The sequence below is a fragment of the Physcomitrium patens genome, chromosome 12, assembly GCF_059467195.1.
Source record: "Physcomitrium patens ecotype Gransden chromosome 12, ASM5946719v1, whole genome shotgun sequence".
NCBI classification, from domain to species: Eukaryota; Viridiplantae; Streptophyta; class Bryopsida; order Funariales; family Funariaceae; genus Physcomitrium; species Physcomitrium patens.
Window position 1 is genome coordinate 15,169,690 of NC_143421.1, and position 72,089 is coordinate 15,241,778.

At 33.5% G+C, this 72,089-nt stretch overlaps 2 protein-coding genes and 1 long non-coding RNA gene across 4 annotated transcripts; all 3 read right to left on the minus strand.

Moving 5' to 3' along the window:
* Positions 1-22,129: 22,129 nt before the first annotated feature.
* LOC112289940 (uncharacterized) lies at positions 22,130-23,011 on the minus strand. Its single transcript, XM_024535700.3, has 2 exons — positions 22,684-23,011; positions 22,130-22,561 (listed from the first exon to the last, which is right to left on the minus strand). Exons 1-2 carry the CDS (start codon positions 23,009-23,011, stop codon positions 22,233-22,235), a joined length of 657 nt encoding a protein of 218 aa, XP_024391468.2. The 3' UTR covers positions 22,130-22,232.
* Positions 23,012-32,461: 9,450 nt separating this feature from the next.
* Positions 32,462-33,042, minus strand: LOC149988056 (uncharacterized). Its single transcript, XR_016505863.1, has 2 exons — positions 32,920-33,042; positions 32,462-32,735 (listed from the first exon to the last, which is right to left on the minus strand). It is a non-coding gene; the product is annotated as an uncharacterized LOC149988056 (long non-coding RNA).
* A 2,193-nt stretch (positions 33,043-35,235) lies between these two features.
* On the minus strand, positions 35,236-37,876 carry LOC112290067 (uncharacterized). 2 transcript variants are annotated; one of them, XM_024536021.3, is made up of 3 exons: positions 37,453-37,876; positions 36,232-37,116; positions 35,236-36,028 (listed from the first exon to the last, which is right to left on the minus strand). In XM_024536021.3, the coding sequence occupies exons 2-3, from the start codon at positions 36,988-36,990 to the stop codon at positions 35,450-35,452; spliced, it is 1,338 nt and encodes a 445-aa protein (XP_024391789.1). In that variant the 5' UTR covers positions 36,991-37,116; positions 37,453-37,876; the 3' UTR covers positions 35,236-35,449. The 2 variants fall into 2 exon arrangements, with proteins under 2 accessions (XP_024391789.1, XP_073394076.1); XM_073537975.2 differs by having other exon boundaries at positions 37,412-37,876.
* Between the last annotated feature and the right edge of the window lie 34,213 nt (positions 37,877-72,089).

Sequence of the window (72,089 nt, forward strand, 5' to 3'; positions counted from 1 at the left end):
AGGTTGATATGGAGAATGAGGCTTTAAATAAATATGAAGAAGCTATAGATGAGCATCAAATTAAATGTGCATCTATGAAAATTACTGAAATAAAGAAGAATGCACAAGAAGCATGTATGAATATTTGTTCTAAATGTGATAATGATGGAATAGAAAGTAATAGCGATTCTGTTCTTTATTGGACTAAAGCTACTACGGAGACATATGTGAGGTTGGAAGATTCTAAAGATCCAATTTTGGCTTTAGTTGATCATGGATCAGAAATCAATATCATGTCAAGGCGAATATATAAAAAAAATAAGTGGCCAATTGATACCAATCATAGTTGGATAATTAGAGGTGCAAACAACCAACAAGGTGATTTATATGGAGCTTGCCCAGCTATAAGGATTAGAATTGGAGATGTGGAAGTGGAGCATAATTTCTTCGTACAAAACTCTACTACATACACGATAATACTTGATCAACTTTATATTACAACTACTAGAATGGAAACTAGAGTCTTGGATGATGGTTCACATTATGCCAGGATTCATAGTTGGGATGGAAGAAAAGCTGTGCAATTTATTACTGTGAAACCTATTCATGAAAAGTATAGAGAATAATTAAGAGGGATGTCTTTGGAGCCAAGAAACAACTTTGTGGATTTTTAGAAAGCACCCTTGTAGAATGGAGACACATGGATGCAAATAAGTCATCTGTAAATCCCATTGTAGATAATATGAATTTTAGATTTTTAAACTTGACTAGTAATAGATTTGTGAATATTCGAAAGATTAAAGATTTAGATTTTGTACATAGAAGAAGGGTGAAAAAACAAGAAAAAAACTTAAAAAGAGTGGATTTAATTTCAAGTGATGAAGCTATAGTTAGATTAACAGAAGAAATAGGTTTGAAAGATTATTTGATAAAGGTTCTTCAAAATTTAGCTATAAGCATAGATAGAAATGCTATAGTAGAAATATATTCAAGAGAGACTTATGAAGAATTAGAAAAGATAGTAGTAATTGGTGGGCTTGATATAAGCTATGGATTGAAACATGAAGCTAGAGTACAAACTAAATATAAAGTTGTAGCAAGAAAGGTAAAGCCTATAGCTACTCAATTACCAGTTGATATTATGGATCATATCAACTAAGCAATTAAGGAACCAAGTCTAAGAGAAAGACGTGGAATTGGGTATCAATTTATTCAAGAATCATTAATTAAATTGAAGATTTGGAGGGAGTGATTTCTTGACATCAACAGAGAAAATTATATTTTAAGAAATGCTTATTAGGTATGGTAAGGCATTTGCCTCAACTCCTGATGAAATTGGATGTGTGGATCCTAATATTATAGTACCTATGGTATTCTTTACTGTGTCGCATGTTCTATGGGATTTAAAGCCTATACTTGTGCCCAGAGCTTTACTTCCAAAGTTGATCGAACTACTAAAAGAGAAGGTGAAGATGGGTATTTTAGAACCTTCAATTGCTCCCTATTCTAATAGATGGTTCACAGTATCCAAGAAGTCAGGGATATTAAGGTTTATTCAAAATATGCAACTTGCAAATAGAGTAACTATTCAAAATATGGGATCAGGTCCTGTAGTAGATGAAGTGGCTGAATAATTTGTAAGTCATGCCATCTATTCTATTGGAGACTTATATTCGGGATATGACCAATTTCAATTGGCTAAAGAGAATAGGGACTTAATTACTATTAAGACTCCTTTGGGTTTAATGAAGATGTGTACCTTACCTCAAGGTGCAACCAACTCAGTGGCTTAGATGTAAAATGCTATGAACCAAATATTGAAAGAATTTATTCCTGAAAAAACCATACCGTTTTTGGATGATATACCTATAAAGGGAGATAAAGAAGAAGACAAGGATGAGACTATGGAGGTTGAAGGTTGTAGAAAGTTTGTTAAGAGACACATTGAAGATGTGGCTCAAATATTGAAGAGATTGGAATGAGTTAATCTCATGTTATCTTTGGAAAAATCAAGCTTTGGAGTTGATAAGATTCTAGTGGTGGGACACATGTGTGGCAGGTATGGTAGGAAATCAAATCTTGATAAAATTGATACTATATTTAGAATGAAGGCTTGTAAAAATGTTACGGAAGCCAGAAGGTTTTTAGGAGCATGTGTATTCTATCACATTTGGATGCCTCATTTTGCCCATATCTCAGAGCCACTATATAAATTATTAAAGAAGGGTAAAAGTTTTGTTTGGGAAGAAGAACAAAAAATAGTTATAGAAAATCTAAAAAATATGTTGAATTCACCACCTGTGCTTAGACAAGTAGATTATCAATGTGGAAGATCAGTGGTTGTAACAGTAGATACAAGCCCTATAGCAATTGGATGGACTATTGGACAAGATGATGTAGAAGGGAAAATATTTGCTATAAGGTTTGGAGCTAAGATTCTTACAAAGAGGCAAAGGACTTATCCACAAGTTAAAAGAGAGTTTTTGGGAGCACTCACCACTTTAAAGGTTGAGAGGAATTATTTGATTGGAGCAAGTATGGTTTTGGAAACAGACTGTTTGCTATTACTTAGAATGATAATTAACTGTACTACTCCAGACATTGCCATGTTAAGATGGATAGCCTACATAAGAATATTGAATCCTGTTTTAGTACATATCACTGGTAAAGAAAACTTGGTGGCAGATATGTTATCTAGAGCTAGATATACCTTCAAAGAAGAAATGATGGCACACGAAGGAGGTGAAGATCAAGAAGAGAAGAGTTATGGAAATTCATTTGCTACTGGTAGAATGGATTTTGGTGATAAGATTCAAAAATTCTATAAAGGTTTGTATGAAGGCAAATTGAAGGATATTGAAATTTATTTAAGTACAATGAAGAAATAAGAAAAGTGGATGGATAAAACCTTCAAAGATATTAGACATCAATCCTATCGTTATTTGCTTAGAGATGGATTCCCATGGAAGAGGCCAAAACAAGGAGATAAAATCCCATTGAGGATAGTAGGAGATCTTGAAACTAAGTTTAAGGTTTTAAGAGAATATCATGATACACTTTGGGCACGGCACAGAGGAGTTTGGACTACATATATCAAGAACAAGGAAAGGTATTGATGGAAGGCTTTATACAAGGATGTAGAAGACTTTGTGAGCTCCTGCACAGAGTGTCAACTACAATCTAAAGTTAAGTACAGAGATGAATTACATCCTACTTATCCACCTTCAATACATTTTCAATGGGTGATTGATTTGGTAGCTATGCCATTAGGACTTTGGGATATGAAATATTTGATTTTGGCAAAAGAAGAGCTATCAAATTATGTTGAAGAGAGGGCTTTGAGAACCAAGACTACAAAAGTAATATGCAGATTTATATTAGAAGACATCTTTAGTAGATATGGTAGCATTGGGAGGATGAGAGCTGATAGAGGAGAATTGGATGCTGTTGAAATAAGAGAATTTTTCAACAGGTATGGAATTCAATTGAAGTTGACTACTTCTTATAATCCTGAAGCCAATGGAAAGAGTGAGAGGGGTCATCCTCCTATTATTTATGCATTGGTTAAGGCATATAAAGGTAAGTCAATTCAATGGCCTAAACTGCTTCCATTTGCTTTATGGGCTAATAGAACTACTCACAGTACTATCACTGGTTATATGCCCATAGAGTTAATGTTAGGTCAAAAATCTATGATGCCAGCTGAAGAAACTTATCCTACATGGATGTTTTTATCTTGGAAAGATGATATAAATAGATAAAGATTATTGGAGCTTCGAATCCAACAATTGGGTAGGTTACCTGAAGATTTACAAATTGCAGCTAAGAGGTTAAAGAAAACAAGATTGAAAAATAAAGAAAGATTTGATAAGACTCATAGGTTGAGGCCTAAGCCTATAGAGATTGGAGACTAGGTTCTACTTTATGATAACAGCCTTGAGCATCAATATAGTACTATAAAGAAATTTGCAAAAAAATAGTTTGGACCATATGTGGTAGTTACAGTACATGATAATGCCACATATACTTTACGTGAGTTAGATGGAGCTATCATAAGGAATCCAATAGTAGGAAAGGGTGAAAATTTTCAAGAAAAGAGATGGGTTATTTCAAATAGAAGACCTTCAAGAATTCTTACCTCAATATTTAGATCAAGAAGATGAAGAAGAAGAGCCTATGAGTAATTCAAAGAAATCTCAAGAAGATGAAGAAGAATAACATGTGGCATATACCGGAGGATGTGTAGGTTTGGAGGGGGTAGATGTCGTATTGTAAATACTTACAATATGTAAAAATTAGTTAGAACATATTATATGTTAATAAATCTAGATGTGCGTTAGAGTGGCTATTAGATTAAATTAAAAGGAGTTGATATACGAAACTTTACTTTATTTCTTTATTTTTTTTGATTTTGACATTAAAAAAATATATATATATATAAGACCTAAATGTTTAGTATGAAGCCTTGGGAGAAGGTAGAAGCCTAAGGATGAAAATCTAAACTAATAGGAGGCTAATTGGGAGGGATAAAAGCAAAGCATGGTTGGATGAAGGCAAAGAATGGAGAACTTCATTCCTATTGATCAAATACCATGCCCAATGGGCTTCAAGGAGGCTGCCCGAGGCCTTATTAGGAATTAGGGTTCCTCTTTCGAGGGCATTCGGAGATTACAAGCTAGGGTTGTAAATTTTAGGATTTGGGGTACAATTTGTGTACAAAAATTAGAGGATTTGGAGTTAGAATGAAAACGTTATAGCCATTTGAAGTTAAGGTGTTTATTTAAAATATACTATTACTCTTTTGAGAGTATGAGGAGTTTTACAGTAGCTTTTGAAGATCGAAAGGTGCGACTAGAACGAAGATTTCAAGGCCTACATCTTTCACGAAAGAATTATTGCTTTTGGAGTTCATATGAAGGAGTTGTAAGGAGTTGAAGGCGGCGCTTCTAAATCAAAGGCTCAAGATCTGCAGCGAATTTCAGTTGAAATTTATTGTAGAAGTTAATAAGAATACATCAGTACCTCATGTAAAATTTTAGTTTGTTTAGACGGTCGGATTAAGAGATATGAAGTGTTGAAGTTCGAAAAAATCTCCACATAAGAATAAACAAGGTTTTAGAAGATTTTATCATATTTTGAAAGTTGTGGGTTACTTGAGGATTGTATATTTGGTGTAATTACTCAAAAGAAAAAAATTATATATAAATTTAGGGCTTTCTTTATTTTCAAGCTTGATTGAATAATTACTGACAGCCAGAAGTCCAACGTTTTCTTGAGACAAATTCTCTCTACCTCGACAACGGGATCCTAAACAAATTGGCCATAAGTTTACTAAGAACACACTCAATGAGTTGAAAATAGGATTTGCAAATTTTCTATTACTTGTTGAAGAAATGGAATTTAGAAATTTGTTAAGTACGCATGGAAAGGCTTTTATTTTTGAACCTTTAGAAATTGGATGTGTCAATCCAAGTGTTGTGGCACCAATGATTATATTTACAGTTCCGCATGTTTTTTGGGATTTAAGACCAATTCCGGTACCTAAAGCACATCTACCTAAACTTATAGAGCTTTTAAAAGAAAAGATGCAAATGATGATCCTAGAGCCATCATTTGCACCATATTCCAGTTGTTGGTTTACAGTACCAAAGAAAAATGGAATACTACGGTTCATTCAAGATATGCAACTAGTGAATTAAGTAACTATTAGAAATACTGGAGTTAGATCAATTGTTGGAGAATTTGCTGAGATATTTGTTGGTAGAGCTATTTACTCTATTAGAGATCTTTATTTTAGATTTGATCGATTTCAACTAGCTAAAGGAAGCAAAGATATTACTACTATGAAGACACCTTTAGGATTGGTTAAGATGTGTACATTGCCATAAGGAGCAACAAACTCAATAGTTCACATGATGAATGGGATGAATAAAGTTCTTCGTGATTTCATTCTACAAAAGACTATACCTTTCTTGGATGATATTCCAATAAAAAGGTGTGGAGAAGAAGAAAAAAATGAAACAATGGATCACAAAGGGTGTCATAAATTTGTATCTAATCATATTTTAGATTGTGATAAAATTTTATCTCGACTTGAGGAGGTTTACTTGATACTATTAAGAGCTAAATCTATCTTTGGAGTTTGAAAAGTTGTTATTGTGGAGCATTTGTGTAGATGGTTTGGTCATAAATCTGATCCTAATAAGGTGGATGTCATACAACAAATGAAGGATATTTGTAGCTCACAAACAGAGATACGGAGGATTTTAGGAGCTTATATATTTTATTGTATATGGATTCTTTATTATGAATATGTAACTGATCCTCTTTATAGTTTGCTACGAAAAGAGAAGAGATTTAAATGGGAGAAGAAGCACACAGAAAAAATTCAAAATCTAAAATAATTATTATATTCTCCACATGTATTGCAAAAGATAAGCTATGAGGATGGCAAATCGGTGATACTTATAGTTGATACTAGTTCAATAGCTATTGGTTGGGCTTTAAGACAAACGATGAAGAAGGTAACAAGTTTGCTATTAGATTTGGAGCTAATATATTAAGTGAACGACAAAGAAACTATCCACAGGTAAAATAGGAGCTATGGGGAATAGTTACAGCTATAAAAAATGAAAGAGATTATTTAATTAGAGCACCAGTGATAGTGAAAACAGATTGTTTGTCACTATTGGAAATGATTACCAATAGGAAAATCTCTGATATTGCTATGCTAAGATGGATTGCATATATTAAATCTTTGAATCCTGAATTTAGACATATAGTACGCAAAGATAATCTTGTAGCAGATATGCTATCCCAAGCTAGATATGAACAAGAAGAAGATTTGATTGAAGATACTGAAGATATAGGTACTACCTTCTATTCTAGGGCACAACAAGGAGAGGATGAATATCGAAGACCATTTATAGAAGAATTATATGAAAAAGAATGGATTGATATTGGACGCTATTTAAGCACATTATCAAGACAATCAAGATGGAATAATATTCATTTCAAACTGATTAGATGGAAGACTTACAACTACCTCTTACAAGGTGGTTACCTATGGAAGTGATGCAAACAAGATAGTGGAATGCCACAAAGAGTAATTTGCAAGAGAGAGATGCAAGTAAAATTAATCCATGAATTCCATGATAGTTTGTGGGTTGGACATAGAGGTATTTATGCCACCTTTAACAAGCTCAAAGAAAAATATTGGTAGTATAATATGTATAGAGATGTGGTGAAGTTTGTAGAATCATGCCAAACTTGTCAGATATACTCGGAGATTGAACATAGAGATAGATTGTATCCTACATATCCACTTGCGATACATTATAAATGGGTTGTGGACCTAGTTATTATGCCTATGGGAATATGGCAAATGTGATACTTGGCTCTGGTACGAGAAGATTTATCTAACTAAGTAGAAGGAAGACCTCTACGAACAAAATCCACTAAAGGAGTTTGTAGATTTTTACTAGAAGATGTGATTTGTAGATATGGATGTATTCAAAAAATTACTACTGATCATGGAGAATTAGATGCACATGAAGCTAGATAATTCTTTGAAAGATGTGAAATTAAGCTAGTACTTTTTACATCTTATAATCCGAAAGGCAATGCTAAAAGTGAGCGAGGTCATCCTCCTATTGTAAAGGCCATTGTTAAAGCTTGCAAAAGAAGAGCAAGAGAATGGCCAAGGCTATTATCATTTATTCTTTGGATTAATCGTACTACTCATAGTTCAATGATAGAATATATGCCGACAGAGTTAATACAAGGATATAAGTCCATTATGCCAATTGAAGAGCAAATACCTACTTGGAGTATCTTACCTTGGCAAGACAATATATCTAAAGAAGAACTTCTTATACTTCAAATTAATCAACTAGAGAGAAGACCTAAAGATGTAGAAAAAGCAATTATAAGGCTAAGAGAGTTGCGCTTGAAGAATAAAGATAGATTTGATAAGCGACACAGGTTGAGGCCAAAAGATATTCAAGAAGGTGATTGGATTTTGGTATATGACAATAGCTTGGATAACCAACATAGTGCTCTTAAAAAGTTCTCTAACCATTGGTTTCGACCTTATGTGATTGTACATGTTTTGGATAATACTACATATGTGTTAAGAGAATTAGATAGAACAAGATTAAAAATTTCAATTGTAGGAAAACGTATAAAACTTTTCAAACAACGGGATCAAGAACTAGTCCTCTACGATGTTGAAGAAGAATTTGATCTATCTAAGTATGAGGACGAAGAATTGGATTTTGAAGAAGACATTATTGAGGAGGTAATATGATGTCGACCACAACTTTGGTTCTTCTTGATGCATACCGGAGGATGCATAGGTTTAGAGGGGGTGGATGTCGTGTTATGATTCGGCTACCATATGAAAATAATATAATTATGTACTTAATATATAATTTATTAAGTAACATAGTGAGAACCATGTTAATAGATTTTGGTTGATTGTAGAATATAATTTGATTATTACTTTGAGAAGAGGTTGTTTAAAAAGATTACTATAGAAATTGTATAACTTTAATTTTCTTTTGATAGTAGCTTTTAAGATTGGTTTTGGTTGATAGTAACTTCTAAATATTTAGAGTCACCTTTGTTAGACATTAGTGACCTTTGAAAACTTATTTTGGTTCTTTTATTTAGTATTTAGAGCATAAATTATATAAATCATATAAAAAAAAAGGATTGAAGAAGGATTTTGATAGCAAAAGAAGTAATTAGGATATCAATATAGATGAATGGAGATGAATGATAAAAATCTCCATTCTTATTGGTCAAAAATCATGACCAATAGTCACGGACATACTCATGTAAGCCAGTAATTATATATATAAATAGATAGAAGTAAGTAAAAATAGATAAAAGTAAGTTAATTTTATAGTATTTGATATGAAAGCTTTCTAGAAACTTCATAGACGCTGTTTTGACTTTATAGGTGTCTTTAATTGACTTTTTGGATTAGAAACATGGTCAAAAAGTTGGCCATATGCCACACATGTTGTTAGCTTAAAGACCAAGCTAACTATGTGGCCCACATGTAGATAAACTTGCCTTGTAAGTCAAGGCATGTGTCTTACAAAGTCAACACTTATTGGAGGTCCTATAGAATGTTGCCACGTAGTCCCAAGTTAGATAGTATATATAGAGACAAGAATGAAGCCTTCTTCACTCTTGTCAATTCCTTTCTAGCTTCCAATCTAGTTTCAAGGGCCTCTAGTTTTCTTGTCTTTTGGCAATAGCCATTCTAGTTTCTCTTTCAATATACGTACTTGTTTATTTATATTTTGTTACCTTTCTTTGAGTGAAAGCTCACTTGGCTAAATTACTTTTTCATCGAGTTCTTGTCCTTGACACCAATGGGCTTTGAAGAGGCTATCTGAGGCCATACTAGGGATTAGGATCAGTTTCTCGGGGCCATTCGAGCTTTAAAGACTAGCATCAATAAGTTTAGATTTTTGGCTATGGTTTTGGTATAAGATTTGTATGATTTGGAGTTTATATGGAAGAAAATATAAGCGCTCATAGTTAAGATGTTGATTTGAGAGCTACTGTCACTCTTTTTAGCATAACGTACGTGTATGGATAGAAATTGAGGATAGGTGATGGAGACTGGAGAGAAAACTTTTGCGGCTATACTTTTTGTGCACTCCTTGCTGGATTCCAAGTTGAAATAAAGGAGTTATTGGATTTTGAAGTCAACACATGCAATCTGAGGGTAGTAAGTGATCCGATTTACTAGTAGTTGTGTCTTGGGCTATATCTTAAGCAATTTGATAAGGTTTTGGATTCTTGAAATATTAAGAAAATAGTGCTCAGGTACTTGTAAATTAGGGTTTAGAGCATCTACTAGGATTTCTTAGATGCTAAAAGATCAGAAATGAATTAATAGTTGATTTTTTTTTAATAAAATTTAAGGGTGAATTCTACCTATCCTATAAATTTGATACAAACTGAACAATTAGATCAAGAGTTATGAATTTCTAAAGTTCAGGACAAGAAAATCCTTTGTGGAAAAAATATGTTTTGAAGGGATTTTGTTATATTTTGAGTTTTATACAAAATAAAGGAGTTTTGGAAGCTAAGAAAAGATTAATATAAAGGTTTTAGCTACACTCTCTATAGCTAGATATCCAATGTATTTCCAAATAGCAAATCACATCATACAACAATGACAACGAGTCTTTTCTTGCTCAATAAGCCATTTAAAACTTACCGCATGAATTTGTATATCTTTTACTTTAGAATGTATGTGTTGAGGAGTTATTGGTATTATCATTGAATTGTAGTAATCTTGAGGCCCACTTGTGTAACTCTGAGATCAAAATTCAAAAAATCGATTGTCTCACTTCACAGCAATGTCAATTGCTTGACTCAATATTTGAGAATCAGGTAAGTAGAGCATCAATTTCTTTATTCTATATTATAATCTATAGAAAAATTGGCTAATAAGTGAAGCATCATCCTACTTGATATCAGTTACAAGTTGTCAAAATTTGGAAACATATAATATTACAGATTGATTGCCTTACTGTAAAATATGGATCTGGTTGGTTGCAACACGAATTGCATCATGTTCTCTATACATGGACCAAAAGTTTGCAAAAAATTCTTCTTGATTATCCAATATTGGATCTCGTCATTCAAGAAAAGATGAAAACTACAATAGTGCTAAACCTAAGAAAAGTGTAGAAATGAATCTAACTTGTGATCTTGCAGTTGGATAGCTTTGATGTTGAAGTTCAACCACAAATTGTATTTGATTGATAAATCCTCAAAATTTAGATCTTGTACCATCAAACTTCTCGAACAAGGCAATTTTTGGTTTTGTAATACTTGAAAGATGTTCTATCATGGATGGAGGGACATGAATTGGTGTAGATATTGAAGCAGTTCTAATTATTTCTATATCTTTACTTCCTACCATTCTTCTTGATTCTTGTAGTGGTAAGCTAAGTTGATGCATCGTAAGTATCAATTCCTTCAATTGCTCTTGCATTTGTGCCATTGCACTCTTCATTTCAATAAGCTTTGCGATAATAATATTTAGAAAATTATCTAATACTACTCAAGATAAGAAAAAAAAAAAAAAAAAAAAAAAAAAAAAAAAGACTTGAAGAAAAGGAAAATACTAAGAATAATACCTATTTAAAAGAGGGTAATTCGTAACTTCTAATATACTTATGTCTTATCATGAGAAAGGAATAATCCACTCTTAATCAAGAAAAGACAAAGCTTTGATATTATAAGTGTACTCTTGTAAATTTGTCAAAGACATGAACTAAAAGATGATGCATAAACCAATGAAATCTATGTCAAAGAAAGAGTGAAAAAATAGAAATAAGGAAGTACATATATTTAAAAGAAACTGGAATGGCTTATTGCTAAAAGACAAGGAAACTTGAGACTCTTGAAACTAGATTAGAAGTAAGAAACAAATTTACAAGAGTGAAGAAGGCTTCATTCTTATCTCTATATATACTATTTAAGTAGGGATTACGTGGCAATGTTCTATAGGACCTCCAATATGTGTTAACTTTGTAGGAGACATGCCTTGACTTACAAGACAAGTTTTTCTATGTATAGGTCCTATATTTAGCTTAATTTTCAAGTTAATAATATGTGTGGCACATAGCCAACTTATTGACCACTTTTCTAACCCAAAAAGTAAATTATAGATACCTATAAAGTCAAAGCAGTGTCTATGAAGCTTTTAGGAAGCTTCTATATAAGATATTATAGAATTAACTTACTTTTATCTACTTCTACTTACTTCTACCTATTTATACAAGTAATTACTTGCTTACATGTATATGTCCGTGATACACCTAGTAAAAGTCATATTCTCTACTTAGACTCCTTACCTTGTTTTATAATAGATGTATGTTTAAGACCTAAAAATCACAAAGTCTTTGCCTTATTAGATTCAAGAGCCTCAGCCTGTTTTATAGACAAAGACTTTATCAAAAATCAAAAAATATTTATAGTCAAGAAAATTAAATCCATACATGTAGAAGTCATAGATGGTTATTCATTGTTTTTTAGAAATATTACCCATGAGACTATTCTTTTAGATGTAGCAATTAAAGTTCATAATAATATAGTAGTATTTAATGTAATAAGATCTCCCCCCAATCCAATTATTTTAGGATTATTGTGGCTAAAAAAATATAACTCTCAAATAGATTGGATTTTTCATAACCTTAATATTTCTAATAGTATAATCTAAGATCAAGTTGGTAAACTAGAAGTACATAAGTCTAGTACATCAAAACTTTTATTGATAGGTACGAGACCTTTTATGCATGTTACAAAAGAAGGATCATCTTTTGCTATATATGTTATACCCATTTCTAATGGTGGAAAAATGTCAAGTGGTATTCCTAGCCAATATCAAGAATTTCAATATATTTTTGAAAAAAAAAATACAAGAATTCTTTCAAAGCATTGATCTTATGATTATTCAAATGATCTGTAAGAAGAAGCTCAACCACCATTTGGACCAATCTTTAACTTACTACAGAATAAGTTGGTTGCATTAAACAAATATATTAATGAGAACTTAGAAAAGAACTTGATATGCAATTCTAAATCTCTAACTAGTGCTCCTATCTTATTTATGAAGAAGAAAGGTGAATCTTTACAAATGTATGTAGATTATTAAAGATTCAATAAGATCACCATCAAAAATAGATATCCTTTGCCTTTGATTTCAGCATTTCTTGACCAATTCAATCAAGCAAAGATCTATACCAAAATAGAACTATGAAGAGCATATTACTTGATCCGCATTAAAAAAGGAGATGAATAGAAGATTGCTTTTGAAATTAAGTATAGATATTTTGAATATAATGTCATGTCTTTTGGACTCACAAATGCACTGGCCGCTTTTCAACATCTTATGAATGATATTTTTTGTACGTTTCTAGATGATTTTGTCATTTGCTATGTGGACGACATTTTAATCTACTCTAAGAATATATAAGAACATGAACTTCATGTTTGTTGCATATTACAGAAACTTAGAGATGTAAAATTATATGCCAAGTTAAAAAAGTATATATTCTACTCTATTCAAGTTGACTTTTTAAGGCACATCATTTCCAACGAAGATCTTATCATAGATCCCAAGAAGGTCCAAACTATCATAGATTGGAAGATTTGAAAACTGATATAAGATGTACAATGTTTTTTGGGCTTTGCTAATTTTTATGGAATCTTTATCAAGAACTTTTTTCAAATTATAACTCTACTTACATATTTGACTTGTAAAGACAAACTTGAGTGGAATAAAGAAGCTCAAGTATCATTTGTTGCTTTGAAGAAGGAATTTACTTTTGCACCAACTTTGTATTGTATCAACTTTTTTAAGGCATTCTTTATGAAAATAGATGTATCAGACTTTGTCTTAGATGTAATATTATCTCAAATGGGAACAAATAACAAACTCTATTTAGTAGCTTTCCATTCCAGAAAATTTTCAGCAGCCAAGAGTAACTATGAGATTTATAATAAAGAACTTCTTCTAATTGAGGATTCATTTCAAGAACGGCATCATTATCTAAGACACTTCAAGTCTAGTCACAATATATATAGATCAGAAGAACTTCAAGTATTTCATATTGGCACATATTTTGAATCATCGCCAAGTCCATTGAAGCATGTCATTATCAAGATTTGATTTCAAGATCACATATTGACTTAGAAAATAACAACGTTTATCAGATGCTCTATCTAGATGCTCTTATCTTATACCAAAAGAAAGAGACGTATCTTTTGATCAACAGAGAATAATCCTTTTTAAACTAGAGCATTTTCATCTTCAAGCAATAAAATCAACATTGACTATTGATTCGACCTTTATGAAATAAATTCAATCAAGTATATTCTTTGAACTTCTTATTCATGATATCAAGAATCTTTCTTCTAATCTTTCTTCTATCATGGATTGCTAAAGGATATTATATGAGATAGGGAGATTCAATTTGTATTAAGATTTTAAAGAACCTTATTCAAGATTTTAAAGATGGATATAAAGCTTTCTTTGGCTTTTCATCCTCAAACTGATAGGCAAACAGAACAGGTGAATCAAGTTTTGGAGCAATATTTGAGGTTTAAGGGTAACTATCATCAACATGATTGGACAACTCTTTTGACATTAGCAGAGTTTACATACAATAATTTGATGTATTCTTCTATTAAATAAACACCTTTTTTTATTAATTATGGTTATCATCCATGACTTGATACTTTTGATTTTTCAAAAGTTGATAATCTTGTAGTACGAGGATAGAGAGAATCTGCCTCAAGAAAATGTTAGGTATTTGGCTATCACTAATTATTCAATCAAGCTTCAAAATAAGAGAAGCCCTAATTTTATATATATAATTTCTTTTTTTGAGTAATTATACCAAATAAATAAGCCTCAAGTAACCAACAATATTCAAAATACCATAAAATCCTTTAAAACCTTGTATATCTTTATATGGAAATTTTTCCAAACTTTAACACCTCATATCTCTTGATCCGAAAGTCTAAAAAAATTCAAATTTTACATGAATTATTGATGTATTCTTATTAATTTCTAAAATAAATTTTAATAGCAAATTCATTATGAAACTTGAGATATCTTGAAAATCCTAATAGTCACTTTAAATCCTTGTTTTTATACACTTACATGCAATTTTCTTTATATCTCACAAAATATAAGCTCAAATACCACAAAATTTATATATATATAGCTTTTTAACACAAAATTTTACATTCTTCAAAAAGTTTGAGTCAAAAATTTGTCTTAAAAGTTAAGTTATGACTCCATCCATTACTATAAATAAAACCACTTATTTATTGCCTTTGATTTAGAAGTGCTATCTTCAACTTCCTATAATTCCTTCCTATAAACTCTAAAAGTAAGAATTCTTCTATAAAAAATAAAGGCCTTGAAATTGTTGTTCTAGCCAATTCTTCTAAACTTCAAAAGCTACTATAGAACTCCTCATATCTTCAAAAGAGTAATAGTATCTTAAATTAACACCTTAACTTCAAATGGCTATAACTTCTTCATCTTAATACCAAATTATTTAATTATTATACACAAATTGTAGTTCAAATCCTAAACTTTACATCCTTGGCTTTTTATTTCCAAATATCTTCTTTGAAGTTTCCAAAATCCTTGCTAAGGTCAAGGGCAGCCTCCTCAAAGCCCATTAGGCATTGTATTCGACCAATAGGGATGAAGTTCTCCATTCTTTGCCTTCATCTCACCTGGCCTTACTTTCATCCCTCCTAATTAGCCTCTTATTAGTTTAGATTTTCATCCTTAGACTTCCACCTTCTGTTAAGGCTTCATACTAAATATTTAGGTGCTATATTTTCTTCAATGCCAAAAACAAAATAAGTAAAAATATATATATATATATATATATATATATATATAAAGTTTCTAATACCAACTCTTTTTAATTTAATCTATTAACCACATTAATTTACATCTAGATTTATTAACATATAATATGTTTTAACTAATTTTTATATATTATAAATATTTACAATATAATATTAGTGGAAGATTTAACAAATCATTTGTCAGAGCTACATGCAACAATAAAGACACAATTAAAGGAAGCTCAAGAATGACAAGAGACCAATATGCATGCCTATCGCAAAGAACAACCATAATTCAATGTAGGTGACAAGATATGGTTATTTTGTTGCAATATCAAGACTACTTATCCTTGTAATAAGTTGGACTATTATAGGCTGGGAGCTTTTCCTATTTGTGAACAAATCAATCTTATTGCTTATTGAATACATCTACTAGAGTCTATGGAAATCCACCTTATATTTCTCGTATCTTTTTTTGAGCCATATAAGACAATGAATATCTCGAGGAGAAGACAAATGCCACCTCTTCTAATAGAAGTGGATAATAATCAAGAGTTTGAAGTAGAAAAAGTCTTAGATTCAAGGCGGCACCAAAATAGATTAGAATATCTTATTCATTAGCGTAGATATGATATTAGCAAATGTACATGGGAGCCAATAAAGAATCTTATAAATGAAATAAAGAGGGTTGAGGCCTTTCATTGATGACATCTATTAAAATCAAGATAAATAATTGTGAAGATTCATAAAAGATGATGACCGCTTCTTGTGGAACTCGTTCCTAAAAGGATGGATAGTGTCCTGAACATATACATTTACCTCAATAGTTACTTATATGATTAGGTAGAAATAGATAAATATAGATTAATTTCATAAAATCTTTTAGAGTAGCTTCTTAAAAGCTTCATAGATGTGATTTTGATTTTAGATGTGATTGTACGTTGGAAACTTAACTGACAAGTTAATCACATGTTGATAGATTGTACAACAAGTTAACTCCATATAGTAGCTTATAGAACAAGCTAACTATGTGGCGCATACATAGAAAATTTGCCTTGCAAGTTGAGACATATAGTTAGTAAAGTCAACACATGTTGGAGGTCCTGTAGAATATCACCATGTAGCTTCTAGTTAGAGAGTATATATAGAGGCAAGAATGAAGCCTTCTTCACTCTTGTCAACTTGTTTCTAGTCCTTAGTCTTGTTTCAAGACTTTCTAGTTTTTTTTTTTTTTTTAGCAATAACCATTCTAGTTTAATATTACATCACTTTTTGAATGACTTTCTAGTTCTTTTTAGTGACACAAGAGTATATTGAGGATTTTCTTTCTGTGAGATTTATGTCCTTGACAATAAGATGTTGTATACAATACAACAATAGACTCACTTATATATGCAATGATTGATATAAAGATGGATCTTGCATATGAGGTCAATGTTGTGAGCCAATACATAATCAAAGGTTAGATCAATCCATTAAGAAAGTATTAAAAGAATTATGAAGTACTTAAAAGATACTTTACATTTCAAGTTATACTTTGGAGATAATAATATTACTTTGCATGGTTATGCAAACTTGGCTAAAGATACAAATAATAAAAGATTAATAATAGGCTATGTGTTCTTTGTTGGAATAGAAGCTATTTCATGGAATTACAAGAAACAACTAACAATTACAAAATCCACAATGCAAGTGGAGTATATTGTAGTAAGCCATGATGCAATAGAGGCAATATGATTAAAATAAATTTTGGAAGATATTGAATTAATGCAATTAGAAGCAACTCCAACAAAGTGTGACAATTAAGGATGTCTTACTTTTGTAAAGAATTCAAAGCATCATTCAAAGAACAAATATATTGATATTTAACATCACTTCATCAGAAAAAAGATTGAAATGGGACTGATTGAGATAAAGTATTGTATAATAAAAGACATATTTGCTGATTTGTTAGTAAAGGTACTAGTAAGGATAGACATTACATATTGACAAAGGCATTAGGATTAAAAGCCTTTAACCAATAGCAAATAGAACTAACAAAGTAAATAAGTTAATAAAAATAGAGGATATTATCTTATGTGAGTTATTAATAGTCAAAAGGTCTTAGAATGAAAAGATCATAAAAGATATTCTAAAATATTCTAAAATATGATAAGATATAATTGGATATGTTAGGATATGCTAAGATATACTAAAATCAAAAGATTTTATAGGATCCTAAAAAAATAAAGAATATGTTGAAAGCATACTATTGTAGTAAAAAAGATGCCAAAAAATGTAAGAATTACCTATAAACAATGGATGTTAGAAGTGAGAATTATCTTACTCCATACTCTCTTTTTATGCAATCTTACTGATGCTATGTGTTCAAAACTTCAATGTTGTATTTTTTCAATAGATACCATGTTCAATCTTGGAGAGCACAAGTAATTGAAGAGAGTTTATTCATCTCACACATAGTATATATATAGACTTAGAAAACTTAGTATTAATAAGATCTGAGATTCTGCAAAGCGTTGTGCAATTGACATGCTTCCAATATGTTAGTATTGCCGATTCACAAGACAGAGTTCTCATGAAATAATTTCAGCAGATAAATGAATACAACGGTTTGTCTCCAACAAACAACAAAGCTTCGGTATGTAGCCACATACTCTCTCCAGTCTTCCGACCTATATTATTCCGTTTGGTCATGGTTGCCACAGTTGGCCATTCCCAAACCATGTGAAGAATCACCCCATTAGCTGTCGTCGAATATGTGTTCCCCGGAATACTGGTCGATTGGAATATACAAGTTGTTAAAATTCCTGCATGACGAATTCAAAGCAATTATTTATCGACGTGAACAACTTGTACATGCTATGGAATCCTAGTATTTCAGTCAGACAACTACTGCGCAGGGCACGTGCGGGCCACCAAGTTGAAAGGGAATCATTCCCATTGTTGACTGGAGACACTCTTGCAGTCCCCCGAGAGCACTTGCGACAACTTCTCTCCGAGAAAAGCTCCCACCTCACCGAAAGTTCACTGGCTGCATGAAGCGTGGACATGTCATCGGTAGGAGCTGGATGCGATAATTCCCAAGCAATGGACGTGGGGCCGATCGCGAGACCTGGCACTCACAGTATCTGAAGATTTCAAGAGGAGTGTTAGTTTTGTGTAAAAAGTCAATTGCTGATTTTCAACTTTTGGCCAGACGGCAGCAGTCGGTTGATGACATGGAAACCCAGTACTCGCGAATACTTCTTCTCTTTAAACCTGCTCTTTACACGTTCAATATCCGAATACATCAAGTAGAAAGTAAATAAGACAACTCTGGTTTTTTGTTTTATCATAGCACGCAGTACTTCTTGCAGGTGTACTTATCAGTCAGTTAGGTTTTTTTTTTTTTTTTTTTTTTTTTGTGGACACAATTGGGTGGACCCATTCCATAAATAGAATAGAAAAGGCGAGGTGGAAAAACCCATCGTAAGCCCCAATAAAAAATTGGAAATATCTAGATAGATTTTCCCCTAAAATTATTGTCCAAGTATGACCTATGCCTATTAGCTGTCATGTTGTGTTAACTTTGGCTAAATATAAGTCATTATATTTTGCATGAATTCTTTGAATTATTTTACATTAGTGTTTTTATAGAGCAAAGAGCAAAAAAATGGAAAAAGCACCATTTTAACTAATTTCTTATTTTTAAAAAGACAACTAGTCTTTTTGAAATTTCTATTAGCATCAACCTTATATATTATAGACAACTTATATACATTAGAAAAGAAATTAATAAAAATTATAAAATTACAAATTGACCATTTAATATATAAATTAAGTTGTCTTAAACTACTTCTAAAAGACTCAATAATAATTAGAACCACATTCTTGCAAGTAAGTACACAACAACCAAGTTGCTAATCTATTTTAGCATAATAAATACATATATATATATATATATATATATATATATATATACATAACATGTATTTCAAAATATATATAAATATATAAATATTTTATATTTATTATTTTAATTATATTTTTTAATAAATATTTCTTTAAGATCTAAATTTATAAATTAAATCCATAGAATAAATATAGATTGATTACTAAGTCTCACATGCCAAGTAAGACAAAATCAATTTTTTTTAAAATCAAAATGTAATATGAGAACTTAAAAATCCTAATATAAAAATATAAATTTAGACATAGATTGTATGAAGAATATATTTTAAGATATAAATTTAAAAATAAAACACATTTATATATTATTAAGATCAAGAAAATTAAAAAATAATAAAAAATTAAAATATCATTGCTTAAAACAAAAAATATATAAAAATTTGAATTAAGATAGGAATGTAAAAAAGATATAGAAAAACAATTAAATATGGACTTAATTTCAACTCTCTATATATACTATCTACTAATAATACCATGTGAAAGCTTTTTAAAAACCACAAGGTTGATAGCTCAAGAATCTAAGTTATTTTTTTATTTTTATAGATTTTTTTAAAAAATAGAAAACTTCTAAGAATGTTTTATGTATCTATGTGGCATATCTAAAAGAATATAAAGATTTAATTTATGGCTAAAAATATTTAGTGATATTTTTTAAAGATAATTTTATCTACCTAATATATTTCTAAAGATTTCTACTTGCTTCTACTTACTCTTATTTGTTTAAGTAATATAAGAATATTATATTTTACTTCTTTCTAAATCAAATTTCAATAAAGAATGCACAAGTTGCTCTATAAGTTGATGAGGTCCAAAATCTATCAAATCATATTATAAAATATTTTTATTTATGACGTACAAAAAAGTAGTTAATAAGTCTTTTGAATTTTTATTGATGTTTCTTATTCAAATAAAAAATCCACTAGTTATTTAAAAATAATTTAGACTTTTAAAACTACCTTCAAATAATATATTTTAGATGCTATTAAATATAGAATTTACCTCTAATAAGATGTCTATACATTAAGACTCTCTTTTAAAATTATAATAATCATATAAATGATATTTTGTAATTTTTTAAAAATAAATTATAACTTTCTTGAAGATCTTTATGATTAATTTTATGTTTGTAAGATTAAAAAATATAAGTAGTTTATCTTAAGATATTTGCAAATTTCAATTCTTCAAATAAATCTAGTAAGTTTTGAATCTCCATTCTAGAAAGAAGTTCTAAAAATTGATCTTTAACCTTTTTTTTGTTTGATACTAACTTACTATAAATAATCAATTCTTAGTTTTTATGGATTTTTTCAATAAAAGATAAAAAGTAATTTTGGTGCATTTATAAGATTCTTAGATAGCTCTTACATGTGTTCAATAATGTTTTGTTCTTGCAATATGCAAGATATTCCAATTTGTTTTAGAATTGCTTCACATCTAAGACTTCATCTATTTCAAATTATTAATTGCTATCTATCTCAATAAGAAAATGTGGTAATTACTTTCTTTCTAGTATATTAGTTATATTACAAGTTTTATTAAAAGATCAATAGAAAATATGATAAATTATCATTGACACTATAGTTTGAGTAATTTAATAGACTATCTTCTAAAAGAGATTGTATAGATATTTAGTGATAATTAGAATATAAAAAAAATTAAGCAAATAATTTTTTTAATATAAAAAAGTATTAAAGACAAGAATTCAAAGAATTTAAATAAATAAGCAAGATGTACATCATATATATATATATATATATATATATATAAAAGAAGAAATTAGAATAGACATTACCAAAAACAAGAAGACTAAAGACTCTTAAAATTAGACCAGAAACAAGAAAGGTGTTAACAAGAGTGAATAAGGCTTCATTCTTGCCTTTGTATATATTATCTAACTAAGGAATTATATGACAACACCCTATATGTTTTATGACACATGTCCAACTTACAAAATAAGTTCCTAAATTTTAAGGCAAGTTTCCAATAAATACACTACATAACCAACTTATAATATGTACAATATGTAGTCAATTTATTGATCAAATTATATATATATATATATATATATATATATAATTACTAGTATATTTAATAATTTTACTAATAATTCTATATATTTGTAATATTATCTCTCTTTGTGGGCAATAAGTTCTACAAAGAGTTATTAAATCTTTTTATAAGTTAATAAAGTTTAAGATCCATCAAATAGTGTTGGTAACAAACTTTGATATTTGTTTGGCACAAAGGTGATTGATAGGTCCCTTTGACCATTGATAATATTCTATATTAGAACAAAAAACCACTCACTTATATGATTATTATTGAAGCCTTTATAACTACCTTCAAACAAATTATTTTGTATTCTATCAAGTATAGTAACCACCCCCAATAGTATTATTAAGCATTAGAAGTCTCTTCCAAGTTTATAGTACCAAACATATTTTATCTTGCCATCTATTTCAAAAGAGCATATCTCTCACAAAGATCTTAATCATAGTTGCAATATTTTCTAAGTTGAGACAATCTAAATACTTGATTTGATAATTTGGCAAATGACAATTCTTGAGATGAATCTTCTAATTTTTGGTTCTTATGTTTAAAAAAAAAATCTATAAGTTAATTCTTAAACTTGTTTTCTTTGATTTATATCATCAATGGTTAGTCTATAATTTTGATGGGTGTTATTGATAAAAGATAGAGACAAGTTTTGACTCATTTGTTAGATTCTCACATTGCTTCTATGTTTGTTCACTAATAAATATAAATAAATATAAATATATTATACCCACATATCAAAGTCTAGGTTATAAACTGAACCTAGGAAAAAACTTGGACATAGTAGACACCAACTGTACATGTCCTGCAGCAGCCAGATACGCTACTAAATCATAATCTCAACAGCAAAGACAAAGATCCGTGCGGCTCACTTGGGCTGCTTGAGATTGGACCTGCACATGAGCAGCTGTCTGAGCCCGTTGCCGATGCTGCTGCTGTTGTTGCCGTTGCTGCAATTCCCTTCCCTCGCGAGCAGCTGTAGATCCATGGATATCGGACATGCTCAACCCTTTGAGAGCTGCTTCGAAATCCGCATTGCTTGCTCTGGCTGTCTTATTCAGCTGCATTGGAATCTGAGCAAAATCCGCAGCACTGGCACTACAAGCACGACCCAGCACCGGGCTCCGCGAATCGGAACTCGAAAAAGACATGTTTCCACCAGGAAGTCCTGAAGCAAAAACTTCAACAGTTTACCTCACAAACTCGCACACAATGTCCAGCAACGTCAATGTAGACGATCTGTTCAGCAAACGCATAATCCATCTAAAACACTGAAATTTTTAAGTCTACCTGATACACCACCCATCCTGGCCAAATATGGGCTGGCCGAACAGACAGTGCTTGAAAGTGGAATGTCAGGTGTAGGTATTCTTGGTACAGGAGCTGCGGGTCCTGAAGTTTGGTGCAGATTCGACACACCATGTACAGGAGTCGTATTTCGAGACCCCATTCCACTTATGACGGCGATGGACTCCCCCGCAGCCGACTCTCGCAAATGAGCTAATTGCAGGTCCAGCACCGCATTGGCAGCCTCGTTCTCATCATTTGCGGCTCTCCTTGACGATCGAGACAAATGATACACTGGCGACGGCGTTCGAGAGAAATCCTCCTGCCCCATCATCGCAGATAACAGTTATAATTATCCGTCAAGGCAAAAAAACTCAACAATCACAATCAACCTTAAAATACATGACATCCACTCTGTTACCTCAACCCCATTGCACCACAAGAGACCAAACTGTGATCAACCAGTCACAGAGAAACTCTGGATCAGCTGCATTAGCTCAAGTACCTGAATGAGATCCACAAGACTCTTGGGACGGGGACCCATTCCAGATGACTAACCCATCAACCCATCGCCCCTCTCTCTTTCTGCCCAGTCGCTAGATACCGTCCTCGCAAGGGCGCTCATTGGTGAATTGTCCTCCTCTGGAACATCTGGCTCTTCTTTGTGTGTTGGCAATACTGGCTTGCTCGAGAACAAAGACCTCCTGCTGCTGTCGTCCATCGATCGCAATTTCTTCTTGTCCCCAAATTCCCCAGCCCCCATTCCAGATTGCAACCTCTGCGCCAACCGATGGTTGTTCCATGATATCAACGGTGGAGGCAATCTCGGATTCAGATTGATGGTACTGTATTAATATTTTAGGTACTAGGGATCTTCGCGCTGCGCTTCTTCGGCATCCAATACGTCCTTCTCCCCTGATTGGAGGGTGGACATGTCGAAAAACCCACCCATTGCGGTCAATGACCCCTCCACGCTGGGAGGAGCACTGCTACTCCTCTGCAATACATGTCCAGAGTTCAAAATGTTATCAAATCGGGTTCGCCCTTTCAGAAGACGACCCAACTCTGTAATTCCATCTAAATCATGTGTATTGCCATGAACACCTCCGCTACCAGTTCTTGGGCCCTCTCCCAAAGTTCCCATACTACCTCTAATCCCTCCAGGCATCATCATATCGTCATTTTACTAAAAACTAAATATCACCATTATACATAGCTCATTTCTTTGGGTATCTCTAGATCTCTAGAACATCATCTAGGTTATATATAAAACATCCAAGAATATGCAAACACGTGATCAATGTAATATCGGGAACAATTTACAATGCTTCAAATCTCTTGATGACATGATTGCCAAGCTAAGCACCTTGAACCTCTGCACACACGTCAAGCTGTTAGGCATTGCGAAGAACATTGCGCCTTTAACAATTCTCCTCAATGTATTTTGTGAAATAAAGCATTACTATTACCATGGTGCCCTTCCGTATACTGCTGAAAAAGGGCCATTAGTCAGTCTTCAAAGTAGCGTATTATGTATTGCAACTTAAAGCAGAACCTTCCAGTGAAACTTCAATCGCGAAACAGCAAGACCGAGGCTGAGCCACACCAGTGCTGGGAAAGAATTTCCAACTTCCAGAGACAGAAATTACTTTCTTTTAAAATGGAAAAGAAGGCAAAATGAACAAGTAACCAAGCACTATGAAACAAGCTACACACTCCACGACGCCATTCACTCGCCTTCCACCCCAAAGCCAACACTCGTCTCACACACTCTCTCTCTCCCGCTTTTCCTTGCGAAAGACCACTCTGCGCCCTTCGATGCAACTCTTCCCCTCACAATCGACAGAATTGTCCTTTACTGGAACATTACAATGTCACATTATCAAGTACTAGTGATATCAGTGCTCATTTTCTGTGTATAAAAAGCATATGTTGGGAATGACGACCCCAGCGCGAAAAATCAGCCTCTAATTCAAGGCTCTGATGTTGTAATCACCTCAACCCACATCACTAGGGCCACCACAACTTCTACCCTTTTAGTCTTTTGAATCAAAAGACATATCATGCATACGTACCTTCAGCATTAAATGATGAGCGTGTGCCAATTGAGTGAAGAACAGGTAGCCAAGAGGAGGCTTGTGTAGGACTTCGAAAAAACGGGAGCTATCTTCCATTTCGTTGACAGTTCAAGGATTATAACAGACGAGGTAAAAACATTTACACCAATCGCAGAAAAACAGTTTCATGAATTAAAGGTCAAATGATACAGAGTAGGGGAATCTATAGCATAAACTAGGAGACATCCTCCATAGCCAGGATGGCCTGACTATGTTGCCTACAATTTTCTCCCCTTTTCTACGACGGAGTATTAGTACAAATGGACTGCAAAATGTAATGCCAACGGGTATCGTGAAAATCGGCCCCCTATCAGAACGCTCTACTGGTTCATTCCAACGTTGAGGTTAGACAGAGGCAGCAACTGGTGTGCCATATGTTATACCGGTTTTGGCGTTCGCAGCCCTAGATTGGTCATATCCATCATCGCTAGTTCCGAAGAAGCCTGTTTGTAACGACAGGAGGTAAACCTCGAAGAAAGCAAGGATGATTGTCAAGGCTTCCAAAATTTTCTGCGCCAGACACAAATTTTTAGATGAGACACTGCAGAGTTTCAAAGAAGGGACTCCTGTCGTATCAAACACTATTTGATGTTCTACATTTATGAAAACAGAAATGCAAATGTGAACACATCTAAACCAGCAGCAGGGTCATGTGGGGGGGGACGCTATGCAGCAGACTCCATGTGCTGCTGGAACACTGTTCATTTGCTCATGAAAAATGGTTGCGAATCGATGCTTGTGGGGGTCCAGAGCGTGATAGTGGACCTAAAAGGATGATCACGGCCGTCGTCATATGCTAATAGAAAGTGACAAGAGTGAAGAACGCCATGTATAAGGCAAAAGGGAAAACACCAGCTGAGCTTGCGCTCAAAACAACAACAACCACATCTCCCTGCCCATCGATGAGCAGCTACCCTCTACCGGACTTCATTCCGCCTGCCCAGCCACTTCAAAACCACCACACAACAACGAACGAAAACTCCAGATTATCATGTGTATAATAAAAATCTAAACTAGCAGTTGCAGATTCCCTGTGCATCCACCATTTGCATCAGGGAATGGATCTTGCAGGTCGCTGTGAGCTGGAGGATCGATTACTGTAGTTGATTGTCAGCTCAAAAATTATGTTCTGGGGTGTAGTTTCATATGGATTTGAATTGCGTATCGTTTGTCTCGTAGTTTGTATTGTTTGAGCTCCCCCAGAAACGATGGAGAAGGTCATCGGAATCCATGCAAGCATCAGAGCACGAGCTGTGGCATTAGGGCTTGATCGTCCAGGTGGCGGAGTGTTGATGCCACCAACGGAGGTAACGGAGGGACACGGTAGGGGCCGGTTAGTGGGGCAAAAAGTCGGGGCCGGCGGCATGCGGTTTGGGCACTGGATTCACCCAAAATGAAAAAAAATATATCAATTTGCAATTATCACAAAAGTGAGGGGTATATTTACTATTTTTAAGAATTCAGGGGTATTCATGATATTTCAACATAGTTAAGGGGTACAAATGATATTTTTCCTACAATTAATATTCTACTATTTTATTATATCTATTCAGATTAGATCATTGAAAACTACAAAAAAGATTTAATCAATAACTTATAATTTTCAGTATAATAGAATATGAGCATTTGTAATAGCCAAGTTTACTTTGGATCTATATTTTTATTATGAAATAGAAGAACATTTTGAAAATATAATTTCAAATAGCCTATGACAATATTATTGGAAAAACAGATTATAAATGCAATACTAATTTTTTATTTAAATAAAAATTATATTAAAAAAACAAGAATTTAAAAAAAATGGCAACTGAATTTTATTTGGAGTAAAAATTATATCCAAATACCTCTTTAATATGTAAAAATATTAGTTTGTGAATTTAAAGATAGCAAGTGTAAAACTTGGTATAATTACATTAAAAAAAATTAAAAATACATCCTATTAGTTTAGCTATTAAATTAATATTATATTTTTTTGAAAGAATAAAGATAAATCCAAATTAAATAATTCTTAAGATAAAGCCCTATGTGAGCCAAATAAACCTCCACTTATTCCAATTCAAACTGAGTGAATTAACCTTGTGAATGTTAGTAGTTATAGCTATTAATTAAATTCTAATCAAATCACTCTTTAACCTTCTTAAATGATTCAAGCAAATAAGCCAAAACTCTATAACTAATTCACATTCATATTGATAAATCAGTCAACAAGTTAATGCCATGAAAATTTCCTATTATTTTGTTAATTATCTTATTTCTATTGTTATTATTATTATTGTTTGTATTAATTTTAATCCAGTTCATCCAGAAAAGAAAATCATCTGTGAAGGAGAATTCATCCTTGATTGAAATAATTCATCCAATAAAACTCATCCAAACTCTAACCTATCAACCCTAATTGATTCTTCCTGGACCTAGGATCTTCTATGCATCCTGAAATCACCTTGCAATATTTTATTGACCCAGACGTTGAGGACGAGTCTCTTCTGGGTTTTTCCACAGGGTGCTCTATTTCTTCCAACACGATCTTGCGAACTCCTTCTCGCTTTGCTTTGATGAGGATTCGAAGTCGTCAAATGGAACCAACGCTCCTCCTCCGGCTCCCCTGATCCTGCTCTTTGGCTGCAATTCCTGGTTCATTCCAACACGAGCCTCCTTTCGATCTAAAGAAGTGAATTTGTCGAGGCCGTTGGCTACAAGACTTGTCCTTAGGAATGGCAATTAGGGGGTGGGGCGTGCGAAGCGTAGGCAGCAGCGGAAGGCAAGGCAGAAAGACGACGATGATCCTGCGCCATTCAACACATATCCATCCTCCTCTGGATGTGAAATCCGACCGGGGAAGCAAAATCTGCGAACACCAACATCGCCGATGTGCTCGCTGCTAATTCGACGACGACGACATCATGCTCCCTCCTCTTCGGCTGCAGTTCCTGGTTCATTCCAACACGAGCCTCTTTTCGATCCAAAGAAGCGAATTTTGTCGAGGCCGTAGGCACAACACCAGTAGTCAATCGCCACCTTTGGAACCAGCACCTCTCACAAGGAATGGAACAAAAACCAATGAAGGAAAAAAGGAAAAAATTGGCTGCGGTGAACTACAGGGCGGAGTGATCTAAATGTATCAACGATGGAACAACGGAGGACTTCCGCGATCCCCAATCATAAAGCTTGAAGCCCTCCTCGTCAATAACCAATGTTGTTGCTATTGTAAGGTTCACCCACCATGCGCCCTGAGCTAATTTGCCCTGACCACAGAAAAAAAGGATGCTGCCATGCACAGCATCGCAAGAGTCTACCAGCTTGAACCTCGGGGATGGAACCAGCCAACAAAGGAAATGACGATAAGAAAAATGGATCATGCCACTTGTAGAACCACTAGAGTGAGTGCAAGATCGTGAGCCTGCGACACCATCGCAGCAACAACCACACCCACGTCGGAGCCGCTGTTCCCAGTTCAACACCACCAAGAAAACACGCCGCTGCAATGCTCAGGGTTTTGTAGCACCCTACCACTGCAATACCCCCACCACGTGTAGGAAATGGAAAAATTCCGGAGCGCTCGGAACCGTGAAGCGTGAGGAAGAAAAAAAAACAAGAGATTTGGGGATCCGGGCCGCCGGACCCCCCTATCGACGAGGAGGCTGCCGCCATTCAGGGGCAGCCTCTCGCCACCTTAATCATCTTTTCTTTTTCTTTTTCTTTTTCTATTGTCCTTCTTCCTTTTTCTCCTCTCTTTCTTCCCCTTCTACTTCTTTTGATCTTTTTATTTGTTCATATTTTGTATATATTTTTTTTCAAATAATTATTAATATATATATATATATATATATATATTTTCTTTCTTTTGACAACAAGAGGTACTCTCATTGGCCATCATCTAATGTTAGCTACAAAAACCTATTCATCATGGAATTTTGTCCTAATAAATTCTATCCTATGTTGCATATCTGCTATTAGCAATCTATTTCCTATTTCTTCAAAAAATTCTACTACTAACTCACCAATTCTGTAATTTTAGGCACAATAAGTGCATTTTTTATACTAAATATCCAAGTGAGTCAATTCATTGGCTCATACTCTATATTCTACATATATTTAAATTTCTTAATTCTATAGTGGTTATTAAAAAAACAAACATATCTTATATATGTTAAAAAAGTAAAATTTGGATATATTTAGTTAAAAATTTTAATTTTGAATAATATAGCAATAAAAAAAATTAAAACTAAAAAGAAAACATTTGTTTTTCAAAGATGATATGTCTTTATATTTAGAAGTGGTTACTTTTGAATATTTTATGTTGTGAATATTATTGTGCAAAAAAAATGACTATTCAAAAAAATTAATTATTCTATAGAATGTTAATTTTTGTTTTAATATATCAATATATAAATAGAAATTTAGAGAAGAAATAATAATGACATATATTACTAAACTCAGAAAAGAACTTATAAGATCCACACAACTATCTTTGAGTCTATTTATCTTAAAATAGAGAAGGATATTGGAGGAAAAGAATATGTTTGAATAACAAAGATAATTAACTTATGGGAAGAGCTTAAAAAGAAGCAATGTTAATATGGCTGATTTAGCATAAAATAATTGCAACCAAAAATACAGAGAGTAAAAATATAATAATTAAAAAAATATATTACTAAAATTTTATTTTCTTTGTTTATTCCAAACTTTAAAAAAAATGAATGAATGTTAAAATGTATCTAAAAACTAAAAGGACATGAAACTAAGTTGTTATACTTTCATATAAGATAACTACTATTTGATAGATAAAAAATAAAAAACTTTGTTTTTATCTTTAATAAATTTAAGATAAGAAGAAGAGGTTGGTCAAAGAAGTAATTAAGTTTGATTTAAGCTAATCTTTAGACTCCAATTTAAAGAAGAGAGAAAAAAAGAGAATAAAAGAAGTATATAATTAGTTAAAATTCTTAAGTATTATAAATAAGTTTTCTATTTTTAAATACAAAAAATTTATATTATATAGTATAGAGTAAATTTAAAAACATAAGTAGAATAACAAACTCATACTCTTATAATTTTGGATATATTCATTTAATGTTAAATATGTATCAGACACTATATGTTTTGAATAAAAAAAAAGATGTGAACTACAAATGTTTATGCCATTAATATTATCTTATATTAGATATGTGAATTTTTTTTAATGTGGCAAATTGAATATTTGGTATTGAATGTATTTTAAAATATTTTATGAAATCAAATCTTATAAATGTAGAATTTATTTTTAAGTTTACTTTATAAATTATTTTATAGGTAAACATATAAGAACTAAATTAATGCAATATATATTGATATCGCTTAAATAAATAGAAATAAATAAGTTTATATAAAAATAAATTAGTTATATAATATCTTCTTCAAGAAAAAATGAAAAAACTTTTTAGATAGCAATAAAATCTTTTGATTGTTATAGATTTGCTACATACTTAATAAAATTTATTTTACAAGTTTATACTTTTAAAAAGTCAAGTTAGAAGCAAATTAAGGAGAGTAGAACTCCAATAAGAATGAAGGAAAAATATAAGTGTTTTTTATATGATCTTTCTTATAAAAAGAAAAAGAGAGAAGAACTTTACTTACCTTTATAAAAGTTTAGATTGAGATTTTTTCCCAAGTTGGTTTGCTAATGCTAATATTTAATTTGTGAATTGTGAAGGTAAAATTTATCTCTCAATCTAAATTACAAGGTAATCTTAATTAGTAGTTGCTTAAAATTTGTAGTGTAAATTATATTAATTGTTGGTCTTTATATTTTCTACTAGTAAAACTAACATTTTTATATTTTTGACATCATGATGGTATTTAATAATACTCAATTAGACTAAAAACCTCACAAGGGCTTCAAATCTTGTTCAAATTCTTCATAAGAGGTTTTCAAGGTGGTAAAATTTATTTTTATTAAAGTCTAAAAAATTTCTTTAAAATTTCCTAAATACTTCCAAATGAATTCTTAATAAATTCTAAATAAATTTTAAAAAAACTTAAAATATTTTTATAATAATAATATAAAATTTGGACTAATTTTATTAATTTAAGGCTAATATTTTTACAATACTAATACTAATTTTGTAGTGATAAAATTACTTTAAATCAACTATAAAACATTTTTCTATGTAAATAGTTAAAAAGACATGAGGTTCTTTTTCATGCTTCTTTTAATTATTAATTAGAATTTATAGGTTTTTATAAGTAATATATATATATATATATATATATATAGATAGATAGATAGATAGCAAGCTAATATAAACATTAGTTTCAATAACTAGCCATTAATACTCAACAATAAGCAAAAATACTAAACCAATGAAGACAATTGCCTCTAAAACTTAATAAGATTTCAATTTAATGATTTTTTCTCTAATAAGAGTCTTTTAACTTATAAACCCCTCTAAATTCTAAAAAATACTTAAATAGTAAAAAATTCTCTCTAATCTTTAATATGTTTGTATCTAAATAACCTAAAATCATATTTTTAACAGTTCCACTAATCAAAATGTATTTTTGTGGAACTCACATGAAGACTTATAAAAAGTAAAAGCATGTGGCACCTTAGATTAAACTTAAAAAATATAAATATTTTATTATTTTAGTATCATTCTAGTCTTTTGACACCTTTGTTAAGCTATTGTATTTAATTGCAATGCTTATTTATTACTATTTCAATGTCATTTACTTGTAATAGAATTAATTGTGATAGTAATCTCTCAATTATATTTTTTATAAAGTAGTCACTTTGTATATTGATCTTTATAAGGCAAAGCACTTAGTTTGATAACTTTGCAAGATAACCACCAATATTTATACCATAGGATAAAATTAATTTTCAAAGACCAAGTGTACGTGGAATTCAATTCACATTTAAATTTAATCTCTATTGCTTAATTTTTATTTTCTTTAAGTCTATTCTTTAACATTTTTTTAATACTTTAGTGAATCTATCTTACTTAATCAATTTAGCTAGAATTCCCAATTTGTGTTTTAATAAAAAAAATTCATATTGAATAATCTTATTTGACTTTCTTATTTTATATGAAGTTGTTTGGTTTTTAGATGTTGGCCTTTAGCATTATTTATTTTACAAATTATATGTTTTTATTTAAATTTGAGTATTGCTAAACTCATAGAATCTTTGATTAGTTTACAAAAAAAAATTGATATTATTTATAATAAATTATTGCTAAATATAAATATAAATAAATTAATAATCTAGACTTCTAGTTTCTATTTGTTGAAGTTAAGATTAAAAACAAAAAACATTCTTCTATTGACTTTATATAATTATTTCTTTTCTTCTAAAATCAAATTAAGGTTGGCTGCCACCTACATTACATTTCTAAAAATGCATTTTAGAAGAATCTCAAATTTAAATTAAAATGACAATTTTGTAGTTCTAAGGTCTTTTGAGTCTTTTGAGTGTTTTAGGTTCCATATGGCCTCTAAGTCCAAAATTAGTATTTTATTTCTAGAAGACACATAGTTGTACTATTGTGTAGTGAAAAAAAAAATATATATTTATATACTTATTATATTATTTTTTTGTTGTTAATTTTTAAATAGAAATAAATTTTGCTAAAATATTTATTAGAAAATAGAAATAATTGGATTTTTCTCAAGTAATAACTATATATCCAACCAAAAATCTCATTTATACTTTGATAACATTAATAACAATAGTTATTCTATACATGATGGTTTTTATGAAAAAACTTGCATAACCACAAAAAAATGACCTTGGGAAGAAATTCACCAAATAAGGATTTGACTGAATGGGGTCTATCATATTTTTCAGGGAAGCCCAAAGCCTCCGCATTCCAATGATCATATTGACTAATTTCATGTGCCTCCAAACTGCAACGCTTTGCATCCCGTTACCCTAGTTTTGAAGTAGATGTCCGCTTGCTGAGACACAGACGAACCATGTTAGCATGGGTGGTCATCGTCTTTTTTTGCTTGAAACCCTAAAAATTCCTAAAAAATCCTAATCGGCCCTCAAACTTCCCCACCCATTTCTACAGACCTCCATCTCAGCTAATCACAGGCTCAACACGGCTATGTAAGCTGTGGACCCATCTCGAGAGCCAACCTGCTCCTCTGACTGTACATTTAGTTTCGCGATTCTTCAAGCATAAATTTCCGCAGCAACTGTGTTGTTTGTTTCAAGCTCAGATTCTTCTTTCAACTCAAACTCCTCTTGACTAGGTCTGCTCTTCAATTCCATGGCCCATCTAGATGCCCCGATTGATCAGGTTGCAAACAATCATTCAACCTCTGCATTTGTTCCGCAATTTTGCGAGGACAAACCTATCGGCTGGATCGGGTAATGTGTGAGGGAATCAGTCACCTAGTATCATGTGTTCAGTCGGTCCGTCTTTGAGTTTTTTTCAGTGTTCTTTCTGTTTTGTTTTATTAGCATTAAGCCCAATGGACAAGTTCAAAGAGTTATAAATAAGCACTTCTTATTACCTGTTCAAAACTGAATGATTAAATTCCCAGGTACTCATGGTATCCGTTGATGTTGCGGAGAGCATGCAATAAGTTCTGCAGACCCGGAACTATTGAATAAAATAAGTGGGGTAAAATAGCTTGCTTGGATCTTGAAGATGCCTAAAGCGCAAATGTGAATCTCGTGCTTCTCCGACAATCATCTGCAATGTGGGCGTTACTCTAGCTTCCTCTTCACATAAAAAGAAATAAGCACTATGCTGAGTAGGTCGAAGACAATTCTGATTCTCTTCAAGTTGGAATTGAACATCAAATGAATATGGTGCGGAATCATTGTTAATTTATAAAACTTTCAACACTAGCTGGAAAACTCTTCGCTAAATTCCAAAAGTCGTCTGTGCTTTTCAGGACAGAAGCCTGTTGCCTTAACTTCCTTCACTAAACCAATCGTGAACTACCCTCGGTTAGAAATCCCAAAAACTGCAGAGGGATACATCTACACAAACGCGCATAGTTTATGATTTACTCAAGCGTGAGCATGAAGTGACTAAGGCTTTTATCTCTTCAGGATTGGAATGAAATAATTCATATGGTTACCTGTCCCTTCAGGTACTTGACCTGAAAGGCATAGTTATTTGTCTAAGACGCAGCAGAGGCAAAACATTTCTTCCTGCCTGTTACGCCATCACGTGACAATCGACTTGCTCATCGGTAACACCCAAATCATTTCCCAGTAATTTCATGTGAGTTACTCCTGTCAAATGAGAAAATGGTGTTACTCAGTGGTAGACTTTGGTGAAGATTCTACACCTTTTTCATTAGGTGCAGTGGTACGCAACAATGTTTTTAAATCAGTCCGGCTGTAGAACAGGAAACATTCGCTTCCTGTCAGTCGTTACATGCTTTTAGGCAATCATTACATGGCGCAAGTGTATTTCCTTACGACAATTTTAGATAGGACACTGGACTGAAAGAAATTAAAATGTATTTATCATCTAAAAATTGTGCTTTACAGAGGCGTTTTCCGGTCATTGCAAAGAATTTTCTATCGTACGGTTGAACCACATGTTGATCATGCGTAGTACCTCTTAAACTTCTTTAAAACGAGTAACTAACCTATGCAGTTGAAGAACAGAATGTGCGTACAAAACAACCAAATAGTATACTACCAATGTACTTGTACGCTGCATAACACGTTCACCTGCATGAAGAGTGAAATCTACGCAGCGAAATCGATCCAACAAATAAATCTACCATTTTACTTCCTTTGAATGAACTGTAGACACCTGATAATATCTGCTCCTAACAAACCAATTAACAATATTTATGCTGCCCAATTAAGCCCAATGTCCACAGCAAGTTGCTTTTAATTACATAATCCAAGTATGAATTACAACAGTTCGTTAAGCGGAAGGAATCACACACATCATAAGTGCACACAAAGAGCTGCACTAGTGTCCACTACTGTTGCCCATGTGAAGAGTATTTCACCTCATCTTTCGCGTAATCAGTACTTTTCTCCTGAGTGTCTGCATTCTTCACACGTAGAAATCCAGCACCAAAAACCTCTTTCTATAACTCAACTCACATGCAAAATAAATGTCGAGTACATAAGAAAACATTGAGGTCCGCACCAAAACTTACTGTCTGTATAGTGGGTCACTGGTCCTCAGCACTGCAGACGTTCTGGTCACTGATCGGCATTCCAGCATTCAGTTCGCTCATCCTTAGCAGGTTTGGGTAGGAATCCAAAATCATGTGGAAAGTGATTTTTTCTCACTCATCGTTTCTCGAATGATGCCAGGACCCAACTTTCCAGGTCAAAAACAATCATGACACTCTGTAACTCTCAGCAAGTGTTTGCAGATGGTCCTATTAGTTAGTAATACACAAGGAAACAACTATTGCATTTCTGAGTGACAATAACATTACCTGCTCCCTGGTCCCAATCACGAGGTTATAAGAAGTTGCAATTTTGTTATCTCAACGGACTGTTAAGTAGTAAGCTTTAAGTAAAACTTACAAATAATTACATTGACCATGATAGTTCGATGGATGATGAACTATCTTCCCCTGACACTGACGCTCACAAATTGAATTGACCAGAAGTCAGTGTTCTCTTGATAACTATTTTACAAAATTTGTAAAAACTTGCATATGCAAGAAAAACATTATACAGAGCTCTTCTCATGTACAAATGGAGGGAAACTGACTCCAGTTCTCATTATCATACTCAGAATGTTGCATTCGTCATCAACTAGAGAATCGGACAATGGCCTGGAGCGAGATCTTACAACATCCATAACCGTTTTAGGGAAAATTCGGGTCCTCACTGGTGAGTCTTCTATTCTCTGAAGTTTACGCTGTCCATACATATCTTCAGCACAGCAAACTCGTTTCAAAGTTCTCGGAACAAATTCTGGTTCACCACTGCCTCCCTGCGCCTGCTCCCCGTTCCCATTCTCAAACCCGGAAGCTGTGCTGCTTGGCGAGGCCACCTGCGGTTTCTCTGGCACCGCTGAACCATCTTTCTGAGTTTCTAGATGCGAGACGTCATTGGAAATCATGAGTCTTTCCCGTTCTTGCTCCGTGAACCTCAAGTCCCTTCTATCACCAGATGGTAGCAGAGAGTCGATAGGAAGCTCGTTTTCTCCCCTCCCTTGCAGATGTTGCTCTGCCGTCCCTAGGCTTCCTCTATCATTGTCTGTGACTGGAGTAGATTTACTCAACTCGTTTCCTTTATTTCCTTGCTGCGTCAGATTGAGTTCCTCTACATTAGCTTTTTCGTTATCTAGGAGAGCGTACAATAGACTCGATGGCATTTTAAGCGTACTTGTGCTGCAACTCACGGGCGTCACTAACGAAGTTCAAGAAGAGGAGAACTCAAAAAAACAAAGAAAAGCATGCGATCGTAATGCAAAGTATGGGAGAAATTACTTGAATCGAGCATTACCTGGAATTCACCAAGAGATTCTAGAGGCTGAGTTTCTACAGCTGGTTGGGAGAAGGGCTGAATACTTGATTCCAACATAGAAATTGGAACAGCAGTGGGAGACGCACTCAGGCTGCTTATGCTTTCTGGGATCGTGGGAAGCAACAAAGGCTTTTCAATGAAACCCGACTCAGGGATCGTCTTCCGATCAAGAATTTGACTACCTAGGTCTTCAGAACCACCTAGGTCTTCAGAAAATGGGAATTGCGAATCCACTACTCCTGAGGCGGGCTGAGTGAGGAATTCAGCGCTCATGCCCATATCAGGACCCTGGCGTATAGGACTAGGCTGTTCATCCTGCCCCTGCCAATCTTGACTAGGAGACTGAGAGCGATCGCTTTCAAATGCTGCAACATAACTGTCCTCCTTCACTAACGCGAGACCATCCTCGACGCCTGCAACAGTCTGAGGGCTAGTCTGGGGGGTGCTTGCAGGAGAAATCCACTCGACAGGCTCCTGCGTATATCCCATGTCAGCTTCGTCTTCTGAAGACTCCGACCCACTATCAGCTTTGTAAGACAAAGCGGGCCCAGCATTCAAGTCCAACAAATACTGCTGAGCCTCCGAGGGCGATGAGTGCAGCAAATTCTGACTGGGAGTGTCATCAAGATTGTAATGTCCACTGCGTTCCCAACCTCCGCCGAGATTCACCAACACCTCCTCCTGCGACGAGGAAATGTGGCACTCCGGCAAGAATGAGGCCACGAATAGGCCGGCCATTTCCTCCAAGAACAAGAAAAACAACTGCTAGCGCTACCAGACCGCCCCAGCGCCTCACATTCGATGGTCACATTGGTCCAGGCGAAAGGCAATGCTTCCCAAAGCAGACTCTGTCTCCTGGGCCCACTGCGCACAATCCCCTACTCGTCAAACACAAATCTCCTCCCCATGCTTCCAAGCCCTATCACTTCAAACCAGAAGCCGACGCATACCCAAATCGTACGACATAATGCTCCCCTTCCATGTCATGAAACAGACCAGATATCTTTCATCTGCTCAGAGGAATCTAAAAACCGCATTTCGAAACATACGCAACAAGCCATCGTCATCATATCGACCAGACCAACCCCGACTCAAACCCTAAGAGCTCAACCCAACTGGCTCAAGCAGAGCAGCCGGCAAGGAAAAGAAACACCCTGACCCGAGCTCACATCTCCTTCTCCGAATTCCCAAGCAGCGTACCTCCTCCAGAGCCTCAATCACAGACACGGAACACTCCGTAAAATCGTCGCCGAAAACCTAGAACAGCAATCCATAAGACATTCTTGCAAGAATCGAAACCACAGTGCATGGCATAATGTCAGGTTGGACAAAGTGCGCATTGTCGATTGCAATGAAAAATGTCTGCAATGGTGGAGAAGATGGCGATGATGATATGGTGCTCAGATCGGGTCGCATAACTCTCTCGCTGCATCCCCCGCATTCACATAGACGTGAATCAAACCCTCGCCCCTCGTTACTCTTGCATCGCCGTCTTCGCCTCGATTCTTCTAAGATTCCTTTTATATCCTTGTCTGTGTTGCACTTCTTCAATCGAATGGGATACTGGAATTGTCTTGGGTCCATGCGATCCAGAGAGCTTCCCATAAATAAACTTACTCTTGGTTAAGAACGAGCTATTTTGAGTATGTTCTGCCTCCTCCATAACGGCTTTTCTTTCTATGTATGTGTTGTAGCATTACGTGCCTTTGGTTCAGGAGTAATGTGCGAATATGGCTTATAAATGTATTTATAATACAGTAATGATTCACAATGCAAATAGTAAAACCAAGCATTACTCAAATGTGTCTCACGAATACTACACAATAACCAAATAAGATGATGCAAAATAGAGTACATTTTACAAAAATATATAATTAAATAATATAAAAAAATAAAAAAGTAAGACACATACCTAAATGAATGAAAAAGACATACATGTAATTGTAAAAATGCAACATAAGAAAATAAATAAATATAATGAAACAAAATGAAATAAAATAAAACTATGTAGTTTTTACAGCTGTTGTTTTTGGAGTAGTTTCATATTTCATTTGTATGAAAAGAAATATATTTTCCGTTTTTATTTTATTTTTCATTTCATGAATATTGCTTAATAACAATCATAAATTATTTTTCTAAAATTCACTATTACAATTGTTGATATATATGGAGATTTAAAAAATATATTCTTTGTACTTTTTAAATACAATATTTTTATATATGTAAATATGTATGTCTATTATAAGTCTTGGTTTAGTATTTCAATTAAATATATATTTTTTATATTTTTTATTAAATATGAATAGATATTATTATTCTCATAGATATATGTATTTATTCCAATAATTACCTATATAATTAAGTAGAAGTAGGTAAATATAAATTAATTTCATAATATCTTCCAAAGAAGCTTTCTAGAAGCTTCATAGACACAATTTTGACTTTACATATGTTTGCAATTGATTTGTAGATTAGAAACTTGGATAATAAGTTAATAATGTGTTACACATATTGATGGCTTGTAGAACAAGCTAAATGTGTGACTTATGTATACAAAACTTGCCTTGCAAGTTAAGACATGTGTCTACCTAAGTCAACACATATTGGAGGTCCTCTAGAACATTGCCACATAGTTTCACAATGTCTTATTACATGAAGTCTTGCTTGAGAATGCATCAGGCACTTGGCAAATAGAAGAAAAGTCCTAAAATTCATTTAGGTGTTGGCAGGCCTCCTATTCCATTCTAAATGATGAACTTCTAGTGCCAATATTTCCCATTTGAATTATTGATTTTTTTCCATAATTTACTTAAATTGTTGAAAATCAAGTCTAGTCTCAATACAAAAAAAATTTACTTCAATCCAATCAACAGATTACTAAAGATCTTAAAAATACTCATTAATCTTCAAACTCCAAATTCTGAGATATCAACCTAAAAAAACTTTTACATACTTTGATCTAACTATTTGATTGATCTTAAATTCACAACACACATTAAGCAAAACTATATCCACCAACCCACAAAATTACACCTATAGATCTGCTACAAACTCTCCAAATTGCCTAAAATGTCAAACCTATTTTATTTTACAAAAATCAAAGTCACTTGAAACAACCTTGATTTTGTAAAGCTCTTACAAAGTCATTACAAATTTAAATTGCACAAAACTAATGCTCATAGAAATCCTATCAAGTGTGCTATCAAATCCCACCCTCCAATCTACTAAAGAATCCCAAAGTTGCCATAGATGTGCAGTTTTGTATTTCAAGGTCTGATTTTGATCCATGTCGACAACTGGTCCTATGCGAGTATCAATATTTGGTAATTTGAGGTAATTTTTGCTTGAACCTATTGGTAACTCCCTTCTAAACATGTCTATATCAATTATTTATTTCATTTATTTTGCATTGAAGTATTTATATTTCTACAAAAAAAATAGAAGCAACTTTTCTAAAAAATAGAATTAAGAATAAATCTTTTATTATCTTCTTATTATTTATCCTTATTTTTTCTATTATATCTTTTTACTAAGATCTTTTATAAAAATATCCATGTTTTCATTTTTTACCATATAATCGTGTTATTACATAACATCTACTCCCTTTGAACTTATGTATCCCCTAGTATGCACTAAATAATCTAAAGCTTGTGTCACGGATATATATGTTTACGTAAATAGTTATTTATATGATTAAGTAGAAGTAGGTAAATATAGAATAATTTCATAAAGTCTTCTAAAAAAACTTCCTAGAAGCTTCATAGACACGGTTTTGACTTTAGATGTGTTTGTAGGTTAGAGACTTGGCCAAAAAGCTAACCATGTATTGGTAGCTTGTGGAACAAGTTATCTCCATGTAGTAGCTTGTGGAACAAGCCAACTACATGGCGCATACATAGATAACTTGCCTTACAAGATAAGACATGTGGCTAGTAAAGACAACACATGTTGGAGGTCATATAGGACATTGCTACATAGCTCTTAGTTAGTATATATGGAAGCAAGAGTGAAGTCTTCTTCACTATTGTCAATACCTTTCTAGTCTTAGTCTTGTTTCAAGACTTTCTAGTCTTTCTTGTTTTTGGCAATAGTCATTTTAATTAATATTACATCAATTTTTGAATGACTTTCTAGTTCTGTTCAGTGATAGAAGAGTATATTGAGGATTCTCTTTCTTCGGGATTGATGTCCTTGACAGTTTGACAAGAGTGCTAACATATTGTTTCTGTCTTGTTTTAGGAGTCAGTGGATAACCCACTTCTATTGTTGTGTTTTGAAGATTGTAGACTATCCATCTTTAAACAAAAAATCTGGTTTCTAACATTGATCTTTTCCTTAAAGAGAGTGGATTACCCCTCTTTGTGGATTTTTTTTTTAGAAGTTGCGGATTACCCTCCTCTAATTTAACTTTGGAATTCGTTTGAGTTGTCTATGGAAGAAAAGTTTATGGATGCTACTCTCAATGGAAGTGAGAATAGATTTATAACTATGGCAGATCTTCATGAGCTAGTCAATACTCTAAGAGTGGAAATCTCACGTATTTCCAATGTGAATCATGGAAGTACTATCCTTACGCCTATAGAAGAAGTTCAAAGTTTGCGGCAAGAAGTTGTGCAGTTGAAAGAAGCAAGTAGATCAATATCACAACCAAATCCAAGAAGTTTTGCTTCTACAAGTATGACAAGGACAAGGATTAGTATGTATGAGAAGTTTGATGGAACAAGATAAAAATTTCGAGGATTTTTGCAATAAGTCAAGCTCTATCTAAAGTTGCACCCTTTGCAATATCCTGATAGATTTATGCAAGTCGGATTCATAGGCGCACTACTATCAAGAAGTGCTCTCTCTTGGTTTGCATCTTTAATGGAAAAAGATTCATGACTCTTTTATGATTTGAATTCATTCCTAGAAGTTTTAAAGCCACATTTGGAGAAAGTAATCAAGAACGAGTAGCAAAGACTAGGCTTTTATCCTTACAACAAAGATCACAATGAGCCACTACATATGCTGTGAAATTCCAAAACCTTGTTTGCAACGTAGAGTGCAACGACAAAGCACTTATCAACCAATTTTGATATAGATTGAAGGTTAGCGTCAAAGATTTGTTATTAACAATGTCAAAAGTAGAATCTTTGGAATAATTTATTATTCAAGACATTGTATGTGACAATCATTTATTTGAAAGGCATCAAGAATAAAGATTTGGTTGGAGAAGAATAAGTCAAGTAATGGTAGCAATTCCCAAGTTTTTTGAAATGTATTTGTCAAAGTCGGAATCAATGCAAATTGATATGATACATTTTAAATCTCTGATGAAGCAAGAAAAGTCTCAACGTTGCCAAGAGGAGTTGTGTTTATATTGTAGAGAAGCTAAGCACACTGCTCAATATTATCCAAAGAAGCAACACAATTATAAAATGAGGATTACAATTATCAAAGAAGATAATGTATCAAAAAACGAGTTTCTTTAGCTACAATAGAAACTGTGCAGCTGGAATCATGTGCAATATCTAGTAAAGGTCCTATTCTCTCCTGACACCTCTCACCTTGTTTTATAATAGAAGTATATTTAGGACCTAATAATTACAAAGTCTTTGCCTTGTTAGATTCAGGAGCCTCAGCATGTTTTATAAACAAAGATTTTGCCAAAAATCAAAAAATATTTTTAATGAAGAAAGTTAAATCCGTACATGTAGAAGTCATAGATGGTCATTTGTTGTCTTCTGGAAATGTTATCCATGAAACTATTCCTTTAGATGTAGCAATTAAAGATCATAATAGCATAATAATATTTAATGTAATAAAATCTCCTTCTAATCCAATTATTTTAGGATTATCATGGCTAGAAAAATATAATCCTCAAATAGATTAAATTTCTCGTAACCTTAACTTTCATAATAGTATAATCCAAGATTGTGTTAGCAAAGTAAAAGTACGTAAGTCCAATACGTCCAAACTTTTATTAATAGGTGCAAAAGCTTTCATGCATATTGCAAAAGAAGGATCATCATTTGTTATATATGCTACACCCATCTCTAATGGCAAAACAACGTTGAGTGGTATTCCTAAGCAATATCAAGAATTCCAAGTTATTTTTGAAAAGAAGAATACAGATATTCTCCCCAAGCATCGACCTTATGATTGTTCAATTGATTTACAAGAAGGAGCTCAACCACTATTCGGATCAATCTATAGCTTATTGCAAAATAAGTTAGTTGCATCAAAAGAATATATTGATGAAAATTTGGCAAAAAACTTCATATGCCATTCTAAATTCCTAATTGGGGCTCCTATCTTAGTTGTCAAGAAGAAAGACGGATCTCTGCAAATGTATGTGGATTATCTAAGACTCAACAAAATCATCATCAAAAATAGGTATCTTTTGTATTTGATATCAGGACTTCATGACCAATTCAATCAAGCAAAGATCTATACCAAAATAGATCTACGAGGAGCAAACAACTTAGTTCGTATCAAAGAAAGAGATGAATGGAAGACTACTTTTTGAACTAGGTATGGACATTTTGAATATAATGTCATGCCTTTTGGACTCACAAATGCATCGGCTACTTTTCAATATCTTATAAATGATATTTTTTGTGAGTTTTTAAATGATTTTGTTGTTTGCTATTTAGACAACATTCTAATCTACTCTAAGAACACAGATGAATATGAGCTTCATATTCGTCATGTGTTACAAAAATTTAGAGATGTAAGATTATGTGCCAAGTTGGAAGAGTGTGTATTCCACACTATTAAAGTTGACTTTTTAGGATACATCATTTCTAATGAAGGTCTTATGATGGATCCCAAGAAGATTCAAACTATCATAGATTCAAAGATTCTAAGAATAATATGAAATGTACAGTGCTTTTTGGACTTTGCTAATTACTATCGAATCTTCATCAAGAATTTTTTTCAAGTTATAGTTCTACTTACACGTTTGACTTGTAAAGATAAACTTGAGTGGAATAAAGAAGAAGAAGCATTATTTGATGTTTTAAAGAAAGAATTTAATTTTGTACCAATCTTTTATTGTGTTGACTACTCTAAGGTATTTTTTTATTGAAATAGACCTATCAAATTTTGTTTTAGGTGCCGTGTTGTCACAAATAGAAACAGATGACAAACTCTACCCAATAGCTTTCCATTCAAGGAAATTTTTAGCACCCGAGATTAATTATGAGATCCATAACAAAGAGCTCTTTGCAATCGTGGATTCATTTCAAGAATGGCATCATTATCTAGAAGGCACCTCAAGTTTAGTTATCCTATGTAAAGACCATAGGAACCTGAAGTACTTCATTTCAACATGTATTTTGAATCATTGTCAAGCCCATTAGAGCATGTCTTTATTTAGATTCAATTTTAAAATCACTTATCAACCTAAAAACTAACAAGGTCTATCGGATGCTCTTTCTAGACATTCTTATCTTGCACCAAAAGAAAGAAATGCATCTTTTCATTAACAAAGATCAATTCTCTTGAAGCCCGAGCATTTTCATCTTCGAGCTATAAAATCAACATTGATTGTTGATTCAATATTTGTGAAGTAAATTCAATCAAGCATGTCTTCTGATCTTCTTGTTTAAGATATCAAAGATACTTCTTCTAAGTCCCTTGATACTTTCAAGCTTGAATTCAAGAATAATCTATTATATTTTCAAGGATGCCTATATGTTCCAGAAGATGAAGCTTGATTATGTGTTCTTCAAGCTCGTCATGACTTTCTTGCAGCAAGACATTTTGGATACAATAAAACTTTGGAACTAATATCTAGAGATTGTTGGTGGCCACAAATGTGGAAGACAATCAAAGTTTTTGTACAATCTTGTGATGTTTGCTCAAGATGAAAAACTCCTCGTCATTGACCTTACGAACTTCTTCAGTTGTTACCCATTCCAGAACAACCATGGTCTACTGTTTCTATGGATTTCATCATGGATCTTCCAATCTCAAGTTCTTATGACTCTATATTCATGATAATAGATTATTTTACCAAGATGGCATATTTTGTACCATGTACAAAATCTATTATAGGTAAAGAAACATCTAAGCTTTTTATTGACAATATCTATTGCTAACATGGATTACCAAATAATATTATATCTGATAGGGGAATTCAATTTGTATCAAGATTTTAGAGAATCCTATTCAAGATTCTAAAGGTTGATATAAATCTTTTTTCAACTTTTCATCCTCAAATTGATGGACAAATGAAACGGGTAAATCAAGTTCTGGAGCAGTATTTGAGATGTACCATCAACTATCATCAAGATGATTGGACAACTCTTTTACCATTGGTAGAGTTTGCATATAATAATTTGATACATTCTTCCACTCAACAAACATCTTTCTTTATCAATTATTGTTATCATCCACGTGTTGATACTTTTGACTTTTCAAAAATTGATAATCTTGGAGTGGAAGTTTTAACAAATCGCTTGTCAGAGCTACATACAATAATGAAGATATAATTAAAGGAAGCTCAAGAACGATAAAAGACCAACATAGATGTCTATTACAAAGAGAAACCACAATATAATATGGGTGACAAGGTATGATTACTTCATTGTAATATCAAGACTACTTATCCTTCTGATAAATTAGATTATGGTAGGCTGGAACCTTTTCTTATTTGTGAACAAATCAATGCTGTTGCCTATTGATTACATCTACCGGAGTCTATGAAGATCTACCTTATATTTCACGTATCTCTTCTGGAGCCATATAAGACACTGAATATCTTGAGAAGAAGACAAATGCCACCTCTTCGTATAAAAGTGGATAATAACCAAGAATTTGAGGTGTAAGAAGTCTTAGACTGAAGGTAGTGCCAAATTAGGTTGGAATATCTTATTCATTGGCACGGATGTGATATTAGTGAATGCACATAGGAGCTATCAAAGAATCTTGTAAATGTAGCAAAGAAAATTAAGGTCTTTTATTAACGACATCCATCAAAACCAAGATGAAGAATAACAAAGCTTTGCTATAAAAAAAATAAGATCAAAAGAAAATTAGATTCTACCTTCTATCTTTCATTGTAGCTTTTGTGTATTTGTGATGAGTGGAGTACCAACGACCAGGAGATTCAACTCAAGAGCTTTTATTTGTCGACTTATCAGACGAGACATTGTGATTTTCACAACCTTCAAGATGAAAAAATCGAGATGAAGATCCTCAAGAACAACATGTCCTTCCTTGAATAGATGGTAAGATATAACGTGTTTGGTATCACAACTTCGGAAGAGACTCCTGATGTTTAGTGATTTTATTAGGGATAGGAACAACTCCTGACAGTGTTCCAAATATTTTATTTGAAGGAAGTTATGAAGGCCTCAACAATGACCAAATAATAGGGTGGTCTTTTTGCTTTGGTATGGAATACTATAGATGGTTAAGAGGACCTATCAACCATCTTCAAAGAGAGCAAAGATTGGAATATATAACAAATATAATTTGTAGCATCTTGAACTTCTTCAATATATGAAGACTGCTTCTCGTGGAACTCGTTCCTAGAAAGGGGGGTAATATCACAGTGTCGTACTGTAAATGCTTACAGTATGTAAAAATTAGTTAAAACATATTATATGTTGATAAATCTAGATGTATGTTAGAGTGGCTAGTAGATTAAATTAAAAGGAGTTGGAATAAGAAACTTTACTTTGTTTCTTTATTTCTTTTGATTTTGACATTAATATATATATATATATATATATATATATGACCTAAATGTTTAGTATGAAGCCTTGGAAAAAGGTGGAAACCTAAGGATTAAAATCTAAACCAATAGGAAGCTAATTGGGAGGGATGAAAGCAAGGCATGGTCGGATGAAGGCAAGGAATGGGGAACTTCATCCCTATTGGTCGAATACCATGCCCAATAGGCTTTGAAGAGGCTGCGCGCGACCTTAAGAAGGGTTTCGGAGACTTCAAAGGGGCATTCGGAGATTAAAAGCTAGGGTTATAAAGTTTAGGGTTTGGAGAACAATTTGTGTACAAAAATTAGAGGATTTGGAGTTAGGGTGAAAAAGTTATAACCGTTTGAAGTTAAGGTGTTTATTTAAGATATACTGTTACTCTTTTGAGAGTATGAGGAGTTTTACAATAGCTTTTGAAGATCAAAAGGTGCAACTGGAGCGGCGATTTCAAGGCCTACATCTTTCACGAAAGAATTATTACTTTTGGAGTTCATATGAAGGAGTTATAAGGAGTTGAAGGCGACACTTCCAAATCAAAAGCAGTAAGTAAGCGGATTTGTTTGTTGTAATGGTTGAAGCCATAACTTGAGTATTTGGACGAATTTTTGGCTCAAACTTTTTGGAGAATGTCAAATTTTATGTTAAGAAGCTATAAATATAAATTTTGTAGTATTTGAGCTTATATTTTGTGAGATATGAAGAAAATTGCACGTGGATGTATAAAGACAAGGGTTTGAAGCGGCTGTTAGGGATTTCAAGATATCTCAAGATCTGCAATGAATTTGCAGAAAATTTGCAATGAAAATTTTTGTAGAAGTTAATAAGAATACATCAGTACCTCATGTAAAATTTGAGTTTGTTTGGACAGTCGGATTAAGAGATATGAGGTGTTGAACTTCGGAAAAATCTCCACATAAGAATAAACAAGGTTTTAGAAGATTTTATCATATTTTGGAAGTTGTGGATTACTTGAGGATTGTGTATTTGGTGTAATTACTCAAAAAGAGAAAAATTATATATAAACTTAGGGCTTCCCTTATTTTCAAGCTTGATTGAATAATTAGTGACAGCCAGAAGCCTAATATTTTCTTGAGGCAAACTCTTTCTACCCAACAACGAACATATACATTTACCTCAATAGTTACTTGTTCGATTAAGTAGAAGTAGGTAAATTTAAAATAATTTCATAAAGTCTTCTAGAAAAGCTTCTTAGAAGCTTTATAGACTCAGTTTTGACTTTAGATGTCTTTATAGGTTAGAAACTTGGCCAAAAAGTTAACCATGTATTGATAGCTTGTGGAACAAGTTATCTCTGTGTAGTAGCTTGTGGAACAAGCCAACTATGTGGCGCATACATAGATAACTTGCCTTGTAAGATAAGACATGTGGCTAGCAAAGTCAACACATGTTGGAGGTCATATAAGACATCACCACATAGCTCTTCGTTAGATATTATATATGGAGGCAAGAATGAAGCCTTCTTCATTCTTATCAACACCTTTCTAGACTTATTCTTATTTCAAGACTTTCTAGTCTTTCTTATTTTTGGCAATAACCATTCTAGTTAATATTACATTAGTTTTTCAATGACTTTTTAGTTCTCTTTAGTGATTGAAGAGTGTATTGAAGATTCCCTTTCTTCGAGATTCATGTCCTTGATAGTTGTCCAAACTACTATCATAAATCAACACCAAATAACCATTTTAAATTAATTTTGGATTCAATTGATACTTTTTGTCAAACCTCTCTTTGTTTGTTTTGTTTTTTTTTGTTTTGTTTTGTTTTGTTTTTTTTTTTTCACTTCTTTTAATTTTGTTATAACTATCTCAATGTCCTCGGATCTTCTTTCAAGTTATCAAATTTATTAAGCTAATAATTTTTTTCTTATTAAACCATCTTTTTAAGATAATATATTCTATGTTGGTACAATATCCTCCATTGGCATCACCAATTTTTACCTATATATCAATTCTATTGGTATATATCTTGTAACTGTGGTAAAAGTTGTGCAATCCACCTATAATGTAAATAATAATAGCTTAGGCCAATCACCTATCTTACCTTTGAATACTTTAATCAATGCTTTAATAATTAAAAAATATCCATGTTCACTCTTGCCATTTCTTTTTGGATTATATGCAATTGTTAATACAAGTCTAATATCCATCTTCTTAAAATACTCTTGTCCTTCATTTGCATGTAATTCTTTTCTATTTGTAGTGATTTTTTTAATTCCAACCATATTGGCAAATAATTTCTTCTAATATAAATTGATATACCCCTTCTATAGTCTTTGTTCATAGCACTTTCTCTTCTACTTGATTTGTCAAATCCTCTTCAACATGTACCAAATATTTTTTTTTTCTTCAAATTCCATTAGCATTGCAACTAAATCAGCTATTTATTTGTGGTAAATTATTAATGGATATATTGGATGCAATCCATCTTAATGATGAATTTTTGAATATATTTGATAAGTTTCATAAGATCCTACAAAATTTGCCACATCCTTAAATATGCCCTTCTACTAATATTTTTTTTTTTATCTTTGTAAATATTGCTCAGATGCCTCGATGTCCAACCCACCAACTTTCATGAAATTCTTTAATGATATTTTATTGAGCGCCATAGTTACATACAACATGTTATGAGATTCCATTCATTTGTTTTGGATGCTTCCATGAAAATCCATCTTAAAAAAAATATCCATAAGCCTTCTTTTGAATTCTTTTAAATTCATAATCTATCCAATTTTCTTGCTGCTCTCGTGTTGTAACACGAGTATACCATGAAAATATAAAGAAAGGGGACTTTTATTAATGTTCAATTACCTCAAATATTGGGAGCAACGATCGATTCCAATGCCAATATTCAGGGGCCAGTTCAGATATCCTGTCACAGTCCGTTAGGGCATACTTACCAGTAACAAAATGCTCCGTTCGAGTCCAATAGTGGGAGTCAATAGAATCAAAAGGACTAAATCGATGACTGAGCAAGCCTGATGCGAAGGACCAATTTGATCCAATTATGGAAACATCCAGGTCTTACTACGGGCCTCTTAGCTAATATGAGACCTGATTTGGTCGGGCGATTCAATGTGGTCTCAATTATGGGGATTTCGATTCCGTTTCAAGCTGGCTTATTCTCTGTGCCATTTTAAGGAACGTTGTTTCCTGAAAAGGAACCTTTTAAAAGGCAAAAAATGGAGGAGAAAGCTCTGACGGCGGAGCCAATTCCAGATCCAAGATGGAAGATTGAAGAAATTTAGAGGCTAGGGTTTGAGAGGGGAAGAAAAAAAAACATTTGGAAATGGTTAGGGTGGAGGAGAGGATTTAGAGATTCGGGAATTAGGGAGGTTAAGAAAAAGGGAGGATACAAGGTTTTTGGGTAGGGGTCAAAAAAGGGACTTCTGGCGATCAATGCTGAAAGGTCGATGTGTTGTACTCGTGAATCGGAGTTTTAATGAAGTGGGTGTGATTACTCTTGATTGTTTTGTGAAATCGAAGTTACGTTGTCATGTTGTAACACGAGTATACCGTGAAAATATAAAGAAAGGGGACTTTTATTAATGTTCAGTTACCTCGAATATTGGGAGCAACGACCAACTCCAATGCAAATACTGAGTGGCCAAGTCCGTTACAGTCAGCCGGGGCATACTGAAATGCTCCGTTCGATTCCAATAACGGGAGTCAGCAGGAAGAGAAAGGACCAATTCACATGACGGGTGAGCTTGGTTTGAAGAGCCAATTGGATCCAATTTCAAGAATCCAATCCGGGTCCTATTATCCAATATGAGACCTGCATTGGTCGAGCAACCCAATGTAGTCTAATTATGGAAAAATCCAGGTCTTACTACGGGCCTCAGTCAGTTTGACGCAAAGGACCAATTTGATCCAATTACGGAAACATCCAGGTTACTAAGGGCATCTTACCCAATATGAGACCTGAATTGGTCGGGTGACTCAATGTGGACCCGAGTACGGGATTTCGATTCTGTTTCAGGCTGTCCTATTTTTTGTGCCGTTTCAAGGAGGGTTGTTTTCGATAAATGGATCTCTTAAAGGTAAAAACAGAGAAAAAAGCTCTGACTGCGGGAGCCAATTTCGGATCTAAGCTTTGACGATGGGAGCCAATTCCGGATCCGAGACGGAAGATTGAAGAAATTCAAAGGATAAGGTTAGGGAGAGAATAAGTTTTGGGGGGGGAGGTTTTTTTTTAAGATGGGGGGGGGGTTTTTTGGATCGAAGAGCTAGCTTCAAGCTCTTTTCAAGGTTACTAGTTCGGTTTCATTGGAGGTTTTTGAAGATCAAGGGGATTGGAGAGGAGCTTCATGCTTCGGGTCGGGAAAGAAAAGACGGAGAATTGGATTTTCCTTCTTCATAGAGTTTTGGGAAGGCTGAGGCAATCGTTGCTGAAGTCAGTGTTGTAATGGTGAATCGGGATTTTTTAATGAAGTGGGTTTGATTACTCTTGACTGTTTTGTGAAATCGGAAGTACGTCTGTGATTGAAGAATTAAAAGGGTGTCTATAGGATTGAGTATGCGGAGTGAATGAAATTTGTTGGGTTAATCTAACGAGACAGTCAGTGGATACAAGATCGTGAGTAGAAAGCGGTATCGAAGATTAACAGTTTGGGTTGTTCGGGGTTCTCTGAACGTTTAGAGACCTACCGGCCAACACAAAAAGGACTTCGACGAGCAGTCGAAGGGACATCCGTATAGATTTACGGTGTATTCTTGCAGTCGTTTATATTCTAACAGTCAAAAACTGATAGACTGCTTGACTACTGGTGAATCTCCATACTACCTTCTACAGCCAAACGCCCGGCGCGTTCTCGAGCAGGAAAGCACGTAATACGACAAAAGTGGTGAACTCAACGTGAAAGCTTGAAGTGGAAGGTATTGGATTTCGGTTGATTTTATCTTTATTTTATGGAAAACGAAAATAAAAATTTTGAAGGATTTTTGGGAGGAGTTTCTGGTGGGGAGTCTTCTAAAGGAGAAGGTATGCACATGGATCCGTCTATTGTTAGTATGTTTCAAGCCTTCTCATTATCAATGCAGCAACAGTAAAGCAATGATCGAAAGAAAGCTTTGGCAACCAAAACATTGCAAGCAGTGGTCAATAAAATTGATCAATTTGATCGAAGGAATATTTCATGAGGTTAGATCAGTGGACCATGTACGATCCATTGTAGAACATTCTAGAAAGAATTTAAGGTAGTTATTTAATTAAAACTTATCATAGAACTTTCTAAAAAAAGAATTTAAGATAGATATCTAAGTAAAATCTATGATCTAAGAATATTCTAAAAAGTCTAAAGTGCTAGGACAAGATATAAATAAGACTAGCCATGGCCTTTTGGAGCATTTGGTCAAGTATGGCTTCAGATCCTTTTTCTTAGTAAAGTTTGATTTTGCATCTTTTTGTTCAATTCTATTTTTTTTGTTTCTATTTGCTTAGTTTTGTCTTTCATGTCCTATTCTGTTTAGTTCCGTTTAGTTTTATTCTAATCTATTTTATCCTATTTTATGATGAAGCTTTATGTTGCCGTGGATTAGAAAGATCTTAGGTTTTGGAGATAGTTTGGTCATGTTTCACCATATATATAGAAGTCATAGATGGTCATTCATTATCAATTAAAGATGTTATCCATGAGATTATTTTTTTAAATATAGTAATTAAAGATCATAATAGCATAGTAATATTTAATGTCATAAGATCTATTTTTAATCCAATTATTTTAGGATTATCATGGTTAAAAGAATATAACTCTCAAATAGAATGGATTTTTTATAACCTTGATTTTTTTTATAATTTAATCCAAAATTTTATTAATTAAGTAGAAATATATAAATTTAATATATCCAAATTCTTATGAATAGGTAGAAGAGCTTTTATACATATGACAAAAGTAGGATCATCTTTTGATGTATACACCAAATCGATTTTTGATGGTAGAAAGACATCAAGTTATATTCCTAGCCAATATTAAGATTTTAAGGATATTTGTGAGAAAAAAAATACAAATATTCTTTGAAAATATCCATCCTATGATTCATCAATTGATGTTTAAAACATAGTTTATTTACTATTTAGACTAATCTATAGCTTATTGCAAAATAAATTGGCTCCACTAAAAGAAAATATTGATGAAAACTTGGCTAAGAATTTCATATGCCATTCAAAATCTCTAGTTGAAGCTCCTATCTTATTTGTGAAGAAATATGATAGATCTTTGTAAATGTGCTTAGACTATCAAGGACTTCATAAAATCACCATCAAGGATAGATATTTTTTACTTTTAATTACAAGACTTCTTGACCAACTCAATCAAGTAAAGCTCTATACAAAAATAGAGCTACGAGGAACATATAACTTGATTTGCATCAATGAAGGAGATGAATAGAAGATTGTTTTTCAAATTAGCTATAGGCATTTTGAACATAATGTCATGCCTTTTGGACTAACCAACACACTAACTACTATTCAACATCTTATGAATGATGTTTTTGTGATTTTTTTGATGATTTATTAATTTGTTATTTAAATAATATTTGAATCTACATTGAAAAAATAAAAGAACATAAACTTCATATATATCATGCATTATAAAAACTTAGAGATATATGATTATATGCTAAGGTGTAAAAGTATGTATTTTATACCAATCAAATTAACTTCTTAAGGTATACTATTTCGAATAAATATTTTATAATGGATCTTAAAAAGATTCAAATTATTATAAATTAAAAGATTTTAAAAATAATTAAATATTTATAATATTTTTTAAGATTTGCCATGTTGTCATGATGTAACACAACTAAAAGGTAAAAGGAGTGAAGAATCTATTATATTAAAGAAGTTCTTACTTCAAATATTATAGCAAATTATCTTAGAAAATAGACAACAGTCCAAAAGAAAGTAGAATTAAAGATTTAAATGCTATATTTTTATAAAGTAAGCTTCTACTTACTTTGTAAGGCTATAAATAAGACAAAACAAGGTAGATTAGAAAAATAAAGAATATGAACACATTAAAGAATGACTTAGGAGTTGTTTAGAGTAAAAATTAACTCAAAAGAGCAAAGTTTGATATCTAAAAAAGACTGATTATCAATCTGGGTCGAAATCTGACCCCAAGGTATAAAACTAGGCACAAATGGCAATTTGGATGTTTTTTGGTAGATCAAAGAGCAAGATTAGAGAAGAGACTTGATAAGATTTTTTTAAGCATTGATTTTGATAGAATTGATTGTGTAATGTCTTTGGAAGAGCTTTGCAAAGTCACAATTGCTTTGTGTGATTTTGATATTTGTGAAATAAAAAAAATATTCTATTTTGAAAAAATTTGGTAGTAGATCTATAATTTAAATTTTTTTAAATTATGCAAATAGTTTTTTGAAGTGTATGTTGTAAGTTTGAGCTTGATTAAATGGTTGATTTGAAGGCTATTGAATTTCAAGTAGGTTGAAGTCTTGCAAATTGGACTTTGAGAGGTAGTTAGAATTTCTAAAATCTTTAACAATCTATTAGTTGGATTGGAGTAAAATTTATATCTAAGGATAATAGACTTGATTTTCTACACATATGTAAAGTTTGAAAACAATTAAATAGTTCGACAAAGAAATATTGGCTCTAAAAATTCAACATTTAGATTGGAATAGGAATCTGGCAAACATTTGAGCAGATTTTAGGATTTTTCTTCTATTCAATAAGTGTGATTTCTTCAAATTTTATGTGCTTACTGCCAACTCAATTATTGAAAGGTGTGTAAATTTTAAAGTAAGATCAATGGTTCAATTGATAGATATTAAGGTTCTAAATTGTACTAGGATTAGATTTAGTATGGTTATGATTTGATTTAGGATTTGATTTAGGATTTTGGATTTAATTTAGGATTTTTTAGGATTTATTTAGGATTTAGGATTTATCTAAGATTTTATTTAGGATTTGATTTAGGATCAAGGATTTGAACAAAAGTTTGGTTTAAAATTTAGTATTTGTTTAGAATTTGATTTAAAATTTGGTTTAGGGTTTAGGAATTTTTTAGAATTTGATTGAAGTCCATTAGGGTTTTAACTAGGATTAAATTAAAACTTGGTTTAAATTTATTTAAATTATATTTGTGATTATTTTAATATTTTTTAGGAGTTCTTAAGGATTCTATTAAGGTTTATTATTGATTTTCTTTCAACTCCTTCAAGATTTCTTGTTGTTTCTTTTGTAATTTTTTTAAGGTTTCTTTTGAATTTGATTAAAGCTTGTTTAATATTGTTAAGGTCTAATAAGAGTTTATTTAGTATCTTATTAGAATTAAAATTTTGTTGTTGTAATTTCCATTTTACTTTTCACAATCAAGTACCTTCTACACTCTTGAGAAAGACTTTAAATAATACAAGAATGTTTTACCAAATCTTCATCAAAAACTTTTTTTAGGTTATTATTCATCTGATACATGTGACCTATAAAGACAAACTTGAGTAGAGTAAAGAAGCTAAAGCATCTTTTGAAGCCTTGAAGAAGACATTTAATTTTGCACTAATTTTATATGGTGTCAACTTTTCTAAGGTATTTTTTATAGAAAGAGAGACATTAGAGTTTGTTATGGATGTTTTTTTATCACAAATGAAAGCAAATAATAAGCTCTACCTATTTTCTTTTTATTCTTAGAAATTCTTAGTAGCCAAGATTAACTATAAGTTCTATAACAAAGAATTCTTTGCAATCAAAGATTTATTTCAAAAGTGGGGTCATTATCTAGAAAGCACTTTTAGTCCAATCAACATGTAATTGGATTACAAGAACTTGGACTACCTCTTATCAACATGTATTTTGAATCATTTTTAAGCCCATGAGAGCATATCTATATCAAGAAATAATTTCAATTTTACTTATTGACTTGAAAAACAACAAGGTTTAACAAATGGCCTTTTTAAATATTTATATCTTCTATCAAAAGAAAGAATTATAAATTTTAATTAAAAAAGAATGATTTTCTGGAAATTAAAGCATTTTCATCCATAAGCAATGAAATGAACATTGATTGTTGATTTCTCCTTTTTCAAGCAAGTTTAAGTGAATATGTCCTCTAATCTTCTTCTTTAAGTTATTAATAATAATTCTTTTAAATCTTATAATACTTCTAAACTAAATTGAAAAATAAATAAAATATTTAAACACCTTTAGAAGAATATGTCTAAAGATCTTATAAATCTAAAAAGTAATAAAATATGATAAAACATAAGTATCAATTTATAAAATATAAAAGTAATTTGGATATAAATAATTTACATATTTTTTTCAAAACATGCATTATTGATTCAAAAATACATTAATTTCTATGCATATATCAAAATTTATAAGATTAATTTAAAAATACATATTTACTTAAGAAGATAATTTATATACTATTCTAAAGAAGCCTTAATTTTAAATGATTCTTAAAATCTTTAAATATTATACCTGATATTATTAATAAAAGAGCATATTTGAATTATATAAAATCATGTATATTTTATATATATATATATATATATATATATTTATACTAATATACATACATATTAATATCTCTGTATATTTATATTTGAACATTTGTACAATAAGTATACAAAAACTTTCTTATACTATTTATTATCATTTCTGTTGTAATAAGGCTTTTATATCCAATAGCCCAATTTGAAAGACCAAAGTACAAAAGCGTTACTTACAACCAGACTTGATAAAGAAAGAACTCTCTTTAAGAAGCCATAGCCTTTTGTGATAGTATAAAGTCTAGACATCTTAAATCATATCTTCATTCTTTTAATTATAACAAACATAAATGTATTTGATGTTTTTATTTTTTGATATTTATTTATTGTACTTAATTATTATGATTTATTGATTATTATAAAAACCACATCTTTTTCATAGAATTGTTTTAACTTTTAAATAATATAACTATTAATGCCATGTAGAAAAGTCATGTATTCTAATTCATATTCTTTTCTTGTGGCATGTAGGCTTATTTTCCTAAATATAAATCTTACAAGTCAAGCCTATTCATTTTAGACAATCAAAGGACTCAAAAGATGTGGCATTTCACCTCCTCTTCAATGTAAAAATGCATCTTCAAATCATATTTTTTGTTGCACTACAAGAATCTATGCAAATTACTTCATGATGCAATTGGAAATACAATCTTCTATTTATCTTAAATATATTTTATGTTTAATGGTTTGTAATGATAATTGTGAATTAATGTCTTGTGTTTCATCACTTTTACTATATGATGTTATATTTGGTGGTGTATAAGATTACAAATTGCATTACTTCAACATTGTATGACACAAACATGTAGTTGTCACTAACATTTGAAATTGCAACCATTCCAAAATATTAATAAATTGAGTGGTATTGCACTTACATACTACTCAAAAGTCACTTTATTATTATTCATCACTTTAAACTATGGCAACATAAGTAAATAGTTGAATTCAAGAATACTTTAATCTTTCTAGTATTTTTGAAGAATTTGACTATAGAAGGTAAATCAAATGTTTTGACATATATTTATTGAAGCATGTATAAATTCCTTTCTTTGTTGAATGTAGAATATTGAAGCAGTGAAGTTTCTACAAATCAAAGCCTAACCATTCTAAAAAGAAGGCTTCTTGATGACACAATTGCTACTTCATTTCTAATGCCATTTAACTTTAACATGTGAATAAGATCATATCATGTATATCAAATAAATAAATTTGAATGCATTTATGTGACTTAACAAAAAAATGTTGACAACTTCATCAATAGCCATGTTCCTACATTTTCTTCTTTTACAAATGCATCTTTGGCTATAAAATTAGTTTCAAGTGTATTTACGCTGGTTAATGTATGATCACCTCCTTCCATGTTGCATTTGAAGAATTGACACCAAACAAGTATAATAATGAATAGAAACTTATTGTTAGTAAAAATTCAAAGTAATCTTTGTGACTTTGCACATCCTTTGCAATGAGTAATGGGGTCAACATTCTTATCCTTTGGATTTGTGCCAATGACTTTGAGTGGTTTGAAATGTCATTGATACATGGTGTTAAAAGTGGATGTTTCTATGACTTGATGGATGACCTTGTGTAGCTTTTATGATTTTTCCAAGGTTTGTCAAAACAGACAATATGCCTATTTTGGTATTTGAAAAAGAAAAGAAGTCTTTCCACCAAACGACTCAATGATGCTCACACCTTTTCTCGTCTTTTTGTGCATTTCTTTGTGATTTCCTGTCATGAACATGAACAGCAACCAAACAAGTATTTCTTTCCTTATCTCTTTCTGTTTCTCTCCCTTGTGTTCCAGGTTTTCTTCCTTGTTCAAACATGAGGTCGGCAATTTGTTTATGAAACACGCCAGCCATTCTTGTAGATTACAACAGCATTTGAGGTGCTTGGAAACAAGTTTAAATAGCTCCGCTGTGATCCGACATTGTCTCAAATCAAAGCTGTTTGTGAAATTGTTTTCCGCGCAGGCTTTTGAAAACATTCATTCACTTCCCATGCTGTTACAAAGTCTACCCGCGGGATTTGGACCCAGTGATTGGGTCGACATGTTGGCGTTGCCACCGCTGTCAGCCCCACCCCGTGCGTGGGAGTGGCGGGATATTCCAGAACCGCTGATCCGCCAACTCCCACGCACGGGGTGGGGCTGACAGCGGTGGCAACGCCAACACGTCGACCCAATCACTGGTTCCAAATCCCACTGTGATCAGCTTCTCAAACGCACAGATATAAGCACCCATGCACAAACCCCATGCGACGCACAGACATATTCCACCATGCACAAACCCCATCCATGTGAAGACGAGCATCACAGTCACCCAACCCCCCATCCCCGTCATGCATGTTCCAGTGCAGCTGCTAACGGATACCAACACATCACCTTCGCTCGTCTATTGCCAAAGCATGTATCAACATCACCACCGGCAAGGAGTTCCAAATGCCGGCAGCCAACAAACCCCGCTTGGGTAATCCATCCTACCCCCCGCTCTCACCACCGGACCTGTTGTGTCCAGTCACTGCTACGCTTCCCACTCGAACTACTCCCCGCCCCAACTTCACTACACAACTCCACTCACACAAAACAAAAGGCACTCCACCACGGCGCTTCCCTGCCGCGCCGCTTTCCTCGTGCCCCCCACCCGTATGTACGTGCCGCCGACGCACTGGCTGACCGCAGCCCCCTGAATCTCATGCCAGCGACGGGGAGACGCTTCCCGCAGCTCCTACTCACTCCGCCGCACGCCACTCTGTACAATATCCGTATCCATGGATCCACCGGTCGCACGCCAGTCGCTCATGAGACTCCGCTCGAAGCGGTTTCACAACCGGATGAAGAGCCCGAGTTCGATCAACTTCAACACGCTCAGGTTCGCCACCACTATCTTCTTCCCGCCCTCGCCCGCCAGCAGCTCCAGCACCTTCTCCTTCTTGTTCTCCGCCACCTCCAGCGCCAAGTGGTAGATGCCGTTCACCAGACGGGCCACCACCGACAGCTCCACCTTCGCGACGACCGTCACATCCAGCACCTTGCCGTTCTTGTTCTTCACGAACAGCTTCACCTCGAGGATGTTCCCCAGGACCTTCACGGGTCCCACCGCCGCCTCAGCCCCGGCCTTGACCTCCAGCACCTTGCCGCCGTTCAGCACCTTGTCCAGCACCAGCTGCACGTCCGCCACAAAGTGGTTCGCTCACACCACTGTCAAACCGTGGGCAGCGCCGGCCCCGCCGGAGCTGCCCGCGGCGTCCGCCTGGGCCACGCACAATGCAGCGGCCATCAGGAGAAGGCCCAGCAGGGGCAGTGCTCTGGCCATGGTGAATGTGGCGGAGGGTGGATCTGGTTCTGGGCGGAACGCAGGGAGAGCCTGGAAAGCTTGGGATGTAAGGCCCTGAGATTCACGCTGGCCTGCACTTGAGAGCGCTCGGATGCAGTCGACGGGAGCTGTGAGGTTGAACGCCGAGAGACGAAGTTGTTATACATCTGCAGCCATGGTGCGTGTCGACCGCGGACGCACGCGATCCTGCATGGCACGGAACCCAGGACATCTGACCTTGGAGGTGGTGTCGGAGGATCGTTTTTTCCTTTACCTTCGCCGTGCTATAGCCTACAACGTCGGTTGGTGTGAGGAGCTTTTGTGCATGCAGCGTACGTGGACTTTGGGCTGGGTGGAATACGTCGAGGAGCCGCCGAGGATCGAAGGGTGCGTTGACCTGGGCACATCATCGGACGAGGGGCCAAGTGTCGAGGGATGTAGTAACCGAGCAAATTGAACGATTCCATTTCGTTAGATAGTACGAAGAAGTAGCCATGTGGTCAAGAGGCCATTAGGTGCGAATGAGAACAACGGGAAATTCTCTGGAACTCCCTCCACTTGTTGGAGAAGAGGAGAATGATGGTTTTGCCGGTTACTTGTGGGGATTGGACTGGTATGGTGAAAATGTTTTGAGATGAGCAATGTAGACCAATGGTTGAAAAACCAATCAAAGAATTGTTCTCATCCCTATTTAGTTTTTAGTTTTTAGTTTTTTTTTTTTTTTTCTCCTTTTGCCACAAATAGAAATGGATTTTATTGTATGGAGCAAGCAATACAAGGCCAAGCTAAAATAGAGTTAAGAATCCCCGCTTGGCTTGGGATTGAACTAGTAACTTAGCATTTACTTATACTACACCCTGCTAGATGGGATTCTATGATATTAGGAGCTAATTTCATTATAGTGTCATGTCAATTCTTTACCAAATCAAACACACAGAATATTATTGTTGCTCCTTGTCTTGTCAAAACTTTTGAATAAAAAAGCAACTATATTTCTATCATTTGGCAATATTTGGGTGAATTTGTTCCGTTTGATGCAGCCATAGTCTTCAAGCCCATACCATATTCTGGTTGTAATGCTCTCCATGGGCCATTCTTTTTTGTTATTATATGCCATAGCATTATGCTCTAGGCACAGCTCTTAAAGAATAATACCTCAATGTAGTGACCTGATTAACTTAACTTTACTATACAGTCAATTGTGCGCGGCGTCCGCCTGAGCCACGCACAATGCAGCGGCCATCGGGAGAAGGCCCAGCAGGGGCAGTGCTCTGGCCATGGTGAATGTGGCGGAGGGTGGATCTGGTTCAGGGCGGAACGCAGGGAGAGCCTGGAAAGCTTGGGATGTAAGGCCCTGAGATTCACGCTGGCCTGCACTTGAGAGCGCTCGGATGCAGTCGACGGGAGCTGTGAGGTTGGACGCCGAGAGACGAAGTTGTTATACATCTGCAGCCATGGTGCGTGTCGACCGCGGACGCACGCGATCCTGCACGGCACGGAACCCAGGACATCCGACCTCGGATTGGTTGTTGTCTGCATGAATGGGTGTGAATAACCTCCGTTTAGCGCGTTTCATGGCCGTCTTGCCAGGGGACTTTGTCATCTTGCGTGTTATCCAGAAGGTGCTGTGAACTGAGATTGCCTTGCGACCTGCTCCCTAACGCAACAGCGGCTTGCAGCGGTCCAGATAAGTTGCTGCGATGAAGCGAATGTCTGCGGGTTCTGGATTCATGCTTAGTTGCGGGATTCCGGACAGAGCGGAGAGTCGCTGAGATCGTTATTCCTTGTGCGGACTCAACTCGCTCTTCGCGAGGGCGTCGGAGACCTTTCTGGAGTGTCCCAGTGGATGGCGCGCCAGGTGGCGAACGCCATTTGGACGCCGTGAGGGATCTTCGCTCCCCCTGGGCGCAGCCCGAGTCGCTCCACCATCCCTTCGTCGAGACAAATCCTGGCCGGTAACCTCAGCGCCCAAGAGCCTGTCTCTCGTTCACGGCGGTGCAAAGAATCTGCGTGATGGTTTCTTTACTTTTTTTGTTTGTTTGTTTGTTTGTTTGTTTTTAACTATTATCTTTTGTTATGGGGATGCACGGAGTTTATCGCAGTATGTGACGAATTACTGCGGCCCTGGGAAGAAGTTGATGCACATCACACGAAGTGTCAACTGCTCCGAAATGAAGGTGGCCACATGTTTAGCCATGACACAGGGGTCGGTTGCTTGCGATCCTCCATCCTCACCGTGTGCAGCACCTAAGTGCACCTTGATATCCTGGCATGCGTAAATGAGAGTGGGATCTCGATCAGTTCGGAAGTTGGAGAGTAGCGAAACACTGAGCTGTGGATGACGATCCAGGTGCCTTTGCGCATGGCCATTGCTGATATCGTCATCGTCACAGATGATGCGGCCACTGGGAGCCTGCCTCGTTGACTTCACGTCAGGAGATTGATGAGCGCTCTCAACTACGACTCCATCAGATGCGATACACTGTTGCGCAAACAACGCCACCAACAGCCCGATGCCACAGGCACTCCCATCGGCGACCGGAGCAGAAAACCAGCGCGAAGGTGGTCATACGTGGATCGCTTCGTCACGAGAGCAAGGCCAGCTGCAACCGGCCTGCCTCTCAACGCCCCCAAGCTGAACCGTGATGCTGTAATTGTTTGCAGTGGTGGTAGTTTCCCCTCAGACTTGCACATGCAGGTGGGAGGCCATGATGTGATTTTTGCACTCCTCGAAAATGTTACACGAGGAGGAGGAGTGATACCCGAGACGAGCTCGAAAATTACTCAATGTGAACTCTGGAATCTGGAACTCGGCTGTCCATCTCGCCTGCAAGTACCGTGGCAGGCTTCTGGCGCAGGGCGCCAACTTTTCGCGAGCGTTCCGGGGACCAGTCTTCAGTCCCGTCCCAGTGTTGAGTTGGTATTCAGCCAGGAGAGCACAAGGGAGTGCTGGCGCTCAGGAAGCGCAATGCCGGCGTTCAGTGCACCAAGTCGGCGTGATCCACCTGCCGCATCTACCATCTACCCTAAGTTTGGCTAATTATAGGTCATCGTCATCACGAATCTTGATCACCACCTCAGTTTCGCTGCTTTTGCTGACAGGGGCGGGTTGCCGAAATCACCAATTATTTCAATCGGTGTCTGACGCCGTTGACTTGGAACATCGGCCCAAAAGTTTCTGATTGTGGGTATCTTATTGTAGTATCTCTCTCCCCTTCATGTGGGGGTCCATGTGGATAAATCACTGCACCATTTGCATGAAACGATGTGCTTGGGAGTGGCTGTGCATCTACACATTTGTGCATCTGGGATCCAATTTCGCCACACACAAAATTATTCCCCCTGAGCGTTACAATCCACGGTGCTGTGAATTTATTTCTTTTCCCTCTAAAATGTTACCAGGGTTCTCCACACCTGGTCAGTAACAGTGATAACGAATCAGGGCGTTACTTTCTGCTTTGGCACAAGTAAAATGAGGTTTCATTGGAGGGAAAAAGTACATAAATTTGTCTTAGTTAGGACTTGTAAGTCGCCGCCAAACAGACACTCAAGACTTGGACCTAAACTTGTAATATACAACTTAGGAGGGATCTAATATAACCTGGGATTTTACCTTGTTGGAATGCCAACGAATGTGTTTGCCAATTCTAGTACAAATGAGATTATTTTTTCCCCTAGTTGAAGTCAATGGTTTTATACCATCCATCTAAGGCTTTTGGGGGGGTTTTTATCAATGTCTTGTTCCAAGCAAATCTCCCATAGTTGCTCAAATCTTGCCAAATGCAAGTTGTGGTTTTTTTGATTGGCCTAATTTGGTTATTGAAGGCTTAATTGTTCCACTCAAGCCAAAATTTTGAGAGTGTGGTGCCATGGAGGAGGGCCTAGATTATCTATAGCTTCTCAAATTGTTTTAATAATTTGCATGTCAAAATGCATTGTCTTTAATAGAAGTTAAGAAGTGCTAGTGTGGTTCATGGGTTGCCACGTAAGGCAAAGGCGGTATTGATACTCCTCTCTTAAATTCTTTGTTTCTATGGGCATGACCAAAACTCGTATAAAATTGATTTGGTCAACTTGGGGCATGAAGGGCAAAAAGCGTTGTCAAGGTAGAGAGAGTTTGTCTCAAGAAAGCATTGGGCTCTTGGTTGCTACTAATTGCTCAATCAAGTCTTGAGATAAGAAAGACCAAAGATATATATATATATATATATATATATATATATAACTATAAATAATACTTTTAGGAGAAATTACACCAAATATATATATCTTAAGTTCTCAAAAACGCCCAAAATATAATAAAAAATTCTAAATCCTTATATATCCATATGGGATATTATTCCCAAATTTCAACAACTCATATCTTCCAATTGGACTATTCAAACACACTCAAATTTGACATAAATTACTAATGTACTTCTTACAACTACTTCAACAAATTTCAACTACAAATTCGTCGTGGAGCTAAAGATATCAACAAATTCCTAACTCTAGCTTTAAATCCTAGTTTTTATATACTTGTGTGCAATTTTCTTCAAATTTCACAAACTAAACACTCAAATGCGACAAAATTTGTATGTATAGCATTTTAACACAATAATCTACCTTCTCTAAAAGGTTTAAGCCAAAAATTCATCCAACAACTTAAGATATGGCTCCAACCATTGTTATGAAGAAAATCACTTACTTACTACCTTTGATTTGGATGCACTGACTTCATCTCTCTACAATTTCGTTATCCGAGCTCCAAATTCATCAAATAGTTTGTAAAAAAATGTAATTAAAAAAATTATTCTCTCTAATCTCAATTGCAAATCCTTTGTTGCTCTCCGTAAACATATGTTATGTCCCAAAGAGTGACAATAGGTATGAAATTGACACCTTAACTTTGAGCACTAATAATTCTTTCATAAAAACTCCAAATTACACAAAATTTGCATCCAATCTATATCTAGAAACCTAAACTTACTGATTCTAGCCTCCAAAGCTCAAATGACCTCCTAAAAGAAACCCTAATTCCTAATAAGGCCTGAGGCAGCCTCTTTGAAGCCTATTGGGTATGGCCTTCGACCAATAGGGATGAAGAACCCCATTCCTTGCCTTCATCCAACCATACCTTGCTTTCATCCCTTCCAATAAGTCTCTTACTAGTTTAGATTTTCATCTTTAGGCTCTAATCTCCTCTTAAGCTTTATACTAAATATCTAAATTCTACATAATATGAATATTATAATCAAAATAGATAATCCTCCAAATAGATTTTTTTATATCAAATATCTTTAAATTTACTTACTAACCATTGTAGTCTACATCAAGACTTACAAACATAATATATGTTTTAATTAGTTTTTTACATACTATAAGCAACTAGAATATAACAGCATTAATAGCAATGTTATAATAGCTTTGCTAGATATGGATTGCCATTGTCTTATACAAAATACTCTAAAAAATCATAGTCCTATTTTAAATCAAGGTGAATATATGAGAAAAATAAGTGGCCTGTTGATATCAATCATGGATAGATAATTAGAGCTGCAAACAACCAACAAGGTGATTTATATGGAGCTTACTCAAATATAAGGACTAGGATTGGAGATATGGAAGTGGAGCAAAATTTCTTTGTGAAAATCTCTACTACATATCTGGTAATACCTGGTCAACTTTATATTACAGATACTAGAATGGAAACTAGAGTCTTGGATGATGGTTTACATTATGTCAGGATTCGTAGTTGAGATGGAAGAAAAGCTGTGCAATTTATTACTGTGAAACCTATCTATGAGAGGCATAAAGAACAATTAAGAGGGATGCCTTTGGAGCATAGAAAAAACTTTGTGGATTTCTAAAAAGCATCCTTGTAGTATGGAGACACATGGATACAAATAAGTCATCTTCAAATTTCTATGTAGATAATATGAATTTTGGATTTTTAAACTTGACTAGTAATGGATTTGAGAGTATTCAAAGGATTAAAGATTTAAATTTTGTACATAGAAGAAGGGTGAAGAAATATGAGAAAAACTTAAAAAGAATGTGTTTAGTTTCAAGTGATGAAGCCATAGTTGGAGTAATAGAAGAAAAAAGTTTGGAAGATGATTTGATAAAGGTTTTGGAGAATTTAGCTACAAGCATAGATAGAAATGCCATAGTAGAAATATATTCAAGAGAGACTTATGAGGAATCAAAAAAGATAGTAGCAATTGGTGGACTTGCTACAAGCTATGGATTGAAACTTGAGAATAGAGTACAAACTAAATATAAAGCTATGGCAAGAAAAGTAATTCTATAGCTACTAAATTACCAGTTGATACTATGGAACATATTAAGCAAGCAATTAAGGAGCCAAGTCTAAGAGAAGGATGTAGAATTGGACATCAATTTATTTAAGAATCATTAGCTAAATTGAAGATTAGAGGGAGTGATTTCTTGACATCAATAGAAAAAATTATATTTCAAAAAATGCTTATTAGGCATGGTAAGGCATTTACTTTAATTCTTGATGAAATTGGATGTGTGGATCCTAATATTGTAGTACCTATAGTAATCTTTACTGTGTCACATGTTCCAGGGGATTTAAAGCCTATACCTGTGCCTAGAGCTTTATTTTCAAAATTCATAGAACTATTAAAGGAGAAGGTGAAGATGGATATTTTAGAACCTCCAATTGCTCCCTATTCTAATAGATGGTTCATAGTACCCAAGAAGTCAGGGGCATTAAGGTTTATTCAGGATATGCAACCTGTAAATAGAATAATAATTCAGAATATGGAATCATGTCCTATAATAGATGAAGTAGCTGAACAATTTGCAAGTCATGCCATCTATTCTATTAAAGACTTTTATTCTGGATATGACCAATTTCAATTAACTAAAGAGAATAGGGACTTAACTACCATTAAGACTCTTTTGGATTTAATGAAGATGTATACCTTACCTCAAGGTACAACCAACTCAGTGGCTCATATGTAAAATGCTATGAACCAAATATTAAAAGAATTTATATCTAAAAAGATTATTCTATTTTTGGATGATATATCTATAAAGAGAGATAAAGAAGAAAACAAGGATGAGACTATGGAGGTTGAAGGTTGTTGAAAGTTTGTTAAGAGGCATATTGAAGATGTGGCTCGAATATTGGACAGATTGGAATCAGTTAATTTCATGTTATTTTTGGAGATATCAAGCTTTAGAGTTGATGAGATTCTAGTGGTGGGACACATGTGTATCATGTATGGTAGGAAATCAAACCCTGATGAAATTGATGCTATATCTAAAATGAAGGGTTGTAAAAATGTTATAGAAGCCAGAAGGGTTTTAGAAGCATGTGTATTCTATCACATTTTGGTGCCTCAATTTGTCCATATCTCAGAGCTACTATAAAAGTTATTAAGGAAGGTTAAGAGATTTGTTTGGAAAGAAGAACAAAAAATAGCTATGGAAATCCTAAAAAAGATGTCGAGTTCACTACCTATGCTTAGACAAATGAATTATCAATGTCGAAGAGCCGTGGTTGTAACAATGGATACAAGCTCCATAGCAATTGGATGAGCTATTAGACAAGATGATATAGAAAGGAGAAGGTTTGCTTTAAGGTTTGGAGCCACGATTCTTACAAAGAGGCAAAGGGATTATCTACAAGTTAAAAGAGAGCTTTGGAGAGCACTCACCACTTAAAGGCTGAGAGGAATTATTTGATTAGAGCAAGTATGATTTTGGAAATAGATTGTTTGCTACTACTAAGAATGATAATTAATTGTACTACTATAGACATTGCTATTACTAGGAATGATAATTAATTGTACTACTATAGACATTGCCATCTTAAGATGGATAGCCTATATAAGAACATTGAATCTTGTTTTAGTACATGTTACTGACAAAGAAAACTTGGTAGTAGATATGTTGTCTAGATCTAGATATACCTTTGAAGAAGAAATGATGGTACATGAAAGAAGTGAAGATCAAGAAAAGAAGAGTTATAGGAATTCATTTACTATTGGTGGAATGGATTTTAGTGATAAGCTTCAAAAATTCTATAAAGGTTTATATAAAGGCACATTGAAGGATATTAGAATTTATTCAAGCACAATGAAGAAGCAAGAAGGGTGGATGGATAAAACCTTTAAAGATATTAAACATAAATCCTATGGTTATTTGCTTAGGGATGGATTCTTATATAAGAGGCCAAAAAGAAGTGATAAAATTCCATTGAAGGTAGTAGGAGATCTTGAAACTAAGTTTAAGGTTTTAAGAAAATATCATGATACACTTTGAGCAGGGCATAGAGGAGTTTGGGCTACATATAGTAAGATCAAATTAAGGTATTTGTGGAAGGGTTTGTACAAGGATGTAGAAGATTTTGTGAGCTCATGCTTAGAGTGTCAACTACAATCTAAAGTTAGATACAGAGATGGATTATATCCTACTTATCTACCTTCAATACATTTTCAATGGATAATTGATTTGGTAGCTATGCCATTAAGCCTTTGGAGTATAAAATATTTAATTTTGGCAAGAAAAGAGCTATCAAATTATGTTGAAAGGAGGGCTTTGAGAACCAAGACTACAAAGGGAGTATGCAGATTTATATTAGAAGATATCTTTAGCAGATATGGTAGCATTGCGAGGATGAGAGTTGATAGAAGAGAATTGGATGTGGTTGAAGCAACAAAATTTTTTAACAAGTATGGAGTTCAATTGAAGTTGACTACTCCTTATAATCTTGAAGCCAATAGAAAGAGTGAGAGGAGTCATCCTCCTATCATTTATGCATTGATTAAGGCATATAATAGTAAGTCAATTCAATGGCCTAAACTACTTCCATTTGTTTTATGGGATGATAGAACTACTCACAATACTATCATTAGTTATATGCCCATGGAGTTAATGTTAGGAAAAAAATCTATAATGCCAATGGAAGAAAGCTATCCTACATGGATATTTTTATTTTGGAAAGATGACATTGATAGAGAAAGATTATTAGAGCTTCGAACCCAAAAATTAGGTAGGTTACCTGAAGACCTACAAATTGCAACTGAGAAGTTAAAAGAAGCAAGATTGAAAAATAAAGAAAGATTTGATAAGACTCATAGGCTGAGGCTTAAGCCTATAGAGATTGAAGATTGGGTTCTAGTTTATGATAGCAGCCTTGAGCATTAGCATAGTATTGTAAAGAAATTTGTAAAAAAATGGTTTGGACCATATGTGGTGGTTATAACCCTTGATAATGCCACACATACCTTATATGAGTTAGATGGAGCTATCATTAGGATTCCAATAGCAAGAAAGAGGGTGAAGACTTTTAAAAGAAGAGATAGGTGGTTTCAAATAGAAGACCTTTAAGAATTCTTATCTCAATATTTGGACCAAGAAGATGAAGAAGAAGAGCCTATGAGTGATTCAAAGAAATCTCAAGAGGATGAAGAGGAGTAACATGTGGCACATACCAGAGGATGTGTAGGTTTGGAAGAGCTGGATGTCATACTGTAATTACTTATAGTATGTAAAAATTAATTAAGACATATAATATGTTTGTAAGTCTTAATGTAGATTAGAATGGTTAGCAAATAAATTTAAAGAGAATTGATATAAAAAAAAATATTTGGTGATTTATTTATTTTGATTATAGGATTTATATTATATAAGATTTAGATATTTAGTATAAAGCTTAAGAGAAGATTGGAGTTTAAAGATAAAAGTTTAAACTATTAAGAGGCTTATTGGAAAGGATAAAAGCAAGGTATGATTGGATGAAGGCAAGGGATAAAGACCTTCATCCCTATTGGTCGAATGTCATGCCTAATAGGCTTCAAAGAGGTTCCCTGAGGCCTTATTAGGAATTAGGGTTTCACTTTTGGAGACATTCGAGCTTAGGAGGCTAAGGTCAGTAATTTCAAGATTTTGGATATAATTTGAGTGAAGAATTTGTGTGATTTTTAGTTTTTGTGAAGGAGATATAAGTGTTCAAAGTTGAGGTGTCAAATTTGTACCTACTGTCACTCTTTGAAGTATAACATATGCATATAGAGAGCAATGAAAAATCAGCGACTAGAATTGGAGAGAACACTTTTTTTACTACACTTGACATATATTTTTTTGATAAATTTCAAGTCTGGATGAAGGAATAACAGGGCATTGAAGACAACACATGTAATTCAAAGGCAGTAAGTGAGTCATTTTGTTGATAATAATGGTTGGAGCTACATCTTGAGTTTTTGGAAGAAATTTTGACTCAAAATTTCCATAAGTATGAATTATTAGGTTGAAAAGCTATAGATCAAAGTTTCATGGTATTTGAGTAGTTATTTTGTGAGATATGAAGAAAATAGCATGTAGGTATATATAAGTTAGGGTTTTAAAGCTACTGTTAGGATTTTCGTCATATCTTAAGATTTTTAACGAATTTGTAGTTGATTTTCTTTTCGGTAGCTTTTGAAAGTATATTAGTACTTCATGTAAAATTTTAGATTGTTTGGATAGTTCGATCGGGAGATATGAATTTTTGAAGTTTAGGAAATATTTTTCATAAGGATATATAAGGTTTTAAGATACTTTATCATACATTTGGATGTTTTCTTAGTACTTGGCTTATGTATTGATGTAATTTCCCTAAAAGAGAAAATACTATATATATAAACTTGGTACTTTTATATCTTAGACTTGATTGAGCATTTAGTGGTAGCCAAAAGCCCAGTACTTTCTTGAGGCAAATTCTCTCTACTCTGATACCGTTAATTCCTAACACTCAATACTAATGTCGTTCCTCAATAGTGACGCCAAAATGTGGTTATCATTTTACTTAGTGTACAAAGTTTTTTTTAGAATAAATCCATAGAGGGAGATTCAAATACAAGGAAAGACTATCACATGAGCTTACATGCTAGGGTCACATAATTAACCATAATCCAAACCACTAAGACACCAAAAAATACTACAATGCTTTCTCCTAGTAACAATACTCCTTCATCAACTAATAACAATAATGTGCAATCCTACACTTTCAAAAGACTTTTCAAAACACATAAATTCCATCCAACACCAAAAATAACAGACTTCATTCCAACCAATCTGGATTCACATAATTTTTGTAATCACATACTTCCTTTGTCAAAACACATACAACTCCCAATAAACAACAATCATAATCTTCCATCCATAATCAATCTTCCAATAACTTCTTATATACTTCAATCACACAGTACTCTAATTACATAATCAATAATTTATAAATCAATCTCTGATTTATTCTACAGATTTATTTCTCAATATTCAGAAACTATCTATTATTCTTTGACAATAAAGAAACAAAGAGGTAGCACCAAGCTTACTCCGGCTCATGACTATCACAATTTGGCCCTTACAATATCTTTTTCAACTTACTTATGCTTTACTTCTGAAATTTCAGATTCTAATTGTCATTCCTTACTTAGCCATTTTTTACAACTAATTCAATCACATGTCCTATTGAATTTCCTATCCTAAGAATGATTAATCTACTTTACCAATATCTTACAAAAATAAATTTCTACCTCTTCTACACTTGTTTAAAATACACCACTTTAGACAAATATGGTAGAAAATTTTCTAAATTTTATCATCTTCTCTAGCTTATAATAATTCAAACATTCATAGGAGCCATTGAAGTCTAACATTATATTTGAAAAATATAATAAAGAATCAAGTAGCCTATGAAAAGGGAGAATCAATATAAAAGTCACTACAAATTATAACTTACTATGGACTTAAAAAAAAGATGGATTATAATATTACTACAAATATTAATTCATGGTCTAAAAAATAAACCTTAAAGTTATAGGTATTACCTAAATTTTCCATCTTTATATTTCCATTTAATAGTAGTAAATGAAAATTTTGCTATGGATAAAGCAAAAAGTGATAACTATAAGATTGTATTGTTATTACAAAATAGTATTATTATTTGAATAAAAAGACTAATTAGAGTACATTGCTTCAAAATTATTTAATTTTCTACAATAATCTTGAGACAATTCAAGTAGAAATGTCTTGATATATGAAGAAGCAATGGATCTACTTATCTCAATCAATAAAAAGGTTTTAAGGTTGGAATTGGTTTTTTTTTCATGTAATTGAAAAAAAATTGATAAAATTATAATACATAATTTACTTTTTTAATATTTTTACTCTATAATCTAATAATATAAATTTAATGAATAGGCTTTGTATTTGGAATTTGATTTTTAATTAAAAAAAGATACTTATTCACTAATAGTTTTTTTAATATTCATTATCTTATTTTTAAATACATCATTAATTTTTCTTATCTTTCTTTTAAATCCTTAATTTTAATATTATTAAAAAAATAATTTAAGTTTTATTATATATAATTTATAAAATTAAAGGTATTAGATTGTTAATTTATAATAGAAAATTAGAAAACTATAAATAATTAAAAGTTAAATATTGATGGAATTTAATAAGATAATGTTGCAAAGGATATAAAGGCAAATATTGGTTCTTCTATCCTTTTAAGCATATGTTCATTTTTCTTAACAATAACCTTTACTTCTAAAGTAATTTGAATGATTTTTTAAAAATTCTATGTTTTTATTTAAGATATCTCAAATTATGGAAGGCATATCAAAATTCTAATTAAAAGTAGTCTTTTTATTATATCTTTATTTTAAAGATTATCAATATATCATGTGAATACTATACAAAATTGCTTCACATAATGAGTGATATCTTTTAAAGAATTACGTTTAATATTTGATAAGGCTGATAAGCTTATTATTAGATAATACTGGATCTAAACTGACAAAAGAATGCTACAAATAATTATTCTTATGTGATAAATGCTCTTTCTACCTGAAATCTATACCATATATATGTAAAATCCATCAAGGTTGTCAAAAATTATATAAGGTAATATCCATAATTAATTATTAAATTAGAGATAGGTATATCTATAAGTATTTTTATATGAGCTACTAAATTTTATTGACAAATCCACTAAATCTTAAGAAATTAGATAGAATTGATGTATTTTGCAATCTCCTAGGTATTATAATTAGTAATCTTCTAAATAACATCATTAAATTAATTTTAATATTTATTTAAGAATTTTGATTATATCTATTGAGTACATTAGCCTTTGGAGTTGAAAAAGATGAGATATATAAATTTTTAGTTTTGAAGAATGACATCTATCACATTTTATTCTGACAAAAATTTGTGGCATTTTATAACAAAGTTCTTTTAACATGTCAATTTTTAAAACTATACATTGTAACTCTACTTGG

What these genes read in the sequence shown, in the direction of transcription:
- LOC112289940 (XM_024535700.3), bottom strand. Translation starts at nt 23,011, where the DNA reads ATGGGGCAGGAGGATTTCTCTCGAACGCCGTCGCCAGTGTATCATTTG. An exon ending in CAGGATGGGTGGTGTATCAG is followed by an intron (nt 22,562 to 22,683) that starts GTAGACTTAAAA and finishes TTTTTGCTTCAG; the next exon opens with GACTTCCTGGTGGAAACATG.
- LOC112290067 (XM_024536021.3), bottom strand. Translation starts at nt 36,990, where the DNA reads ATGGCCGGCCTATTCGTGGCCTCATTCTTGCCGGAGTGCCACATTTCC. An exon ending in AATCTCTTGGTGAATTCCAG is followed by an intron (nt 36,029 to 36,231) that starts GTAATGCTCGAT and finishes AATCTGACGCAG; the next exon opens with CAAGGAAATAAAGGAAACGA.